Genomic DNA, 72,089 nt, shown 5'->3' on the forward strand with positions numbered 1-72,089 from the left:
GTGCGATTTTGTGAATGTGAGCTTTCAAGTTTCTCCAACACGCTATGTCACTCGATCAACTTCATTTTGTTGATTATACCACGGTTTATTTGAACAAATAGTATGTTTTTCCTTTGCCTCCATTTGGTATTCGCTGAAATTCTTATATTTTCCCCGTGCTTTTCCCATTGTCTTTTCACAGAAGGCTGCGCTTAAGGGCGATTTATATTGATTTGCATATTCAAATAGGCGTAATTCTGGGAGGATTTGGGGCGTTACAAAATGCGTGTGCACGAGCGTTAGTTTTCACGCTGATCGGGATTTATGTAGCGGAAGAACGTGGAAGTTGGAGTACGCACAGATTCCTGCATCTGGATTTTTCTGTGCGTAAGCACATTTCGGCTTTTGTGCTTACGCCATGTTATAGTGTGAGTTCTACGCACGCCATTATACATGAGGCCCCAGGTCTCCAAGTTCGATGCCTACCCGATGCCCCGGATAGATGACCTTATTGAACGCTTGGGTACGGCTCAATATCTGACTACCCTATCTTACTACAAAAGGGTACTGGCAAATTCCCTTAACGGCATCTGCCAAGGAGAAAACTGCCTTCAACACCCCTAGTGGACATTGGAAATATAAGATCCTCCCATTTGGACTGCACGGGGCCCCAGCGACTTTCAGCGTCTGGTGGATAGAGTGCTAAAGCCCCCCAGTCCTATAGTGCCGCCTACCTGGATGACGTAGTCATCTATTCCGGCACCTGGAAGGAGCATCTATTACAGGTATCCGCTGTCCTCGCGACACTAGCGAAGGCCGGCCTCCGCATAAACCTCCGTAAGTGTTTCTTTGGTTTAAAGGAGGCCAAGTATTTAGGCTACCTAGTGGGACGAGGACAGGTGAAACCACAATGTTCCAAAATAAAAGACATCCTGGAATGGCCCCGTCCGAATACCAAGAGACAGGTGCAGGCTTTCTTGGGGTTAGCAGGGTACTACCGCCGGTTCGTGCCCCGCTTCTCTGAAAGAGCAGCACCCTTGACTGATTTAACGAAAAAAGGCGCTCCCTTATACGTGGTATGGAACAACAAGGCGGAACGTGCATTCAGTGACTTAAAAAAGGTACTGACATCGGCACCAGTATTGAGAACCCCTGATTTTGCTCTTCCTTTTATTCTCCAGATTGATGCTTCGGACACAGGCCTGGGCGCCATGTAGAGCCAAAGTATCGATGGTGTCGAGCACCCCGTAATGTACCTGAGCCGGAAACTGCTGGACCGGGAGACCAGGTATGCGGCAGTGGAGAGGGAAGCCTGGGCCATTAAGTGGGTGGTGACACATTTACGGTACTACCTGTTGGGTCGCGAATTCACTCTGGTGACTGATCACGCTGCTCTTCAGTGGATGTCACTACACAAGGAGTTGAATCCCCGAGTCACCAGGTGGTTTCTGGATTTGCAGCCATACAAGTTTGCCATCACTTATCGTCGTGGCAACCTTCAGGCCAATGCCGATGCCCTCTCCCGTATTCACGACCTCTCGGTTCGGTCCGCCCGACCTGACAGGTCTGGGCTGAGAGGGGGGTCGTGTCACGCACGCGTGAGTAGGGGGCTACGGACGGACCTTAATACGATTGGGAAGACATACACCAGGAGGGAGTGGCGGGGTGCTAACCTTTCTCTCTTTGTTTCTTACAGAAGAAAAGACGCACCGCCGCCATGAGCCTACCTCCTACAGCTTCCCGCAGTACGCTACTTCCGCCCTTCCTCTGTCCACTACCCATGACGTCATCAATCCCATCTTCCACCATGGCTCCTACCCAGCATTCCTCCACTTCCAGCCCCTCCTACATAAATACTCCGCCGACGCCATCTTGGGACTATCAAACACATACTGATTGTTTTTTTCATGTACTTTGATCGTAATAATTCATATTGTGGATTATTTTTCAGTATACAGGGCCGGAAACCCCAAACCTTTATGCTTGTGTCTGATTTCTCTTTTACAATATGTATATATATATATATATATATATATATATTGTGGACAGCGTGCCCCCAAACACAGACAGACCGACACCAGGATGTCCAAAGCACTCTCCTTTATTTTTATTTTTAGCACCACAATGCCTTCTCTCACCAACTCTCTTCCTTTCTTCCTCTTTCTCTTCTTCTCTTTCTTTCTCTTTCTCTTTGACCTCCTTCCTCCTCCTCCTCACAAGCTTCGTCTCCTTCCTCCCAACTCTGGCTCATTGTCTGGAAGGAGGCGGCCCCTTTTATCACGACCCAGATGAGCCCCAGGTGCTCCCCTTGACGTCACTTTCTGGTGTGGCGGAAGTGTCAGGAAAGCCCCTGGAAGCACTCCGGGTCTTCTTGGAATTATTTCCGGCAGCACTTCCTGGTGTGGCGGGAGTGCTGCCATCCAGGATTCTCCAACTGTCCGGGCGCCCCCTGGCGGTGGCCACGTCCTCTCACGGGCATCCCAGCTCCGTCTCTGCGGCCCCCAAATAGACCCGGGTGGCTGCCCTCTCGTGGCCGAGGAGAAGTATTGTCCCCGTTGGTGACTGTCCAGGCGTCCCAGCCTGGCAGTGTCCCCGTACATCTGTGACAATATATACATACATACATAAAGTGTCATGCATATATATTTAATTATTGGCACACATTATTTGGTGTTCTGGCCAGGATGGAACAGGGACCCTTACCGGGCCAGGAGGTATATACAGTGATAGGACCAGGGGAGACAACAACTTATGAGTTTTTTTCCCCTCGACATGCATGACGGCTACATCCCTGGGTTAAGTTTCCCACATGGACACCTACAGAGCATGATGGGACCTGTAGTTCCATGAAGCAGCTCTGTTGGCTTTCGTGGGGTTTGCCGGGGTAAACTCCTGGGATTCACAATCCCTACTTTCAGGGACTTCTATTTGAACCAGAAGTGCTTCCAGTGACCCATGCTCTAGCACCGGACGTGTTGCCAGGTCCTAGATAAAATGCGAGCTAGAGTCGAAAGTGGAGGAAGGACAATGCTCACCTAGGCAGAGTGGAGGAGAAGAAGAGTGAGATAGAGAGAGAGATAGAGGGAGAAAGAGGAGGACTTTATTGTATTTAACAAGACGCCTGTACTGAAAGGTACCTGTGTTGTGTCTGGAGTTTAGGTTGCTATGACAACTAACAGGACCAGATCATCCTGTAGACAGTAGAAAGTTACTACCACATGATCCAACCTATGACATGTTTTAGGTGAGGCCAAATAAATACTTTGTGTTCTATCATATTAATATATATCTATAAGTATACATAGGAATAAAACTAAGTATTCATAGACATAGTTATATGCTATCTTATGGATCTGAATCTCTCTAACCAGAATATAAAAGAGAGTAAAACTGGAGTGCCAGACAAAATAATTATAAAGTACACAAAAATATAAGCAATTAAAGGAAAGAAGAATGAATGGATCTATAGATAATCTGATGCAGAAATGGTATCATGACAAATACAACGATTGTCTTGGGGTATTTTGTTTGGTCGTGGCAAGACCCAAACATTAAATAAATAAACACAAAAAAAGATAACTCTGCTAGATTTTTTGAAATGTGTTTGATTTATTCTTTGGTAATGTATATTCAATCAGACAGCTAAACTTAACTTGACCCTACATTGTCTTTTATCTTGTGTATGCCTGCAAGTCCAATCTTTGTGCTTCTTGTCAGCAATTAGACTGTATTATCCTCCCAACAACACTGAAAAGGAAAGTAGCTCAAATGTATATTATAAGTGAGGACCCTTGATACTGTCCTAATATAGTGCTGCAATGCTTCCAGTAATATTTACACAATAAAAAACCTCAGCAGGTTCTTAAATAAAATGTCCAAGGGACTCGGAACACAAATTACAAGATTTAGGATAACTTATTAAATTTTGCCTGGTACCCCAGACGTGTGCAATGTTTACGGCCTTATAGGGCCTTGCTCTCTACTAGGTACATTTTCATCAGTGCTGACGGGACATGAATTAATGTTTATAGCGATAGTTGAAACGACATCCTAGGGACAAATGTGCATTAAAAACAGGAGGAAACTCTCTCATCTCTAGAGGAAGTAGATCATTTAGTGATTTTAAAAATAGTCATTCTGTAAATGGGAAAAGTCTTGCTTCTACAAAAAGAAGGAGGCAAATGTTCGTTGCCTATATATTTTTCACAGCCCCCGCTGTGATATCTCCATGGAGTTACAATGGCTGGATTTTCACTTTTCAAAGGTTTGCCTTAAGTATGCCTGCTTCTTCTTGCTTTAGAAAAGAAAAAAAAATGTATATTTACATGTACAGTATAATAAACAAGGACTATAGGAAATTTGTTATTCTATATCTTATTTTTATAGATTACATTAGATTAGATCAACTTTATTAATCCCAAGGGGACATTTAGATGCATACAGCAGTATAAACATAAAAAACTAAAATACAGACTCACAGGACAAATGATATAATCAATCAATAAATACATAAATAAATGATAAATTAGAAATGTATATTTGAGCACAAATAGAAAATTACAGAATATAAGTAGTCTGTGATGTACAAAGGAAACATTGAATTGCCTGATAGCAGCAGGTAGAAAAGGTCTCCAGAGTTACTTCTCAGCACACCATGGAGAAATGATACCCATAATTACGCATTCATTTAATTTTTAAAAGCTATTTCAATTTTGTCATAGTGGAGCTTGGACTTCACTAAGATGACAAAGGTCCAGAGGTTGTTCTCAGAAGAGAGAGAGACAGAAAGCAATCAACAGTAGCACTGGGACAACTGCATGCCATTGTGATGTGTTGTAGAAGACCAAGTTCCACAAACAGCAAAGTAGGAGTGGGACAGTAACGCCCTTGTGGGAACCATACACATTTTTACAGGGCACTAGAAGGCTGTTAATTACAAGGGTGTCTAAACATCTACTGGGACATTGGAGCGATAAAAATGGCTACAGCACCTCTTGCTCAGCAAGTGGCAGAATAGGCTGTGTAGTTGTACTGTAGATCTGGGGAGCGTGTTGCTCATTTAAGGGTGAGATTAGAAAAGACTGGCAAGGAGGTTGGTTTCCTTCTGGTCAGCTACTATAGTAGGTGCTCATGTTCTCTGACTGAGAAGATTGCAACTGTGTTGTTCCTTGAAGTAAATGAGCAGCCTGCAAACACCAGCGAAATCTGAACTCTGATAGCAAGGCACTGCTTACATGAGGGTGGTTGGGACACCAGATGGTGCGTGGTAGTATTCCTGGTGCCTGGTAGTATTCCTGCTTTGTTTCCCCAAAGTGGGCCACCTCTGTTTGGAAGTGATTTTGAGGCTTGAAAAAACATGTCTCTGTGGGGTCGGTCCATAATCACCAAGACTTTTTAAAATTACTATTGAATGCCTAGCTATCCATCTCTAGACATTAAGTGACAGAGGATATCATAAAAAAGTGCTCAAACAAAGACTGTTTACGCTGACTTGGTGCTCTAAGTCTTTTTGAAAATGACCATGTTTTTAAAAAAAAGAGCAAAGTTTCAGTGGAAGGTGTCATGAAACTACCTAACATTAAGTTCTACAACTGAGTCATGAATGACCTTGAACTCTGACTTTCAGTAATCCTATGATTTACATATTGCTGAGACTGGAAGCGACGGGACTTTGTGTGAGCTGTACGTGACTGTGGTGGTCCTCCAAGTTTTTCTTTTCCTCCATTCTAAGGACACAGACAGATCAAAAGTTAGCAGTTGTGACACAAATAATTCCATTCCCATATTTGTACAGCATAAACCCATACAAAAATTCCCAGTGCCCACATATCTGACAATCTCAACCCTGAGTCACTTCCAGAGTCAATGCTCACCATAAAAGGGCTATGCCAATGAAAGACTGCAGCCTTAAGCATGCTGCACTCCTCAAACTCAACATTTTGAATACAGGGGAAGAAATGGAGGTTTGGCTTCTGGAAACAGACGTCCTGTGAAAAGAGCAAGAGGATCTCCTACTCCTCTAAACATTATATAATGTGAGCAACAACTCTTCTGGTATCTGACCAGTAACAGGTACTTCCCCTTTCCGGATCCAAAATCTTTTTCTCTTTCTTTCCCTTGACTGCCATTTTTCTCAGATTCTACGCCAGAGCTAATCACCTGCTGATTAAGGTGATTAAACAATTTCTATTCAGTCTTAGATACCAGGAATTGTATGGTCCTTCAATGACATGCTGTGCAACCCTGAACATTCCTCATAGCAATGCCATGGGAAATCAAAATGGTGTTGCAGGAATATTTTTACAACACCTAAACAACAGGGTCCCAAAAAACTAATAGTCCTAATAGGAAAAATGAAAGCTAAAAAAGTAGTGAAAATAAAAAAAAATGAAAATAAAAATAAAAAATGAAAAAACCAGATCATAACAAACCTAAGCCCCGACCTATCTGTATCAGGTGCAAGGAAGGAGGAACTAAGCCTAAATTCACACTTATAGCTACAATTTGGAGTCCCCTAACGTATGTCATTTTGGAATGCAAGAATAATACCCAGGAAAAAATCTATGCCAGCATGGGAGGAATATGCAAGACAGCTGAAAGTCACCAATTAACCTGACATGTCTTTGAGCTGTGGGGTTTAACCGGAGTACATAGAAAGTGACTGGGATGAGAACTGAACTCAGGATTTTGAGAGACAGCAGTGCCAGGCACTGTGCACACATGCCACCCTATAAAATATATTTGATGCTAATTTTCCTAATATGATATCCCATTAGTGGTTAGTTTATTATAGTTTGCACAACTCATTGTAACAAAAATGGGAATTTCCTTTCTAATACCATGTAAGCAAAGAACCTGTCTCCTTTTCTTCTTTGTATACATTTCACTTACAAGATCGAAGCACTTTGACATTTCTGGCTTTTGTACATTATCTGGACTGGTGGGAAATTAAGATAATCCCAGCTCATGGTGAAAGCTACGCAAGCAGGGCTCTGAAGGTCCTTCGATATGCAGTCCCTTTATAAAGTTATGCTATGGTGTTTAATGAACTGTGAATACAAATCAGATATCGGTCACTGCTGCAAGCCATAAGACCTCTGGGATACACTGTTTCTCACATGAAACGTGTTTGTAAACACACACACAGCACAGACTCTGCATGAGCGCGTTGAAATTTTTATGCATTCTTTACTTTGAAAGCAATGCTAAATAATTGATGATGAAAACTTTAATCTAAAAGCTGACATATAAAGAAAGCCTAGCTAACTGTACTTTATCCCATATGCAGGAGCAGAGGGAAACCTAAATAATGTTCAGCTACTGAGACCCCAAAATGTATTCTTCTTTGCCTGTGTTTAAAGTTTCAGTGAACAAAGAAATAATGCAAAAGAACACAGAATTCCAGGAACTGAATAGTAAGTGAAGATTCTAGCAGACAGCCTCTCTGGACCTGACAGCACAAAGACTTCTATCATTTTATTACATATGTATTATCAACAATTCCAAAGGATCATCTAGTGACAGAAAGATTAAATATTGTTACAAATTCTCCACAGGCCTGGACTCTAATAATCTGTGTGTGGTGCTAAACAAATGAAGACCACAACAGCAGCCTACTAAACAATCCATTACAATGATAAGTGATTGTGCGGAAAAAGGAGCAATTGAGCACAAAAGAATACAATTATTCATTGATAACAAAAGCACAGTTCAACAAGCACCATTTTTCAAAGAGTTTTAGGCAAAAATAGCATGTTCATATATTTACTGATATTCATTTCTCTTTCCCATACACACTCTTTTCTTCTTTCAGATGACAGATTCTAGCTGTGATTTCTGTTTAGATCAGTTATCCCTTATGAAAAATAATTATTTTGCTTCCATCCATTCATTTTTCTAAATCTTGCTTTCCTGGTCAGTGCTTTCAGAAGAATAAGTTCAACAGCAACAGATGAAATGCAGGGACAGAGCTTGAACTGGGTGGCAGTCAGGCCGTATCAATATCCAATGAACCTGTTGAAGTGACATGGCATCATCAGGTCATACCTCAGTAAACTCAAGGGGAAACATAAGCTTCAAACTTAAAATACCTTCAAAGGGAGTTCACATACTTTGAAAGTGTAACACTATATAGTGTAGTAAATTGCTGCTCTACAATGGTATAGATAGGGGGTTGCTCAGCCAAGCAGACCTGAATTTTGTTTACACAGGTTCGAGAATGTTATATAATGTTCTATGTGTGCTTCTTTATAATCAATGTAGATAACTGCATTAAAGATCAATACAAATCAAGGAAGAAGAAAAGGATAAATACAAAACTGCAAATGCAAAAAACAGGAAGAACATACTGTATCCTCATGTGGTCACAAAAGGATGAAAACCTGTCAACTAGAGGATTTTGAGCTCTTTGGGTAGCTGCATCTTATTAAATTTAGATTCCATGGATATTAACTGACATAAAGCCCCCAACACCATGGTAAAGATAGCAAAATAAAAGAATTCATCACCACAGTCAGTCATCAATAATTGCTCAGTGATTTGAAATCCACTTATCTTGTCCACTTGTAAATCATAGTAAATCCGATAATCACTCTTTGTGGTATTTTTCAAGTATCAAAAGGCATGAAGCATATAAATCGCATACTGTAAACTATTGCTTCTGTAAAATTGAGACAAAAAACAGCAGATGTTTTGATTCACATCAGATTTACCTGTATAAAGTAAAAGGTTGTGTAGATAGATAGTTTAAAACTGGTGAAATCGTGAACCTAAATAATAATAAACCAATCAGAAAATTGTATAAAAACTGTGAAACTGATTAAAATTACTGCAAATATTTTTGGTTTAATAAATCCTACTTTGCAAACATGCAGATAGACCTAAAAAAGTGCAACAGTGTTAGCAGAGAACAGACGTCATTACTACTTATTAGCCTCATATGAACTGATCCAGAATTGATTACTGAGTCATCTAGTAGGGTTATTATCAGTCTTTTTATGAGTGATATCAATCCCCATTCTCGTTAGCATCAAGAGCTCTGATTGCCATGATGTACACAGTTTAAAGCATTATGCATTTAATTTTACAAATAGATAACCCTTTTCTAAATATAAATAAATAATGCTTCTTTTTAAATATGATGTTAGTATTCAATGAACAGAAACCAGAAACTGGCTGGGTTTTAATGAGAGCACTCGAGGTCTTAAATTAAAATGCCAAAAACTGGACCAACAAAGCTTCAGGTCTTCTGAATTTCATGGACAGAGAATGTAAAAGTATAAAAAAGCTCCTGTTATTTCTCGTACAGAACACTGTTCCAGAATAATATATAACACCAATAATTATCCTCATGTACTCTATAGAACAGTGGCTAATGAAACAAGTGGTAATTTTAAACTGCAATGCAAAATACCTAAAGACATAAGCACTGCAGACTTATGAACTTCTTTAATGAGAAAATTTACAGTATAAGATCCCAAATCTCAGCATCACCTCACAAACGTAATACTAGATTAGTAAACTCTCTCTCACCTTGCTCACACCACTTTAGTAATTCTAATTTGGTAACAGAAAAGCAAATTATAAATTTTATCTCTAAAATGAAACCTACTGTTTGTTCATTAGACCCAGCCACAACAAAACTAATGAAAAAGCTCAATAGATATTCTGGCTGCACTTATTCCTAGCATTATGAATAGCTCATTACTAAATGGTGCAGTTCCTGATGCACTTAAAGCGTCAGTTATCAGACTGTTACTTAAAAAGCTAGAAATTCACACATACTTAATTATTAGGGACTCATTTTGTGGCCATATTGCTCAAATAGCACTAACCCATGTTGTAAACGACATTCTAATATTCTATAATTAAGGAAATTCAATAGTTATTATGTAGTTAGATTTAGTTACATTGGCCGACCAGGTGCTGTCCTTGCCTGGTTCAATTCTCATTTATGAAATCAATTTCAGTATGTTCAGAAATGTGCTGACAGTTCTCCATCATTATATTCAGAAGTTAAATATGGTGTCCCGCTGGGCTCATGACTGGTAACATTACTGTTTGTGCTTCCATAAAGCTTCATTAGAAAACATAACGTTAATTTTCACTCTTACGCAGATGACATGCAATTATAACTTACTTTTATACCAAATGATGTTCTACAACGCTGTCCTTAATTAATTGTATCATTGAGTTAAAGTGTGGATGGTCTATAATACAGAAAAACAGAAATGCTATTTATTGGTGGGGATAATGCTAACTGCACCAACATTATTACTTTTTAAATCAGTTGGAATCACCATTAGTTTTACTGAGACAGCGCACAATTCAAGTGCTCTCTTTGACACTAGCATTTCATTTAAAACACATATAACAAAACTGTTCAAAACACCTTTTTAAAAATGTTGGAAAATTAAGACGTTTTCTAAATATTCAGAATACAGAGAAATCAACTCATGTATACAGTATGTATATGTATGTGTAACTAATTTCTAGTAGGATTGAATACTACAATGAATTATTTACTGACTGTTCTAATTGTTCTGTAGGGAGCTTTTAGTTAATTCAAAATGCTGCTGCAAGAATTACTACATAAATCAGAAAATACAAAGACATATCTCCAGTTCTTAAGTCCTCACAGTTAACCTTATGGCTGATTTTAAAATACTCCTTTTAACATACCATAAAGCCTTAAAAGGCCAAGGCCCTGCTCAGTTATTTGAACTTAACATTACTTACTGTCTGACTGATTCCAAGGATAAAATAACCGTGGGAGGTCAAGCTCTTAGTAGTAGTTACAGAGCCCCGGAAGCTGTGGTACGATCTACATGCTAATATAAGACTTGCTCCTTTAGTCTCTAGATCCAGGCTGAAGACTCACTACTTAAGTCTAGCATACCCCGACTAGAACTGCTGTTAAGCTTTTAATACTGCATCTCTGTTGGTCATTTGTTCAAAAATATAAGTAATGCAATATTTTTAAACTGTAGCTAACCTTTCCCCATTCTTTTTCTCTTCTTGTAATCTTGATATGAAACTTGGTGCCACTTCTCTCCTGCCTGTGGGAAAAATCATCTGAGATAAAAAGGTATAGGAATCATAAGATGGAAAGATCAGTGCCATTTTCTTCACCTGTCATTAGGTTAGCTTTCACAATTCCAGGGGTGTACCCTCAAAGGTCTGTTCTTTTGTTCATAAAATTCCTTTTTTTCTGAAAGTTTTCTATGGTCTTAATTCATGCTGGTATTTTTTACTTTGACTTTTGTCTTGCAATTTGGCTTCATTAATGGTGCAGCTGTATTCCTGATTTTTTTACTCTTTGGATCTTGACGCCTTTTTTCTCAAAGGTAATTTTCAAATAGCTTTTGCTGGTGTTAGTGGCAGAACACTCATGGGATGAGTGTTTTGAAATGGACAGTCATCATTTTGAGATTGCAGGAACTTTATTAGAAAAAGGCTGCAAATTTCTTTTGAGACAGACTGCAATGACTTGTAAGAAGCATTCTGAACACAGAGCAATTCTGCAAATCTCTGTGAAGAGCTGTGCTGTGATTGGTACAGTTAGAGACACTGATTTAATTATGTCCATTGTTTGTTCATTTTATTTACATTGCAATCATAGATTAGAATAACTAGATATTCCATAACACATTTTAGAAGGGAGAAATTATTTTCTCAAAGGAGCTGGAAACACCAAAGGAACTTGGAAAAAAGTAGATAAAATATCCTTTTTTAACATATTTTTATGATTAAAATGTTTAGGAAGAACTCTCTATAGCTAGAGCAGCCAGCCAACTACCTATGTGTAACATCACAAAGTATAGACCCTATATTCACCTTTTGGCAAAAAGAATGGCCCATTTGAGAAATAAAAGACAACAGAGACATCAGAAGAATAAAGACTCCAGGCCATCAGTGAGTCCTCCATTCTCCTGGACATCAAAGATACCTTCCATGCATCAGCTTGAATGCTGAATATAAAAGCTTCCTAGACACACTCCTGCTCCGAAACAGATGTTACCTTTATCTTTATGGAACATATCGTTTAAGCTTTCTGACTTTAAAGCAGGGATGTATTGGGGCTTTACATCCAGAATTTTCTATTATTCACTATATTCTATCATTTATTCTTTAGTTCATTTGTTCTTATTCTGTTCTTAATAAATACTGATTTGCTTTTAATCCTCTAACCTTTGAATATCTTGAATAACTGAGGTAATAAAGTAGATGCAGAGGGTTAGCAGGCTACTGGGAGATGTCCCTAAAAGTAGGGCACTATGCTGGGAGTAATACATCATTGGTTTGTAAGTGGCATTAAACAATGTGAATCAGCTTACAAGTTTCTGATTTATTCTTGAAGATCACGGTGTGTTACCCTTTATGTCTAGCTTGTTCACATATTGAGAGTGTGTTAGCCACCATTTATCTAGGTCAGTGGTTCTCAGTCTCGACCCTTGGACTCACTCTAGCTGCAAGTTTTTGTTCCAACCAACATCTGGTGGCTCTGAGGCTAGGGATCTCTTCCAGCAATCGTTTGGTTGTTGGTTCAAATCCCATAAATGGTAGAAGTGATTCTACTTTGTTGGGCCTTTGAGGGAGGCCCTTTACCTGCAATTGCTTTGTCCAGGGTATGACATTATTGGCATCCAGCTCTGCAAGCAGGTCTTCCAGTTCACAGGGAAAACTTGGGGGTTGGTGACAGGATTGGCACTCAAGCCACCATAAAAAAATGTCACACTGTTCCAGTATGGTGCTGAGGTGTCACCTGCTGCACTCAGGTCCCAATCCAGGTGGCTTGGTGTGTGGTGGGTGCTCAACGTGCTATCAGTGTATGCTCCCAACTTTCCTCTCTCTCTCTGTCTCTTGCTGTAATGTGTATGAACTATGTCTCATTTAATATATTTAGGAAACCTATTACCTGTAGAATGCTCATTAAGTAGATACTGGCCAATCAAACATATGAGAATGATGGGTGTTTTATAGGGCCCAATATGAGTGAACATCTAGAACAGTGGTTCCCAAACTCGATCCTGGAGACCCACTGTGGCTGATCTCATTTAATTATCTGATCTTTTTTTTACTTTTCTCTTATTCTGCATTTACAAAAACACACCAGTATGATTTTTACATTTATAAAATATTTAGAAATATTTCTGTGTGGTACTATTCAGGTCATAAAATGATTTCTTCAAAATGTCACATATATTGTTTCTTTCTTTCAGGTGTGTAATAGAAACCACAGCATAGACAGAATTGTGAGCATTGCAACAGGTACACATGTCATAAATGTAGAAAAGAAGGTCCTTGTGTGTGTGTGAACTGTTAACATTTGAATTTGATGATTGCATATAGCACTGAACTGACCTCATAAAAGGTCATAAAATGAATAATTCCAAATATCATATATACCTATGTCTCTGTTTTTTTTTTTTGACATCATACACCATAAGGTGCATACTAATTCTGTGTGAGCAGGAACACTCAATAAAACTGAATTAAAAAAAAAAAGTGACGGTGAGATACGAAGAAGGCAGATTCACCAGCGTTTGTGTGTCAGCTTTTATCCCTCCAGATCAGAGAATGTCCAGTTCCATTGCCTTAAAACACCAATCACATCTACAGTTATTCCCAGTTTCAAATAAAAACTAACAGCGTCAGATCCCTAGGGCTGTAGTATGTATCATGAGCGTGACTGAGAGAATAAAAGTGAAAAAAGAAAAAGGTGACTTCTACAAGTACAGTACTATAAGTGTACGTGGTCTGTTACAGACGCAAACCAAATGTATGTGTGTACTGTATAGTATTAACAATAAGAGCATCTCACTACTGAAAACAGTAAATATAGGAGACAGCCAGGCTCGAACTGGTTACTCTTGATTATAAGTTAGCAAATCTTACCACTACGCCACAGAAGCTGTTGTATCGTCCTTGAACCTTTTGTGAAAGTGTTTATTTGATCTTTGGACTTAACACTTCACACACTCTATAGTTTATGCCTACATTTTGTAACATTTATTACTAAAATATGAAAAAGTTTCTGTTTTAATAATGTGTTTACACAGATTACTGTAGAAATGGAACACACATGAAATGCATGTGTTCCAAATAAAAATCTATTATTTCCACTCTAAAACTCCAGCACTTCACTCCCAGATAATCAAACAAGGCATGAGCTGGGAGAACTTAGTGAACATTCTGCGACGGTGGGGGGATGGAATAGCAGGCTGCTTGCTTGTCTTAATCGGCACATTTACAGGACAAAAGACGCTGACGGAGAGGTGCGAACAGATTTAAGCTGGGCCGGATTTACGAGTTTTCTCATAGGCACTGGTAATTGTAGTGTTAAAAAAAAAAACTATATATTCCCCATATAACTTCTTATTACATTTAAAAAATTATTACCAAACATAGTTTGTAATTTCTACATTGACTCCAAAACACAGAAACTGGGAACTAATGACTCACTTAATTAGGCTAAGAGTACAATGAAAAACAGAAGTTGGTTGGAACAAAAACTTGCAGCCACAGGGGGTCCCCAGGATCGAGCTTGGGAACCACTGATCTAGAGGGACAAAAATGGGTCTGTGCTGACTATGCTCTAATAGTTCCATTTCTGTCTCCAGGCCAATAGATGTTCCAGCTTCCATTGAGTAACGTCACTTTTACTCCTTCCAGAATGTTCTCCTTCTGATCTCTACCCTATAAAACTCCAATAGGAGAAAGGTGGTCATTAGTTGAATGGTGGAGCTTAAGAAGTGGCACTTGGAGCGATTTTTCACCTGAGGATGATAATTCCTTTAATTATTATTATTATTATTATTATTATTATTATTATTATTATTATTATTATTTATTTATTTAAATGTTCTTTCTTCCATTACTTTTCATTTTCTTTCTCGCAATCTTTTAAATGTGGTTTCCCAACAGAGATTCCAGCTCTTCTTACGCTTATAAAACAAAACTGGTGAGATTTTAAAATGGGCAAAGAAATATTGTCTGAAAACAAAAGTTAAAAAAATACATACATACACTCACCTAAAGTATTATTAGGAACACCATACTAATACGATGTTTCACCCCCTTTCGCCTTCAGAACTGCCTTAATTTTACGTGGCATTGATTCAACAAGGTGCTGAAAGCATTCTTTAGAAATGTTGGCCCATATTGATAGGATAGCATCTTGCAGTTGATGGAGATTTGTGGGATGCACATCCAGGGCATGAAGCTCCCGTTCCACCACATCCCAAAGATGCTCTATTGGGTTGAGATCTGGTGACTGTGGGGGCCATTTTAGTACAGTGAACTCATTGTCATGTTCAAGAAACCAATTTGAAATGATTCGAGCTTTGTGACATGGTGCATTATCCTGCTGGAAGTAGCCATCAGAGGATGGGTACATGGTGGTCATGAAGGGATGAACATGGTCAGAAACAATTCTCAGGTAGCCCGTGGCATTTAAACGATGCCCAATTGGCACTAAGGGGCCTAAAGTGTGCCAAGAAAACATCCCCCACACCATTACACCACCACCACCAGTCTGCACAGTGGTAACAAGACATGATGGATCCATGTTCTCATTCTGTTTACGCCAAATTCTGACTCTACCATTTGAATGTCTCAACAGAAATCGAGACTCATCAGACCAGGCAACATTTTTCCAGTCTTCAACTGTCCAATTTTGGTGAGCTTGTGCAAATTGTAGCCTCTTTTTCCTATTTGTAGTGGAGATGAGTGGTACCCGGTGGGGTCTTCTGCTGTTGTAGCCCATCCGCCTCAAGGTTGTGCGTGTGTGGCTTCACAAATGCTTTGCTGCATACCTTGATTGTAATGAGTGGTTATTTCAGTCAAAGTTGCTCTTCTATCAGCTTGAATCAGTCGGCCCATTCTCCTCTGACCTCTAGCATCAACAAGGCATTTTCGCCCACAGGACTTCCGCATACTGGATGTTATTCCCTTTTCACACCATTCTTTGTAAACCCTAGAAATGGTTGTGCGTGAAAATCCCAGTAACTGAGCAGATTGTGAAATAGTCAGACCGGCCCGTCTGGCACCAACAACCATGCCACGCTCAAAATTGCTTAAATCACCTTTCTTTCCCATTCTGACATTCAGTTTGGAGTTCAGGAGATTGTCTTGACCAGGACCACACCCCTAAATGCATTGAAGCAACTGCCATGTGATTGGTTGATTAGATAATTGCATTAATGAGAAATTGAATAGGTGTTCCTAATAATCCTTTAGGTGAGTGTATATTGTATATAGACAGATATTGAGTGATTATAGGATCTTCAAGTAGTTCAAGTAGCTTTGGAATTGTGAATCATTTTTATACTGTAAGCATTTGGACAGAGTAGAATAACCTCAGTAAACACGGAGGCTCTCTGACCCCTCTCTTAAATCTATCACTGCCTGAAAAGAGGTGTATCAGTACTAGGAAACTGCTGTATACACCACTGATTTTCGGAAGTATCTACAAGTACCACTGAGCGTATACATCAAATTCCACCAACCTAGGATACTTCCGGATTGATACCAGTTCTGTATCTTGCTGAGGGATTCTTCCATGGTACAGCCATGTGTTGCCATGGCAAATAATCCACTCAAGGCCCTTGCAAGGAGACATTCACACCTCAAGAACCATTTGCATTTTACACCTCTGCACAACTCTGCTGTTCTACATTGGTCTTTTATCTCAACATTAATTGGTTGATTTAAAAAAAAAACACTTCCATTGGTCACACTTTTTATTTAGCCCAACCCAAGCCTCATAGCTTAGTGACTTGATTGGTTATTGGGCAGGTATGTAGACGGACTATATACACTCCCCACCCCCACCCCCCACTGTACTATACATCCCCCGCACCGTTTAAAAAATGAGAATAAAATTGATTCAGAACTGTTTTTATTAAAATAAAACCAAACACTAATAAATATACAACGTAAGAATAAGAAAAAACTGAAAATATGGAGAAAAAAATGTGCAAATATGTATGAAGGTACAAGTAAATTAAAAGCAATGACACAATAAAGGGGACATGAACATAATTATAACAATTCCCCTTTATATACAAATATTAAGTGTATAAATTACCCTTTATACACTCAGGGTCTGCATCTGCAAAAGTCGTCTTCAATTCCTCCAGCAGATATGTCATTACTTCCTGGTTATGAGGTGAACTTATTCTGTGTGGAAAGAGAGTAGTGTCATTAATTACATTTAAAATGATTACATAAAAACCCCATACATAGCATATAAAAAAAAAACTGCTTACCCAGTTTGGGGATCATATTTATGCGGGCTGTTTTCTGAATTATGGAGGCGCCTTACAGCTACCTGTAACATTGAATTAAAAACGCCTTAGTAGATACATGCATACATGCATAGGAAACAAAGAATTTTCAAACAACATTGTATAATTCGGACGTGACAAACTATTAAATAAGCTAGGTGCAAGGAACAAAAGTAGATGTGTAGCCAAGCACTAACTTAGGCTAACTTGGCGAGGTATAATTTTCTACTATATTGTCGGCTAACATAAAGCTCAACTTACCGCAATGCCCACGTTATGCACCCTCTTGACTCTTTTAAGCGCATGGCTTGACTTCCTGCGGTCTTTGCTTGCCGAACTTGCGCTCAAGCGCATCAAGACGCTGGATAGTCTCTTTGGGAAGAGCAGTATGTGCAGCCTGCTGCTAATCCCCCCACCCGGCTATGATAACAAAGACAACACCTCTACTTAATAGTTGTTAACATATGAAAGGCTCTTACACCTCACAGCCATCACACCTCATTGCTAGCTGTGAGGATTCCTTGAAACTTCCATCGATTCCTGTATACATCCACATACGTAAGGTATCTAGTTGTTTCACAAAATTTCCTTTTGCATGCTACCTTTCCAAGCACTCTACCTCATACATCTGGCAAACGTAGGGTTTAGTGGAGATTTCCCATACCATATTTGTCCGGATACAGCTCTTTTCATGCAGTGTATGACAACATTGCAGAAGCAATGAGTGGGTAACGGACAGTTCTGGAAAACACGGACAAAGAAACAGAGTAGTTTTTGGGTTAAAATCAAATTGTGTTGTTCGTTTAAGTATATAAATGGTATGTATTGTAAAGGAGGTTATTTCTCTGTGTATATTTGTTAAGAACTGTTAAAAAAAAACCTAACTGTCCACATGGTTTATATCCTATGATATACAGTACCTGATGTCAATAAAGATATGTGGGCCATGAGATGAAAGAGCAAAAAATCATTGTAAGAATACACACAGGGATCAAACCAAATGTCAAAAAGTTATCCAAAAACATAACCTAATACACCATTAAAATTAGAGTCAAAAAATCAAATATGTTTTAAATATCTGGAGTATTTCACTGGTTGCACCTCAAAAAAGGTTTTCACATAAATGCAAAATCTTGGACACTCAATCCAGCATTCAGACATCTTATCACTGTCACAAAGGTGACAGCTTGTGACATGACTGCTGGGTGTAACGCGTTACCAACAAGAGCACATTGCTTACAACAGTGTGACTGCAGAAACATATGAAAGGTGTTACTGGTGATAAGGAAAAAGGTTCACAAGTACAAAGAGGCACAGAAGAGGTACACCATTAATTTTTAAGAAACCAATAACAGGAGTGCAACTAAAACCCAATGAATCAGTGGAGCAAGATAAGGAGCAATCTTGGAGAATGTTTGCAATTGTTCTAGAACAATGCTGCATAGGACAGACAGTAACACCATCATCTGATACTATCGTCATTACTTTAGCTCCACTGCTTGAAGAAGAATTGGACCAGGGAATAACAGCAGCATTGGCCGCAAAACAGAAATCAGCCTTGAGTGTCACAATGGCTGATTTAAATACACACACAGGCATGCACACAAGCACACGCACACACACACAGACCAACTTAGAACTGCCAACTAACATAATTTAAACATCTTTGGGATGCAGGAGGAAAACTGGAGCATGGAAAGAAAACATTCACACACAGGGAGAATTTGAAATGTCCAGAAAAGCATGCGTTTGTGAAGGAACAGCGCTGCCCACTCTATGATGAACTCCACAAGAGAACTTATACTGTTGATGATGGCACCTGTCTAGACATTTACTCCTAGAGATAACTCTTTTAAAAACATCTTGTTTACTAGTGTAACAGTAGTTAGTTTCATGCCACTCCCTGGATAATTTACCTTATAACTGCTCGCTAATAATCTAGTAATGCACTATACCACTGCGGTCGCAGGTTGCCTGATATTGGGTTGCACAGATTCCTGACGCAGAATTGTGTGCAATAGGAAAGGGCTGTGTACGTTTAGTGAAGTGTCTCATGATGGGTCACTGTGGGCAGTTTAAGCAATCAACATTGCTCTACTCTGACTGTTCTGGGTCTCAAAGACATTATGAAGGGAAGGATTGAGTGGCGAGAAAGAAAACGTTTAAGAAACACTGCACTATACTCTAATGCAGACATTACACTTATTATGGATTGCCTAATTCAATGTGTGGACGAGTAGCTTTAATTAAGATTCCCTTCTTAGTAGTAGTATCCATTCATGTTTTCTATTCTTCTTACCCTACGTACACTATACTTACACTAAGGTATTGTGGTAGCTGAAACATTAAGAAACTTTCAGCTTTGGAAATAATGAGAGTGATGAAAATGGGTAAAATTTGATGCTCACTTGTGTGGATGATTTGTCTCCTGGGCTGATCTTTATAGTGAACTACATGGCCTTTAAACTAAATTTCTCTGGGGCTTAACATCACAAATTTAATTGCTATAGAGTGCAGATAAATCATCTTATGGCAGGGAGACTAGATGGCTCTATGAAAATCTGATTCTTCATTTTAGGATGAATTTCCTTAGTTGGTAACAGGTAAATTAGATGCAATATTGAATTTCAAAACAAGCTGGAAACCCTGCTGTCTTGGAACTGCCATGATAATATTTTTGTTATTAATGTTTGATTGTAATAGTTTAACTAACCCTGTTGGCTTTGTGTTTGTTATTTGTAGCACTTGTTATTTAAGAAACTATGTCTGTAATAGTGTGTAAAATCAAATGTTTCTGATCATGGTGCCCACCTTCTCTTTGAGGGCTTTTTCAGAGAATGCCAATAAAGATATTTACTGCAATATGATATATATATATATATATATATATATATATATATATATATATATATATATATATAGTGATAGATGGCCAGGAACCCTGCCCCGCTGGGACACCTGGAGAAAGGACAGACCTGGACAGTTCTTAAACCCTGGAGGACAACGCTTCCGGTACACCAGGAAGGAAGTGCTAATGGACCAGGGAAGGTGTATGCTCAGAGTGCTTCCGGGTGCAAGGGCAGCACTTCCGCCACACTGAGGAGTGCTGCCAGAAGGTCGTCATCATGCACCTGGAGCACAATCCAGGGCAAGATAAAAGGGGCCGCCTCACTCCAATCGAGGAGCGGAGTTGGGTGGAAGAGGATGGAGCTTGAGAGGAGTGGAGGCGGCTGAAAGACCAAGGACTGCGCAAAACCTGTAAATAGTTTGGAAATAGTGTGAAATAAACGTTTGTGTTTTGGACATTGTGGTGTCGTGTCTGTCTGTGGCGAGGCTATCTATAGCTTTACTATAAATATATATATTGTGAAAAAAGACAAGAAGCACGTAAAGGATTTGGGGTTGTGAGCCCCGTATACTGTAACAAAAAGGTCTTTCTTTTCTCCAGACAAAATAGCATGAACAAAATTACAAGACAAAAATGGAGGGTTGGAGGGACACTTTAAAGGGATGGACTGGAAATCAGGTGTGATGGTTGCTGGGAAGGCGTGGTGGTGTATGGGAGATTGACATCATCATAGGGGGACCAGAGGGAAGAAGGGAACCCGGAAGTGCCTTTTTGTTTATACTCCGGGCTGGTTTATGGCGGCGTCACTTTGTCCTTTCTACGAAACAAGAGAGAGAGGTTAGTACGCTGCCTTCGTCCTCTGGCCAGCTGTTCTGCTGTGCGCGTCGGGTCCTTCAACTGCTCCTGATGCGCTCGTACGTGACATGAACCCCCCTCAGCCCAGACCCATTGGGTCGAGCGGACTGAACCGAGAGGTCGTGGACCCGAGAGAGGGCATCAGCATTGGTCTGCAGGCCACCCCAGCGATAAGTGACCGTAAACTTGTAGTGTTGCAAGTCCAAAAACCACCTTGTGACCTGAGAATTCGACTCCCGATGCAGAGCCATCCACTGGAGAGTGGCATGGTCCGTTACCAAGGTGAACTCACGACCCAGGAGGTAGTACTGCAGATATGTTACCGCCCACTTGATGGCCAAGGCCTCCCACTCGACCGCTGCATATTTGGTTTCCCGGTCCAGCAGTTTCCGGCTCAGGTACATGACGGTGTGTTCGGCACCATCGATACTCTGGCTCAACGGCGCCAAGGCCTGTGTCCGAAGCATCGGTCTGGAGGAGAAAGGGATGAGAAAAGTCAGGCGTTCTCAAAACAGGTGCCGAGCTAAGGGCCGTTTTTAAGTCACTGAATGCTCCTTTCGCTTCGCTATTCCACACCCCATGAAAAGGGGCCCGCTTCTTTGTCAAGGGCGCTGCCCTCTCGGAAAAATGAGGCACAAACTGGCGCTAATACCCCGCTAATCCCAGGAAGGCCTGCACCTACTTCTTGACCACCGAACGGGGCCATTCCAGGATGTCTTTCACTTTAGTACACTGTGGCTTCACCAGGCCTCCCCCTACCAGGTAACCCGAGTACTTGGCCACGCTCAATCCAAAATAACACTTCCGGGGATTGATGCAGGGGCTGGCTTTCGCTAGCGTCAGGAGGACGGCGTAAACCTGCAATACATGCTCCTCCCAGGTGCTGGAAAAAATTACCATGTCATCCAGGTAGGCAGCAAAATAGGACTGGTAACACTCTGTCTACCAGACGCTGGAAGGTCGCTGGCGCCCCGTGCAATCCAAATGTGAGAACCTTGTATTGCCAGTGTTCACTAGGGGTGCTGAAAGCTGAAAGTTTCTGCTGTTGTTACGGGCCTGCGCTGCTTGAGCCCTAGACACATGTTCCTTTAGGAGGGGCCTAATTTTCTCTAGCCTATCGCATAACTGCACGATATGTTCTAGGATAGTAGTGGAGGGAAGTGCCTCTCCTTCCCAGCCCTCTTTTAATACATCCAAAATACCCCAAGGTTGCCGTCCGTATAGAAGCTCAAAAGGGGAAAACCCGGTGGAAGCTTGAGGCACCTCCCGATAAGCGAAAAGCACCAAGGGTAAAAGATGGTCCCAGTTCCGACCGTCCACGCTGACTACCTTGCGGAGCAGCTGTTTCAGGGTCTGATTGAAATGCTCCACCAACCCATCAGTCTGTGGGTGGTAAACAGACGTGCTGAGATGCTTAATGCGGAGCAACTTGGCAACCTCCCTGAAGTCCATTGGCTCTTGATTCAGGGGACAGGAGCTGACGATGTGCCCCACCTCACCACACTTGAAGCAGCGTGGCGCGGAGGGGGCTCTGTCGCTTGGTTTAGCCGGAGCCTCCGGACCACGGCAGGTGGCTTCTGGCATGGCCACTCGTCCCTGTCGGAGCCTGCGAGCTGGCTTCTCCGCCTCCCCGAGTTGGTTTACCGCCAGCTGGCGCTCGAGTACCTCCAGAGGCCGTCCATATTTTTGAATGGATGTCTCCGGACCTGCTGGGTGAGATAATCCGGTACGGCATAAATAAACGCCTTGCATACGACCAGCTCGACTACCTGTCGAGCCTGGTTGACGTCTGGCCGAAGCCAGCGCCCGATCTTTCCCCAGAACTTGAAGGCCTGTGCCCGAGACGGGCCATTGGGGCCAAATTGCCAATGTCGCCACTTCTTCGCCTGCTGGTGGGAGGTTACGCCGTAGCGCTTGTAGATCTCTGCCTTCAGGAGTGTGTACTGGGCGGCTTCCTCCTCAGGGAGGTCGTGATAGGCCCGCTGCGCCAGGCCCTTCAGGTACGGAGCCAAAATAGTGGCCCACTCCACACGCGGCCACTGATTCCGCGTGGCCATTCTCTCGAAGATTGCGAGGTACGACTCAATGTCGTCTGCCTCGGACAGTGGAAGAATAGGAGGAGGCGGCAGCCGCATGGGCTCCGGCTTTACCAGTTCTGCTGCGGCAAGTCGTCTCCTCACATCAGCAAGCTACGCCTTGTGGTGGCGTGTTCCACCTTGAGTGCTTGTACCTCGGAGGCCAAGGTGTTCAGCACCGTGTTGAGGTCCTGTCCTTCTGTCATCTTGTTCGGGTTTGTCCTTATCCAAACGACTATGCCACTGTGAGTAAAAGACAAGAAGCACATAAAGGGTTTGGGGTTATGAGCCTCATATACTGTAACAAAAAGGTCTTTCTTTTCTCCAGACAAAATAGCATGAGAGAAATTACAAGACAAAAATGGAGGGTTGGAGGGACACTTTAAAGGGATGGACCGGAAATCAGGCGTGATGGTTGCTGGGAAGGCATGGTGGTGTATGGGAGAATGACGTCATCATAGGGGAACAAGAGGGAAGAAGGGAACCCGGAAGTGCCGTTCTGTTTATACTCCGGGCTGGTTTATGGCGGCGTTGCTTCGTCCTTCCTATGAAACAAGAGAGAGAGAGGTTAGTACGCTGCCTTCGTCCCCTGGCCGGCTGTTCCGTGGCGCGCGTTGGGTCGTTCAACTGCTCCCGATGTGCTCATGCATGACAATATATATATATATATATACATAACACAATATAGTGTATATATTTATATTTACTACAATTTGATTACTATAACCTAACCTTTCTTATCCTGTTTATTCCATCAAAGAATCATAATGGATCAAAACCTATTATGATATCATCTGTCCTTAGTCGTAGTGGTGGGCTCTGTGTGCATGAGAACTTTCAGCCATTGAATGATTATTCAGAAGTACAATTCATATAATGTAGCAATGAGGAATAAGAAACACAGGTGTTTTGGAACTTGGAAACAGAGAGGAATGTCTGTCTACTGTTTTGTATTTTATGTGTCAGGCAGAATACCAAATTTATATGCCCAGCAATTTTCAGTCTTGTAAATTGGCATTGTCCAACATTGAGATATGCAACCATATTTGGCAGGTCTGACATACCCTTAAACTAGAAGTCGTATGAAATTAATGATTATTTACTTCTATTCTGTGGAATGAAAGAGGAAGACGGTAGGTAAATATTTTTGTTTGCCAGATGAAAACTTTTGCCTGGTAACTGACTAAAACCAATCTTAAAAAAGCCACCCTATTATTTGGTTAAGCAATCCTAATGTTTCATTATTGTAGCAAATTTTAGTAAAACATCTAGTATTTATCCTGAGTATCCAAGTGTTCTGCTAAACAGTAAAATTTCCTTCTGCAAAGGTAAAGAGCTGAATGACATGACTTTGAGCTGATGTGTCATTTTTATTTGTATTGTTTACAGGGGCAGATGCTAATATAATTAAAATAAAACCTTCCATGCCTGAGAGGAGGTGGAGGAGAACTGAATAAAATTCTCCAATTTCCACTTTCATTGTTAAAGTATCTCCACAAAAAGCAGTGTAATGGAACTAATATAGAAGAAAGGAAAATATGAGCATTGGTTTGCTAGCTGAAGGTAGCTTGGACACAATCACGGGCAGAACATTATTATCAAATACAGGCAAACACAAGCTGTTTGTGTGAAAATAGACTTATTTCTGCAGGTGTAACATGAAAACGAAAGTTGACATACATTGAACAAAATTAATATACTGGCATTACTAAACTTTCAGCTAATATACCAAGGTGTTGATCTTGTAATCTATCACATTTCCAGCAATATAAACATTAACTGTGTGAATTTAACAATCATTATTGTCTAGATCATTTACCTGTTTACTTAATTTTCAAAGCCCATCTTTGCCACTACATAGTTAAGCAAAGCCAAACTTTTTCCAAAAAACATCAGGCAGAAGATAAAAATAAATTCTTGATGGGGATTGAGTCCATCACAAGGGACATTATTTATTGGACATAATATATCTGAAAATAGAGGAATGCAGAGATGCAATGCTGAGGCTTTAATAAATTGACTGTGATGCCCCGGCCCCACAGCCACAGGTATTTTCCCTTATCAGGGGCATTTATATTCATAACCAAGAATAGACCAAGGTGAGTGAGCAAAATGACACTATAGAATGAGAAGAATGTCAGTCTTTATTTTAAAATGGGCAATCAACATGTACATATTGTGCAAACAATGCAATAAATATATAAGTCAATAATTAAATGAATAATCCTAAGTTGAAAATCGTGCCTCAAAACCAATACATGTCTCTGGAATGTTAAATAAGAAAAAAGGCAAAGAGGTAAAACCCTTTTACCTCGTAATTTCTTCCTTTGCTCTTGCAGTCCTTGTCAGGTCATTGGCAGTCTGAGATGGCAGAGCATGCCACATCCCTGGCCCACTACACAGCCCTAAACCACTGTCATTTTCTGTAGCTCACATGGCGCCTTCATCTTCTTTGGATGTAGCTGCGTCTTACCTCTCACACAGCACAGCCTGCCGAATCCCTGGTGCATCACACAGACATGAACCGCTGATGACTAGATCCTAAAGCTTCTTGTCCCTCCACGGATGCGAACGTGTCTTGCTTCTCCCTCCATCTTGACATTCCATGGTCTCTTGTACTATGCTGCCTGCTCCATCACCAGATGGGATCGCATTCATAAAACCGGAACCTCTAAGCAGCCCTTGGTCTTGCTCTCTCTTAGGCTGTCAGTTCGACTGATGATGCCCTTTCTCATCCTCTACACCAATGTCTCTCTGTCTACTGATCGCTATGCTCCACACAAAAACAACTCCTCTTTCTGCACTAACCCTGATTACAGTGTCACCTCATGATGACTAACAATTAAACCAGGGCACTCACTCATGTGTACACCTAGTACCAGCATGAGTAAAAACGGATTGCACTAAAATCAATTAAAAGCAAAAATAAATTAAATATTTATTACATTGACTGTCCAACAATTACCACACAGACTGTAAAGAAGGATATAGTACATTAAACACTAGAGCAGAAAGAAGGGCTGGCCAGCATTTATTAATTATGAGTATGAGATATCTATCATAAAGCCACAAATAAATGTATTGAAGCATTTATATTTGATTATTTGTGTTTATATTTTAAAACTTTAATTCTTCTGCTCAATCTTCACATGACCATTAGAGATGGATCAGGCCAGTCTAAAGCTCGTTATTAACATAAAATTTACATCTTTTGAATATTATAATAAACTAGAACAGTGACATTTTTGGCAGAAAAATTCTGGTGTAGCCGTACTAGAATTTTCCTTTGTGTGTGCAGATTTCTCTAACATTAAAATTAATCTAACTAACTAATAGCATCTATCTCTCTTTTACTAATGAGCAGCGAAACATGCAAGTTCACACAATGTTTGCGCCACAAGAAAACTGATCAAACAACAGGGCCCTGGTGCCTCACCTGTCTTGACTGGCATCACATTAATTGTGATACCATTTGATATTGTCATTTGACACAATACGGCCACATAGATTTAAATGTTAGGGAAACTGAGAGCCTTGTCACCACCTGCTGACCAGAAAAATATATTGGCTATGGACAGTCTAAACTAAAACAGTGACAAGTTTAGAACTGAATGGCTTATTAGAATGTAAAAAGCACCTACGGTACTACGATAGCCAGTTCTGTCTGTATGTCCTCACGAAACAACTCATTTTTGAATGGACTGATCTTGTTGGAATTTGGCACACATATTCTTTGAGGAAATGTGTCAAGATGGTTCACTTTTTATTGAGATATCTTAAAGTGTGCTATTCAAAGTTTTGAAAATTCAAAATCTCTCACTGAAAAGCAGAGGCATATTATGCAAACTTCTCTAACTTTAAAAAGAGAAACATTACATGTGACTTAAACTATTAGCTTACTGTGTCAAATGTACCTTGAGAGAGGGTACTACTTTTGTACAATTTACAGTACACCCCCAAAATTCATGGGGGTTATGTTCCTAGAGCACCCGCGAATTGTGAAAAACTGCACATTTTGGATGTGGTTTAAAAAATGTCTATTTTCATAGTTTAAACCCTAAACATGTCCCCCACAACACTTTAATTTCATTTTAAACTCAGCTTAATACATTACCTAAAAAAAAGAATGTAAAGGTAAACCCGTATACTATACAGTACTGTACTACTATGTCTCCCTCAGTGATAAAACGTAAAATTCAGATGTTACCGATATATGTACCGCTATATACAAGCAAGTTTTCTTTGGTATGCACTGTCATTTTCTTTGTTATAAGTAGGGTAAATAAGTAATAATTTCATTGAATTTAATAAAAATACAGTAAAATGTACGGGTACTCACCAATAATGAATAATATTGATGATGATGATGAATTAGCTGTGCGGTATGATACAGAGGATTCACAGCTCCTCAAATGGCGCCTCTTCTTCAGGCGCTACAAGAGGAGTTGTATCTTTGGACGGGTCTTATTCTGGTGAGGTTTCCTACTTGCTTTTCTTCATAGGTTTTTGGAACATTGTGATGGGATGTTGATATCGTTGTTTCTTCATGGTGGCGAGGGGCATTTTATATGTCTGGATGGCAGCATCAATGCCATTATTAACTTTGAGAGCCTGAACCATATAGGGATCCCATGCTTTAATCATCCCTTGCAACTCTTTTTTATGTAGCGTACAATGCTTTTGTTGATGCCATAATGGCTCACTACTATGGCATAACTTTTTTGTTCCTGGAGCAAATTCAGTAGTTCAGCCTTCTCCTGGAGTATCTTAAACCTCTTCTGGAACTTAGGCTCATTGCCAGAAGCCTTTGAAGGTGCAGGGTGTTTTGGGGATTTAAGAAAAACAAAATGCAAAAAATGAGAACATTCAGCCGGAGATGCGTCACGGGGCAGCAGTCAATCAGAAGCAAGGAGAAATGAATAATGCCCTCAGATTGGCTACTTTCACCATCCCAAGCTACATTTTTCTCTACGGTTGCTTCCTGCCCTATCTACAGTACAGTACTGCCACGAAAAAAGCCATAAAAAATTGAGGAGGATATTTGCAGTTTCTGCTAACAAGTTACATAGGTTCTAAGGAAAAATCTGCGAACAACCGAGACCACAAACTCTGAACCGCAACTTTGCAGAAGTCTACTGTACTCTTTTACTAGTCTGACAGCCACTCAGATCCCCAGTACGAGAGAACTCTGGGGGAGGCGCACACAAGATGCTCGTACATCAGCTTCCGTCTTCTTCTGCTTGAGATAAGTTAATTGTAAACCATAAAAAAGTCTCATGCCTGGAAATGAATGGAAGAGGAACATAATTATGTAAGTAATACATGCATACACAGACAGGGCATACAGACACCTGAGGGTGTCCATCCACCTAAATTGGAATGACAATTTGTATTTCCCTTTGAAGTGCAAGTGTGACAACCTTACAGAGTTCTTCCCTTGCTCCATATCCCTTCCCTTCTTTGGCATGTGTTTCCCATTTCAGCTTAGCCCCTAGCACATGTACCTACAGTACATTTAGTAATTGCAATCTTACTTGAAATTTGAAAAATCACAAACAATATAGACATTGCTGAGGAAAACATTTGTAAGGATGGGCTTCTAAAGGGATCTGTGTTAAATTTATTATGAAGCGAAAGAGAAAGGATTGAAGCAGGCTCAGTTAAAAGTAGGACTGGGCTGTTGTGCTGAATTTAAAAGGTATTGTTCATTACTTTAGAAAACTTTTTAAAGAAATTCTAGTGTCCTTCCAGACTGTGTTCATAAAAAGAATAAAAGTCAAGACAGTATACAGCAACAGCGCTTTCATATTCCAGGTATAAAGCCATACATTCAGCAATAGCATTTGCCAATACACTGTACTGTATTGCAGATATGAAATCTAAAAATTCAAGGCTACAAAACCAAAGCTTTTTTAAACAAAAAAAAAAACTCTGACTATGGATGAAAACATAGTGTCTAAAACATTGATGCAGAAAGGTGTGCTGGCCATGCATTTTTAAAGATGAGATGGAGATACATATTACAAAGTCCAGAATACTATACTTGATTGTACAGATTTCCTTTAATATAGTAAATATTTTGCCTCACCTTCCAAATGATGTCTTGATCTTTTATAACTAACGCATATAACTTGAATAGCACACAAATCTATGTTAATTCAACTTAGGCACAATATAAAATAATGTGTAGACATGGAAACACAAGGCTGAGGAACACATGCTTCACAATATAGTTAGTGTTCTCGCTTCTGTGCTGTATGTTGAAGAGTGCAATTATTCCTTTTCCTTGCTCTGTCTTTTTAAAGATGTTTTGAGTCTTAGGTTTCCTCCCGTAGGAGTTAGTCTTTTAGTAGGCTGACAAAAGGATTGAAAGCATAGGATGATTGCAAACTGGTTATTAATGCTGGAACAGAATTGCTACAAATGAGCATTTAAAGTCTTCACTGAGTAATATGATAGCTTCTCGGTTATATGGGAGGTAAAAAATGAGAAGCATCAAAGCAACTTTCTTTTTTTTCTGACCACAGTTTGGTAATTGCAATGTAACACTGTCTGCCTCTTTGAGTTGTCAGCAGGAGCGGCAGTCAGCTCAGATTTCCCCTTCATTTCTTCATATCGTTCCCTACTGCTCTATAAAGCAGGCATTAACTGGGTAGAAATGATAGTTGGCTTCCCTCCATGTGAACATGACAACCCACCAACAGCTTTTACTTCACATGTATGCATGAGAGGAATTCACCAAAGTACAGATCACTACTGTTTTACTAATCTGTATTATTTATTTGGTTTGGGATAATAGAACATACGTAGGTGTCATTCCAACATGGAATTCATTTAGTAAGCGCTCGAAACAGAGCCAAATGATATTATTAATTTAACATAACATCCTCAAATGCCCAACCCCTGACATAACCTCACAGACATAAGTCCAGTTTAAATAAAACTGGTTTATTATACAACCCTCTTCCACAAAGGTTCTAATAAAGTATTAAATACAATTCTCTTTTTTTCTCCTCCTCTACACCTCCCAGGCAAACTTTGTCCACTTCCACCCAACTCTGATTCACTTGGATGAGGTTGAGCATCTTCCTTCATCAAGGACCCGGGAGTAGTTCTAGTGCTAGGGCATAGCCCGATGAAAGTACTTCCGGGTCACACAGAAGTCTCACAAAGCAAGGATGAGGAATCCCTGTAGCACCCCTCACGGAACCCAAACAGGCTTTACTAAGAAACTGCAATATCCAGTGTGCCTTGAAGGTATCCACAGAGGTGACATCGCCCAAGGATGTTATCTCCCATTGTATTATGGGAGCCCATAGTCCTACCAGGTTGTCTCCTCTGTCCTTCCATTATGTTGTTTTTTAGGCTAGGTATTATCCCAGAGTTCAACCCTGCTGGGACACCACCAGTTTCCCCACTCTGGCATTGGCAACCTTGCCCTATTTCTTGTGATAGCATAGGGTTCGCATCCTGTCCACTTAAGGAATCATACTCCATCATGGTCAGCTTGCCCACCCATGTGTGTCATTCATCATAGTACTTAATCCAATTTAAAAATACAGAGAGCTACAATCAAGCCCAGCACCACCAAAAATGGGAACCAAATCTGAATGCAGAGCCATGCCATCACTGGCTAGATTCACATCCACCTTTATGACAATATAATGTTAGAAATGATCCTAACATGCATTTTGGGATATAAGAAAATCCCAGATATAGAGAGAACACGTAAGAACATTTTTCATGCAGTCAAGGTTACTTACAAAAACTTCTAATGATGGAAGCTTCTAAGAGAACAAGCATAATCCTTCTTGTCAATGTAGATGTACTGTTTTAATTCTAAGTACATAGTGAATGAATTATAAGGATGAGAGTTTCATGGATCATAAAATAAAGTATGGCTTATCACTAAAAAATACCATTCCTCTACAACCTAAAGCAACTACACTGCATATAATATAACTATAACAAAAAAATGTTCATTATTTAAAAAATAAGGTTAATTTTATTAGCATCTGAGATGTGTCCTATACTCAAGAAGACAAACAAAATTATTTCACTTCCTTTATGAGCTAACAATGATGAAGTGCAGTAAATAGTCTGGTTTAATATTCTTGCAAAAAATAGACCTATACACATGCATGTTTCAAATAAAACACAAATCTTATTCTGCATGAAGTGAGACAAATCAAGAGTTTAAAAAGTCTAAGAAAGTGGCTTATACATTTCAGTTCAATAAATCATTGTGAATGGGAAACTTCAGGAATGACTCACACTGCATCCTGACATCATTGAACAGTGTGAGACCTGCAATCAACTCCACTTAGATTGACATTCTTTAGTTCTTAGAGTTATATGATCCAACCTTTTTTCTGAATTTATGACCCTCGGTATAGCATTTCAGAATTAGGTCTACTGTAAGGTAGTAAAGTAATCATTTAAATATAATGACAGTAAAAGACTCACGCATCCTTCTAAACTCATTTTCTATTGCAGAATTATTGTGAACCACTGTCTATCCTGATAGGAATCATGGATGGGATACCACGGTGTACATTCATTCACTCATATTCATTCATGCTAAGCAATTTGCAATCCCCAGGTAAAACAGCATGTATGCCTTAGAGATGTGTGAGAAAATATATGTGAGCATAAGGTAAATATGCATAATCCACAAAATGAAATCCAGTTATCTTAAAATATCTGGCAGAAGCATTGACTGTTGGGCTACTGTGCTATTCATGCAAGATTGAACTCATTATTATTATAAAATGTAATAATTTATTCTTCTGTCAAAATCTGACCGTTTTTATAGTGTCTCAATTTCCCTTTCTGTAAAAATAAGAAGATATTAAAGAAGGCTGAACAACCTTCACAATGCTACCAAATTCTCCAAAGTGCTTATTCCTCAAGGAATTCTGTATCATTGTGCAATGCACAATGTGTGCAGGCTCAACATTCCTCATGTAATATGATGATGAGTTATAAAATATACTTAAAAACCTTTTTTGATGTATTTTAAATTACATTCTCATTCAACTTTGACCACATATTTAAACTCCATTATATTCAATCAACTGAGCTTTGCTATATAGGTTGCTTAGAGTATGTTTTTACTGTAGAATTACATTTCCAAGTGTAGTCTTCTCAACTGAAGGAATGTCATAAAGAGGCTTTGAGGGTTTTGAACCTGTTGTTTAATGTAAACAAGAAAAATAAATATTTTTTCATTGTTCATTATTATTTCTGTTAGCCTCCCATTCTGTTAAGTTCTGCTAGACTTGAACGGGCTGAAAATATGCTGTTTTGTCATGTCATTTGTAGGTGAGGTCTGGTCTGGGCTGGGACTGAAGATATTTGAAGGTGGTGCCAGAAGTTGTCATGCCAGTTTAACATCTACTAGAAAAGAGTGTGTTTTATGAAGGGCTAAATGCAGAGGAAACATCAGGAGTGAATGGAGTGGAGGTGTCATATGTTTCCATAAATTGCTTCAGGGCATCCAAGCACATATATGGTGAGAATTTTCTGATACTCTAATAAAAAAGTTTAAGTTTCTCTTTAAATGTTTAGTGATGGTTCACTGGAGTAACAACTCCAGGGCCTGCTAAAATGAGCTTTAATTTGCTGTTCTTGAGTCCACCTCTAACTGTACAAGTGATAGCAGGGCAAGTCCAACAGTCACTTTGTGAAGAGTTATAAAGCCATACAACTTGGCCAGAGCTTAAGTGCATCTGGTGTCAAGAAGCCTGTAGTGAGCTAGAGCTCAACTGTCAGAACAGAGAGAAGCCTGTGTGTTAATGGAAGCACGGAGGGTGGGATGTGGAACAAACCACCCCACTGATTTGATGTGTTAGCCAATAATTTGGATTTGATACCTGGATGGTGCTCGTACCAACTCCAAATTATTGGCTCATTGGTAAGGGCCCTACGAAATTAAGGAACGGAAAGGACTCGTTGATTATTTAGTTAAACAACTTAATCGTCGACCGAGTGAGAGGTTATATCATATTAACTTGCTGAAACCATGGAAGGACAGAGAGGCAGCGCTTCCCTCTGGTCAGCCCCGCTCCCTTTTTGTAGAATACCAACCCCTTAATTTCGGTCCTAATTTGTCATGGAGTCAACGATAAGAGTTAGAGAATACTATCTTGTCCATTCTGGAAGAGGTAAGCGAGCAACCAGGTCGTACTATGCTGATTGAGCATGACATAGTCACTGACCCGGGTGTGATTGTCTGACAACACCCCTATAGGCTTTCTGAAGCAAAGAAAGCTGAAGTCGAGCTGGAAATAAGGCGAATGCTAGAAATAGGCATTATTGAAGAAAGCTATAGCCCATGGTCTAGTCCAATCATCTTAGTTCCTAAACCTGATGGTTCGTGGAGGTTCTGTAATGACTTCCGACAACTCAATCAGGTTTCAAAATTTGATGCGTATCCCATGCCTCGTGTGGATGATCTCCTAGAGAAGTTGGGAAATGCTCAGTTTCTAACTACACTTGATATGACGAAAGGGTATTGGCAAATTCCCTTAAAGGACTCCACTAAAGAAAAAAACGCCTTTAGTACTCCTAGTAGACACTGGCAATACAAGGTTCTCCCATTTGGTTTGCACAGGGCACCAGTGACCTTTCAACGTCTGGTGGATACACTGTTACAGCCCCACAATTCCTATAGTGCCACCTACTTGGATAACATTGCTATCTATTCGGGCACCTGGGAGGAACTTGTAATGCATGTGTTGGCCAACCTGACTACTCTAGCTCAAGCAGGACTCTGGATCAATCCAAAGAAATGTTTGTTTGGACTGAACGAAGCCAAATATTTAGGCTATCTAGTAGGTGGTGGTACGGTTCAACCACAGTGCTCCAAAATCAATGCCATTATCAAATGGCCCCGTCCAATTACTTAGAGGCAGGTTCAAGCTTTCTTGGGTTTGGTTTGTTACTACCGTCATTTTGTTCCTCGTTTTTCCGAGAGGGCTACGCCTCTTACTAATTTAACAAAGGAAAGGGCTCCTCTTAAAGTGGTATGGGACGACAATACTGAACCCACATTTTGTGACTTGAGGTTGGCTCTAACGTCAGCACCTGCATTGAGATCTCCTAACTTTTCTTATTCTTTTGTTCTCCAGACCGATACATCGGACACTGGATTGGGTGCCGTGCTGAGCCAATGCATCGATGGTGCTGAACACCCCGTATTATACCTAAGCCAGAAACTGTTGGACAGGGAGACGAGATATGCAGCGGTGGAAAGAGAGGCTTTGGCGATCAAGTGGGCTGTGACCCAACTTCGGTACTACTTGTTGGGCTGTGAGTTTACTCTGGTTACGAACCATACCACTTTACAGTGGATAGCGCAGAATCGTGTGTCGAATCCACGGGTCACCAGGTGGTTTCTGGAACTGCAATTTTACAGGTTCCAGGTCACTTATCGTCGGGGTTCTCTTCAAGTCAACGCTGATGCTCTCTCTCAAACCTTCGACCTCCCGGTGCAGGCCGCCCGGCCCGATGGGTCTGGGCTGAGGGGGAGGCCATGTCACACATGTGCGCTTAGCCAACAAACCCAGAGGTGAGCAATTTATCAACATATAGGGGTTTTTTTATGGTACTGATGCCTCTCTTTCTGATATTTTAAAAACAAAGAAGACCAATAATCCAAACTTTCCTACAATAACCCACATCCCAGAAAATGGCTCATCCACTTCCTCATTCCTCATGACGTAACTTCCGGCCTCCAATGATGATGTCACTTCCGGTCCACCCACAATTACATCATTTCCTCTGTAATCATGTCTGGCAGCCATTTTCTTGTATCTCATCATCAAACATTGTCTACTGTATGATTTATTTCAACAAATTGACTAAGTTTGCTGCAAGCAATATACGGGGCAATTCCCCTAAACTTTATGAGCATTTTTGTGTATGTTATTTCGTCACAATATATAAAAATGAAACATTTCAGAAAAAAGTCATGAGCTTTAGTTTATTAGTGCTCTTGTACTAAAATTTGAATGGAATAAAAGGAAGAGAGAAAGAAATAACTCATTACAGAAATGGAAAGAGAAGAATCATAAACAGAGGTAGAAAGAGAGCAAGAAGAGGCTGGGGTAGAAAACATTGTGCCTGGAGAAACATGAGACAAGAAAACTGACTTGCATATTCTGCAAATACAAGGACTGGAAGAAACTCTGCCAGAAGGCATAGTGTGGAGTTGTATTTTCTTTGTCTTTTGTTGTTGGAGACTATTTTCAGTTTATGTAAGCAAAGGGGCATTGCTAAATGGATTTTGCTGCACTGTACACAAGTAGAGTCTCAGGCTTGCAACAATAGGATAAAAGCTGCTTTTGTTATAAAGTGAGCCCACCTGGAAAAGGAAAAATAAACACACTTGAGTTTGTGTCTGACTATATATTTGCAGGAGGTCCTTTGAAATTTTTGTATTATTGTTCGAGTTGAAGTTTAAATATACTTTTGACATTGTGCTCTGTTTGAGTAATTTCTAGATTTAATTTAATGTACTGTAGAATGTTTTTCCTTGGGACTATGCATTAGTTAACAGTACTGCAGCATAATTTCAGATAGTACATTAATATTTTGAGAGAAACCAGGAAGCCCCTTTTGAAACAAGTCTTTGAAGTACAGTACATAATTGTGGATGCTAGTGAGTGTGAAAAATCGAAAGATGAATGAAACAAGATTTGGAGTTCCAAGAGATACACAGTTTAGCATCTGAATGGAATTTAAAGCAATTAAAAAAAAAAGTTGAAATATTTTTCACTGATGACGTGGCTTGGCTCATGTAGCCTGAGAAATGAATGCCAACTTCCTGGTGGAGGCTGTTTAAGTACTGGAAGAAATGGAAGGGGTGGAGCTAATGATGTCAGGTCAGGAAATGCTGTTTGTTGTCTTCAAGAATGTACTTCCCGACTTTAAAGTAAACAGAAAGTGGAAATTGGGTTAGTGGTAGTGTCACATCAACAACATTCCCGTTATTATTAGATGACCCAACATCCATGAGACATCTGACACTGGCATGTATGACATGAGATACACATTACATTTAGAAATCAAGGGTACTGACATTTTAGACATACTATTTTTCTGAACCATTTTTCACACTCAACACATTATCTAATGCTGATTTTTTGTCAAGTTTTTGATTAATTGTCTGGAACCTGTTATACCACCTTTCTTTACACATCGACTGTAATGCCAAATATTTTACATTATAGTTCTAGCCATACCTACTATGAATAGTGTCCTTCTGACTACGTCTTCTACTTCTATCTTATGGTCACAAAAATTGATTTTACTTACCTGCTACATTTAAAAAGACTTCAGGTGTACAGTTTTTGGCTTGTCATCGACTCTGTAGTTTTTGTTCTGGTGCCTTTTGTTAACTTTTTCAGTTACTCAGTTTTACAGCCCTGGCTATGTTCTTTGTCTGCACTCTTTTTCTGTTTCTCTTGTTTTGATTCGGAGAACTCCAGAGACCAGGGTAGGAATCCCAGTCAGATCATTGTAAAAGTGCTGGGTCTGCATGGTCACTCCATACCCATTTTGCTTTTCTTTAAGTATTTGGTTGTCCCTTCACATCCCAAAGACATGCACATTTGCTTAATAAGGACCTCTATAGGAAAGGGTGGGTCTGTGTGTTTTTGTGCCTTGTTGTGGACTGATGTCCTATCCAGCACAGGCACCAGCACCCAACAAGTATGTAATGGAATACACAAATTTAAAGACTAAACAGAGAAATATATTTTACCTTTGCACATGTCTGTCTATACTTATATGTTATTGAGTACACCATGTGCATGCTTAGTTTTACTAAATGGCTGCTAGCTTCTTCTGTTTTGAGTAGGACGTGTCACCTTTTGCCTGATGGTTTTCATGATACAATTTTATCAGGCTGCTATTCTTATTTGTTAATTATCTCTGTTGAGAATAGTGTTCACAATTTTGAAAAAAATAAATACATTTCTATAAAATTGGCAGTGAGTATCAGGTTTTTTAAAACCTATATCATGTTCAGCTAGTCAGATGTTTTCCAGGATTACATTAATAATATGGAAGTTAATGTGATTTTGTTTTGCTAGATCAATGATGCAGAATTTAGTAGACTTCAATAATACAGTATATTTTTTTGTATTTTTGGGGTGTACAATTTATGTGTTTGCCACAAAATTGTCCCAGGAGTAAATACTGCTTACATATAATTTAATGTAATGTACAAAATTACATACCTCCTAGAGTTCCCTCCAGGCATTTGTCTGCAAGATACAAGGGGAGAGAGAAAAAAGAGAGAAAAGACCTCACATAAGACTTAATTAGCATTCAAGTGCTGTTTCATTCAGTTAGTGGAGGAATTATTAATAAATACTGACAGAGATACGATCTCCAGGGGTGAGGAATTACATCCTGAAAGGTCATTCCTTCTCCCTCTAGAGTTGAGTTCCAAATTCAAATGGCTGATTGGGGGTGGAGAGATGGGGTAGTAGTAACATGATGTACTGTACACTGTGCTGAATTTGCATGTCAGTGAATCAATCAATCAATTTTTTATTTTATACAGAAGCTTAAACAGTGAGCAAAATCACAAAGCACTTAACAACCCAAGAAGTGTCTACTGCAGGGGTTTTAGTCAAAGCTGAATTTTAATCCATCCCACCTCCACAAATCAAAAAAAAATCCTAGCTCTTTTAAAAAATCTTTATGAAATAAAGAGCGAATACACAGTAGTTAAGCATTTTCCTTTACTAAGAGAACCTGACTAGAAACACTTTGATGGTTAACGAACATACTTGCTGAGGGCAGGCAGTTGAGTAGAAGAGCTGTGCCTGATACCTCACTTCAGCTATTCTTACATATGCTGCAATTTCATCCATAACAAAGGCAAGCTGCTTCATGCAGAGTGTTTAATTTTCCCACTTGCCAAGTCACTCTACCATCCATTACAAAGTAAGTGGTTCTTCCTGGACAAGCCTGTAGTCTATTTAAAAAATTATGCTGATTTTACAAATCTCTTCTCATGTCATGCAGTGACACTTAGTTACTGCTACACAGCTGCACAAAAGATTTGCAAAGGCATCAAGAAATATCAGACTTTTAACTGTCTACATTTACTTCTACACTCAATGAGTTATAAGTGTAATATGAAATGTCTTTTCATATAAAGTACCAGCCGAGTTGTGATAATTGTGTTAACTAAGCCTGAAGTACATGGGGGCCATTAATTGATTAGGTGGCCAGCACTATCAGTAGGCTCACAGCAGCAGATAACAAGGTGCCATTATCAAAAATGGCCACCACCTGTGTGGCTTTGGCACACTTTGGTCATGTCCATCTTGAGGAACTTTGATGACATCCTACTGTCACACATGTGCAATTAGGAGGAAGCTGACTGGATCAAGTGGAGGTAATTATCCGCCAGGCCAGGGGGTGGTGGGAGCGCAAAACCTTATTCTGTTATCTCTACAGGCCAAATACGGGGAAACCTGCCTGATTTAACAACAACGTCACACCCGGTTCCTGCACCAAGAAAGACATCACTTCCAGTTCTGGCACCAAGAAAGACGTCATTTCCGGTTCCGGCCTCAGATGACATCACTTCCTCACTATCTTCTTCATCACCAGATCAGTTCAGTCTGGAACTCAAAGCATGCACATTCAGTGCTAAATTCAAACACTTTTTGCAGCCAGGGACAATATACGGGTGGCTGCCCCAGACCTTTCCAGTGTGTTGAGACTCATTCTTTTACACTATTTACAGAAGACATGAATGCTAGGTTAACCGATGTGTGTGTTTAATTTGGTCCAAAGTGTTTGCTTGAGTGTACTCTGAGATGCACTGGCACCCCATGATACTGTTGATGAAGGTATTCATCCAATGTGTATAGAACTAGGCTGGTTCAAAAAATGAATGAGTTGGGGGTAGATGAAAAGGAAATTTATTAGATTATTATAATTTTCGAAAACTATTCCTATCTGCTTTATGTATCGCCAAAACCTTTGCTATCAGCTTTTGGCAGAAGGGGTGCTTCTGCTTTTATAATATTTTTTCCCATTTAAAAAGATTTTTTTTTTGCATTTACAGAAAGTCCAATTGCATGATGCAGTTTCAGATGCAGATGAAATTAATTCAAGAATCTATCGTAGTGAAATTGCTTTTCATTTTTTAAGAACATAATTTAAATAAACAAAAGATTTTTATTACATCTATAAAATTTGAGAGAGACATATTGCCCTGCTTATTAACACCCTAGCAAGTTATAATTAATATGTTGGCATGATGACAATATTTCTTTTTAGACACTGGGTTTGTTGGGAGTACAGTTATGGGTCTTGCACTTCTTTATTGGCTTTCACTTTATTTTTACCCTTTTACACTCTGTTTACCTGCTCTTTTTGTTCTATATTTCTGTGGGATCAAATAAACTTCCCCTTTAGAAATCAATAAATGAGTGTCTGTCTCTTTATCTATCTGACAATTAGAGACAAGTCTAAAAATAAAAAAAAACCTGAAAGTTATTGTGATTTCTGGCTTTTTCTTAGCTTCCTTACTCCAACATGATGGACACACTGACAATGCAAAAGCAATGTATGACACCCCAGGGCTGCATTCTGTAACCAAAATTCCAGCTCAATAGTTGCAGGGCACTACAGCAATCCATATTATTAAAACATTAGAGCAATCTAGACGCGATCAGGCCATTCTGCCCAAGAAAGCTCACCAGTCCTATCAATTTAATTGTTCTAAAAGAAGGTCATTGCATCAAGCAGCATCACCAAATTAACATCAAGTGTAGTTTTGAAATTCATTAAAGTCTTATTTTGTACCACACTACTTGGTAGTTTATTCCAGGTGTCTATGATTCTCTGTGTAAAGAAAAACTTCCTAACGTTTGTGTGAAATTTACCCGTAACAGGTTTCCAACTGTGTTCCCGTGTTCTTGCTGAACTCATTTTAAAATAACAACCTCCATCAATTGTACTAATTCCCTTCATAATTTTAACTGCTTTAATCATGTCTCCTCTTAATCTTTTTTTGCTTAATTTGAACAGGCTCAGCTCTTTTAATCTTTCCTCATAACTCATCCCCTGCAGTCCTGGAATCAGCCTCTGACTGTTTATGGATTTCTCACATGAGGAATAGCAGAGATACAAACCACAATAGAAGCAGGTGTGTTGAAGCAAAATATAAGGTATTATTTAAAAAAGTAATGCTGTACTCTTTACTAGCTATGTTACCAATCAAAGGCATGTAATAGAATACATTTCAAAATATTTGATATTTCACAGTTGTTGCCTTATATGAGTAACTTTCCTCAGTATCCTTGTGTGTCTCAACGTGTCTTTCCCTGTGCTTCCTGTCTCAGCTGTGTTCCTGTAAAGCCTGCTTCTCAGATTCTGTCATTCCTGTCCTGTTTTTGACTACTACCAATGCTTTGTAAATCATTTTTATTATTGTGAACACTTACTATGTTCGGTTGCATCTTATTGGTATTTAGCGACCTAACATTGCTTGGCATGTTATTTATTATGTTGTTGTTGAAATGCTCCATTTTACTTCCATATTTGTAAATCTCTCTATTATAAAAAAAAATCTTAGGAGGGAGACGAGGGAGACAAGATGTGATCTTCTCAGAAGACACTTTGACGTCACGCAAGACAAGGCAGTGATACAAAAGGACAGCTGCTGTACAGGCTTTTAAATGATCGATACGCAGTGCGACAAGCAGAATGCGTATCTAGCCAGCAGATGCAAGTGCATCTCCTTAGCATGCGTTCAGCCCCTCCCACTTCACAATGTGAGTGGCAAAGATGCAAAGTGGCAAAAGGACAGCTGCTGTACAAGCTTTTAAATGATCGATGTGCAGCGCAACAAGCAGAACACGCAGCTCGCCAGCAGCAGCAGCAAGACAGCAGCTGATCCGACCGTATCTTCTTAGCATGCATTCAGCCCTCCCCCTTCATAATGCAAGCAGCATTATATGTCCCGCAAGAAAGAGATTTAACCATGCCTGGGGCCAGAAATAAAGGACAAAGAGTAGATGACAAAGAAGAATGTCATAAAGAATTCAAAAATGCTGGCGCGGTACACATTCACAGCAGGATAGAGTTAATGGAAGTACGAAAATTCAAAAGTCTTAAAAAAAGGATAGGAAAGATCACATTAGCTCAAACAAACAGAAATTATTACCTAGTGAAATAATGGAACAGCGAAAAGAGATTTAATATAAAGTATTGTTTGGATTTAAATTTTAAGTTGGATACTTGTAGATTGTCTAATTTGTGTTGCCAGTGAAAATTAAAAGATTCCAAAAATGTTGTTGTGGTATGAAATCCCGTGAGACGGAGACTTTTAACATGAGATTCTTTCAGGTCACACCCTACTTACAACTATTTTCAAACAAGACCATGGTCATCTAACCTCAAGTAGGTGAATGCTTTTGTCAGCTCTTATAAATTTTACTAGCAGAATACCCGCGCTTCACAGCGGTGAAGTAGTGTGTAAAAGAAGTTATGAAAAAGAAAAGGAAAAATTTAAAAAATAACGTAACATGATTGTTAATGTAATTGTTTTGTTCATTGATATGATTGTTGTTGTCATATCTATATATATATCTATATACAGTATCTATATATATATATATATATATATATATATATATATATATATATATATATATATATATATACATATATATATATATACAGTGGAACCTCGGTTTTGCGAGCATAATTAGTTCGAAGCGTGCTGCAATCCAAAACACTCGTATATCAAAGCGAATTTCCCCATAAGAAATAATGGAAATTCAGATGATTCGTTCCACAACCCAAAACTATTCATATAAAAAGGATTAATACAAAATATAAAGTAAAATACATAATACAAATTAACCTGCAATTTACCTTTAAAAGAATCATGGCTGGTGTGAGTTTCTAAACTCATGTGGAATTCCACCCAACGGGACGACACACTGAAGAGTGTCCCAAAGCAATCGCAGTCTCCCAGCGCTGTAGCAGTTAAGCCATATAAGCGCATCAAAAAGATCAAGGAACATTATAAAGATCCCGCTGCAATAAATAACAGCGCTGTTGCTGTTTCAAACTGAATAAACTGGTGTTTATTCAGCTGGTATTAAAGTACTGAGACTCAGCTTCGTGTTTTGGGGAGCAAGATGAGGACTCGCACTTCACAGCACACACACACAGTCACAATGCTGTAGTAAACAGAGAGAGGCGCTGGGCGAGCAAGATAAGAAGAGAGAGAGAGCGCTGTAAATAGAGAGAAGCTGGGCGAGCAAGAATAGAGAGAGAGAGAAAAAGATGCACTGGGCGAGCGAGCGAGATAAGGGAGAGAGAAAAAGACGCGATGAGCGAGCGAGCAAGATAAGGAGAGAGAGAAAAAAGCGCACTGGGCGGCGGCGAGATAAGGAGAGAGAGAAAAAGACGCGATGAGTGAGCGAGCGAGCGAGATAAGGAGAGAGAGAGAGAACCACCATCAGCTCAGTTGTGATCACATGACGCTCAGCAGACAAAGTGTATCCATACTACTCGTATTGCAAGACATCGCTTGTTTATCAAGTCAAAATTTATTAAAAATTTTTGCTCGTCTTGCAAAACACTCATAAACCAAGTTACTCGTAAACCGAGGTTCCACTGTATATATATATATATATATATAGCAAAATACCCACGCTTGGCAGCGGAGAAGTAAAAAGAAAAGGAAACATTTTAATAATAACATAACATGATTGACAACGTAATTGTTTTGTCATTGTCATGAGTGTTGCTGGCATATATATATATACATATACATATACATACATGTGTACATATATACACACACACATATATTATGGGGTGCGAAACAGGCAAATACATTGATTTTCTGAATATATAAAGTCGGCGTCAGAATATATAAAGTTAAAACATTAAAATATAAAGTCATTCCCGAATATATAAAGTCAAAAGTTGAATACTGTATATAAAGTCACTGTCGGAATATATAAAGTCAAAACTTGAATACATAAAGTCAGTGTCGGTATATATAAAGTCATTCCTGATTATATAAAGTCAACATCGGAGTATATAAACTCATTCTTGAATATATAAAGACGTATTATCACGACTAAATGAACCTGGTACAGAGATTCGCTTGATTCACGGGAATGTGAATATAGCTGAGGAGGAGGGTGTGAGCTGGAGGGCTGATCGTACCCCAAGAAGATACAGACGCCCCTGGGCAAACCACAACCCCTGAAACACAGACTACCCTCACATTGCTCTTTACTCTCTCACTTGCGCTATAACGCGTAATGCAAACCTCGCACGATACTCCGCTAACTTAAAAGCCTTGTGCAGCGCCTGTCAGTTGAAAATTGATTGTTTGCTTGCTTTTATCTCTCTCTCTCTGCTCCTAGCGGAACTGTCATCTCTGACTTGTCATGGAGCACGTTTAAGCTCATGTGTTTGCAGTGTTTCAATAAAAATCCTTCATGTTTCTACGACCTCCTGTGTCTCTGTGCAAATCTGTGACCCAAGCGTGACAATATATTCCGACGCTGACTTTATATATTCAAGATTTGACTTTATATATTCCAGCGCTGACTTTATATATTCCGACGCTAACTTTATATATTTAAGTTTTGACTTTATATATTCCAGTGCTTACATTATATATTCCGAAATATTCCAACGCCGTCTTTATATACTCAGGTTTTGGGAAGCGCTGATCAATGTAATCGGTGTACCAGGAAATCATGCATGACAGAAGTTCCTCTTTGCTTGTAATTGAAACTGTGATTAAATGCATTATTTTTTAATGCGTTATGGAGCACATGCATCAAAGCTTCTCAGCTGTGCGATTGTCAATGTAACCTTTTGTAAGTAGTACCTGGAGAATTCAGTGTGGAGAAACTCTAGAGACGGTGTGTGTATTAACTTGTGGATTTTTCTGTGAGTATTTGGTAGCAGCATCACAAAGTCACTTCTGTAAGACTGCGTTGGCTGCGGAGCTCAGCTCAGAGCGAAATTAGGTGAATGGGAGGGGAGATGATGACGTGACTTCCCCACCCGCCTTAACTGTCAATCCCCCACAAGCACAGTCTCTCGGAATTTGCATAAATACAGCCGTTCACGTGCAATTTTAACTTAGTTACAAAGTGATCAGAACTCTCGTTTATATCCTGCGTCCTCTCATTAATCTTGTATCCCGCATTACCCATGGGCATGTCAAACGCCAGTAGCAGCGTGTCTATGAACTTCATTTAAACTTCAGGTTTACACCGTGCTTTGTTTCCGAAGTAGCATATGAATATGGGTATATGTCACTCGCTCACTTCTTATTGTTTCGCTGCCTTCTCAATTATACAGTATAATGCATCTTTTCTTCAGCGCGTTTTGGAGCTCTTCCTGGTTTTCTACGTAGTGCGTTGACAGTCAGTTCACGTGATTACGTGGGAGGAGTGATGATGTCACACAAAACTCTGTCCCCCACGGCTTTCGAGCTCAACTCCATTACAGCATATGCAGAAAAATAGCTTCCAGTTATGACCATTACGCGTAGAATTTCGAAATGAAATCTACCCAACTTTTGTAAGTAAGCTGTAAGGAATGAGCCTGCCAAATTTCAGCATTCTACCTACACGGGAAGTTGGAGAATTAGTGATGAGTCAGTCAGTCAGTCAGTGAGTGAGTGAGTGAGGGCTTTGCCTTTTATTAGTATAAATCAGGACAATAATTTTATACATTCTAGATGTCACGTCAACAACAAAGTGAAGAAGAAAGAGCATGGACAAACATTTGAGAAAGTTTATTAGTGAGAAAGAAACAATAGACACTCATAGGCAGATACATGTGCCATTGTCACAATATAAGTCCAAACACGGAATCAAATTTCAATGCGATCTTAAAGTTAATGACAAATATTGTTATTACAAAAGTTTTAAACTAAAAGTGAAAATAATGCATATGTAATAATTTCCATGAAAATAATAATCTCTTTAAATTGTATATCTGGTAAACCAAACCCAGGGGTGGGCGAGCGAAGCGAGCAGGGGGCAGAGCCCCCTAGTAATAAACAAAATAGTCACACACTCCTATCATATTGCGTCACCATCCCTTCCACTGAGCCACCAAGTTATGTCTGACCAATCAGCTTATTTAATTCAGGGTGCCTTCACCAGCAGCATTAGGTGAAATATAGGGCATTAACCACTACAGGATACCAATTTCCTTATCCATAATTAAGGAAGAAAAAAGTTACAAGGCCAGTTTCAAGATCATTGTGTTCTGTCTTGCTCATTTGATCAGCCATTAGCTATCTGATGCAAAAAATCACATCCAGTAGTTTACTAAAAGAGGAAAAGTTGACATCTGTACTTGTCTGGGTAGCTTCTCTATAAAGCTCCTAAATGTATTTTAATAAGGCTAATCATAACACTGTAAGTAAGGTGGCTATTGAGTTAAGATTAGGACAAAAAAAGCAAAGATTCCAGAAGCAATAGAGCACCGAGACACACCAGTGATTAGGAAAAGTCACTCTGACTGAACCCATCTGGCAGTCTAGTTTCTCCCTGGACACTCTTGAAGGTATTATGCTGCAGGCTAGTGCTCATGATGTTGGTGGAAACTCTGTTTACCCATTAGGGACTGAGAAATAAGAGTGTGCATTTGGCTGAAGGTGCCTTCACTCTCTTCTTCACCGCACTCCAACATATGGGCAGAATAGAATTTAAAATGATATTCATTATATTAGTCTTTGAATGGCTAGCACTGCAGTCTTTCCAGGAGTATGTACAATAACATATGCAGTCTCAAGCTAGGGTTTCCTGTGAGCACCTGACTGCAGGCCAAGGAATAAATGAAAATGTTATTGCAGGAAGCAAATAGTTTTAATAAGTATATAACATTAAAATATTGTTAAATCTTGCTGCCCACTGAAAGTTAGAAAGACTTCTACAAAACATTTGAACCACCACTGCTCAGAAAAGACGAATGAAGGCAGTGCTATACTTATAACATGTATGCTGTTCCTTATTTTGCTGATAAACACAAATCCTCCTTAAGCCAGTCACTTAGTTTATCAAGCATTATTATTTAAAGGGGTTGACCAAAGTAGTAGCATTACAGCAATTCTCAGACCCAAGTGTGATCCTTGGCTATGGAACCCTTCCTGGTCCTATTAGCACCATGGGCTCCAGTTTACTTCCACATTCCAAAGACTCATAACTCGAAATCTGCCCCTATATGTGGGTGTTCACATATGATAGCTCCTGTCTAATCCTTGATTTTGCAGGAACAGGCTTCAGTATTTTCAACTCTCTAACAAAGAAATGCATACAGAAGGTTCTGGTAGGACATTAGATATCTTCAGTCTGGGTCACTTGCAGGCAGAGAGTATGAGTCTTTTGCAAAGGACTGCAGTACCTTTACTGTGTTCCTTCTTTTCACTTGCTTCTCAGTGTCTTCTAGGGTAATCCTTTTCACAGGATGTTATGATGTTATTCCAGGTGAAGCAATTTACGTTAATGGATGAAGTGATGAATGTCATCCTGAATTTTCAAGACAAACAAAGTCATTTAACTTTGAAAATCCGAGTGGCTTTACAGGGATTTTTTTTGGTTAAAAACAAGAGCTCTAATGGGTACAGCATGGTGTACTGAGCATACAACACAGGCACAGAAGTTAGATAGGACAACTGGGAGCTGTAATAAATAAAGCAGTGAAAGGGTAACTATAGAAAAGAGAAATAAAAGCAGGTAATAATGGTGGTGAATATGATAGATCATATTATCAAAAGACTAATTTTCCTTAAAACATTTTTTTCTATCATTTCTTTAGCTCTATACTGCATTTACAGACTAATAAATAAGCTCAAATGACATCCTATTTTCTAAGTTACTTATGCTTTTGGAGTGAAACATTTCTTGACTGGTATTATGGACTACATATCCACCGACAATTTAAAGTCCATTCCAGGTTAAATACTGAAAAATAAGTATAATTACCAGATGCATTTTGTCATTCGAAACAGTTTCTTGTTATTTACAAGTGCTGGGTGATGGTGCTTGCTGTGAATTAAAGCAGCCTGCTCCTCATCTGACCTCAGGTAACCTGCTCATCCCTTTCTATCTTTGGGACTATTGCTTGCTGTGCCCTTATTTCAAGACATCCTCTCTGTCAGACTGTATCAGCGGTCACATCAAGTATGGCTTAAGCAAGATGAGGTCACTTGTTCTTATCATTTGATTTTTTTTCCAGTCTTACAGCTCCATCTTGTGGAGGGAAATTTGCTATACATTTAAGAAGCTGCCGATTTAACAAGGAGAAGGCTGTCAAGCTTGGAATGTGTTAAATGTCAATAATTTATTAGTTCGCCACCCCTGCAAATAATACAGGACATTCTCTTCCCATTTACAACAAATTCTCTTCAATTTCAGTAATGGGTTGCAATAATGATTTCAAAGCGAAAACGTAACAGGCTACAAAGTCGACATAAATGAGATTCACTTAATTTCTTCTTAACAGTGGCAAAAGACAAAAAATAAAATAAATAAACAAGAAAAAAACATTTTTTTTTTAATATCGAAGACAAATGCTTAGCAAGGCTGTAGAATTGATTAGACCTTGTATTCAGCTGAACAGCACAGAAATAGATATATGGAAGCCTTTGTTGCATCTTATGAATATTGTCTGTGATAATTACCTTATCATTCTTTAGTGGGAAAATTGATTTTGGAACTGAGGGCTCTGTGATTTCTGTAAATACATCCACATTTCTTTGATTAAATTAAAGCATATCTACTCATGCCCATCTGGATTTTTGCACATCCATTACATTTCTGTATAAAAGAAATAGAAAAAGCACTTAATAAGATAAAAACTGTTCCTTCAAGGCTTTAAATGTTGGGCCAGTTGTGTTATTTAACCTAACTTTAAGTGGAAAACTATTAGCAGATTATCAAGTGAATATTTGCTAAATATATTTACTGCTTCAGCTGTCATGGTTTGACTTATATTTTAACGATGCCAAATAACGTTTTCACCCAAAAAGGATGAGGAGAGTGTTGTGTGGTGGGGATGGGCGAAGGGAGGTTGAAACAATAAAGCTTTCTTTCAGTAAATCTGATAGAATTAACTGCACTGCTTCAGAGATTTGTTTTTCAGAATTTCCTTTAAATACTATAACATTTTAGGAAACAAAAGACTGGATAAAAAAGTATATGCAGTGCTTCTGTTGTGCCATATTCACAACTGCCTCTTAAATACAGTTTGAACACAGGCATGCCTAAAGGTTTCACATGCTAAATACACTGCTGGGTTAGTTCTGTAAAGAAAAGAAAAAAAAAAAAATATATATATATATATATATGCAAAACAAGTACTGTTACATGATATCTCGAAATACCCAAGACAAATTTCTGTACGCTTAGTAGCCTTTTGACAGCAGCCTGAGAAACACTAAAAGAGAACAAAAAGAATGGCTGACAGGCAAGTGATAATCACAGCACAACTCTGTGCAGCTCAAAGCACCCATAGTGTATCATTAGCACCTCTGCAATGCCCTGGTTTCCTCCTGTAGGTCAAAGGGAATGAGGAACATTAGGATAAACTATCAGCACATAGCCTTGACTAAATCTCTTGCCTCTCTTGCCTGCAGGTTTTCCAAAGTAATGTCCTTGTATTTTGTGTCTCTGGTGCTGCATTTCAAAAAATCATAAAAGCTAGCTAATCCATCAGGAAACATAGACTGAAATACAAAAAGCCCAGTTAGAACTTTAATGACTAATTACATGCTGCTATAGTGCAGTTTTTCTTTCTTTTTAATTGTAAAGGTAGCAAGATCAACAAGCAAAACAAAGATATGGCAGTTTCTTACTGGTACATTTTATAGAGCTCTATGGTGGCACAGATTTCAGCAGGTTTTTCTGGGTTTGAATCTTGTTTGTCATTTTCCCAAACTGTGTTCTGTACCTACCTTCCCACATCCATTGGCAAATGTGAATTGGGCACGTGGGTGCAAGCATGTGTGCATGAGTATGGCCTACAATACATGTGTGAAATGCTGGTTGGTTAGACATGCAAATAAGAATTTTATTATGTACTCTGTACCAGGGATAATAAGATTGGTCATGAAATCATTTACAAAAGTTATGTCAGTTTAACCAATGTATTGATTAAATACGAAATGTGTAATATATATCCATATATTCACCCTTAGTTCCACTATTTATTGACAGAGTTATAGACCATAGATGACAAATATGGATATAATAGGGATAACAATTTGCAAGGTATAAGGTGGTATAACTACACATGAGTGAGGGTTATATCAGGTGAAATGATTTGTGTTTCTTGATAAATAAAATGATTAAATGCATTTTAATTCATTCTTATTTATTATGGCAACGGAGAGTGGTGATGATTTGTTGTTAGTCATTGCTACTAAAATGTAAGTAATACAATATTTATAAACTGTTACTAACCCTCGCCTATGCTGTTTCTCTTCTTGATATCCTCATGTAGCACTTGGCGCTACTGCTGTACTGCCAGGTTGCTTGCTTGCCTATGGAAAAGTCATCTCTGGTAAAGGAGCACTGGAATCAGTGGGTAGAAGGGTCCTTTCATCAGATTAGCCTCAGATGTAGAATGACCAGTAGAGGCGGCTGTTGGCCGAGGTCTCCAGGACTCTGACTGTGTCTGGCTTGTCTCACTCCTTTTGTACAATCTGGCTATGGTTCTGCAATTAGCTGATATTATTGTTTTTATATTTGTTTATAATATTGATATTAATTTGTTTCTACTTTGTTTTGATGTATTTGAACAAATCTGTATCCTCATTTGTGATATTTCTATATTGAGCAATTGGTATAATCTTTTCTTGCAACTTGTCTTGAGAGTTGTCAAGGCCCCTTAAGCCTGCACTCGTTGAGGAGTGCTGTGCAACAAAAAACCTCATTTGTACCATTGTGTTTCTGAGGTTGCCATCTAGTTCTGTGGAGAAGATTACTTGTGTTCTGTATTGTGCGTTGTGTTTACCCCAGTTTTTAACACCCAGTACATGCCCAGCCTACCTGGAAGGGGGTGGAAGTTCTCTCTCTCTGAATTGTCTTTCCCAAGATTTCTTCCATTTTTTCCCATCAAGTTTTTTTTTTATTGTCTTCTTAGGGAGTCAAGACTGGGGAGAGTTTAAAAAAGGCATTCCTTGCGTGATTTTGGGCTATACAAAAACCAAAATGTTGTTGTTATTTGCATTGTTAACTGGACAGGCAATTAATATTTTCACTGTACTTGGTACATATGACAATTTTTCTTCTCCTCCTCCTCCTCCTCTTCGTACTTCTACTTAAACTAACTTGCCACACTGTGGTCTAAACCTAACTCAAATTCTCTAATAGTAGGTCAACAGTACAATGCTTGATGAATTTTGCTTCACAATGATGGTAAGGATAGGATTAAAAAGAAATCATTATACAGTCTACATAAATACAGATTGATAGATTAGAATGAGAGTAACGATTGGAAGAATTAACCCTTACTAGGATGCTAGCTCCCGAAAGTGCACAGTCACACATAAACTTGCAGGAATGGATCGATTTAGTATAAATAATAAACCTAAAATAATTTCTCTAGACATTCGGAGGAATGCCATGTAAAAATGAAGAGTTACAGTCATCACACAGGAGAAATCCCAACTTAGAAATTAATCAGGTATCCAGCACTAGGTCGTGGCAGCAGTAAATGTTACACTGCTGTAGAATTGATCACTGTATAGGAAATTGGTTGCAGCATAAAACTAATATCAAGTTCTCCACAGAGGTCAAGATCTTTTAATAAAATACTTTGAACTCATGCCTTTGAAAACAGGCTCTGTATGGTGAATAAAAACACAAAGCTAAAAATATAATCTCATAAATCAGGTGCACAATTTATAAAAAATGTAAAACAAACTTGTCTTAAATAAAAATGCATAAACTAACATGACAGTCATTCCAAAAATCATTAATTTAATCTGTTTTTCACTGAAAAACTTTATTTTTAATATTATATAATGATACATAATCTTATGTAGGTTCTGCAAGAAGACAAAGAAGACAGTAACATTATTCTTTGGGGAATAAGGTGGATGAATGGTTGGGAAAGCACTGTTATAATATAATTACTTTTTTCTCACAAAATGCTTTGTAATGCTCTGCAGTAACGATGAAGCTCAATCGAGAACAAGAAGCAAAGGATTGCCCAAAAAAGTAAGGATATTAAATGAAAACAAAGTCTCAATACATTAATTCAGAAACAAAGTCAAATACAGAGCATGAAGGTCAAAATTCAAAAAATATACCAAGGCACAAGCACAGAAAAAGCACAATTAACTCACCAAATCCAGAGTGCGTTCACAATGAACCACTAGGAACTGTGGGAGATCCTCCAAATTTATAGGGTGGAAGGCAGTACCTGGCAGTGATTTGCAAGTGATCCCATTTCTCGAGGGACCATCCACAAAATACATGGAACATAACAAAAGCAGTTTATATACAGAGACAAAACCAAAAATAAAGAATGATACAAATAAAGAACACAAGTCAAAGAATCAAAAATAAACAAAATAGACATAAAACATGAATCTGAATCTTAGCCAGGAGATGACATATTAGAATTAGAAGCCTTTATTGTAATTATGCCATGTATAACAAAATTTTAGTGTAACTACACTCTCACATGCAATGAGAAACAATCAATTATTTACACAATAACTATAAAAGTACTACATATAAAACTGATAAAAAATATATAAAAAATACTAATTAATAAATAACAATGCAGTGTTGCTAAACAATAATTGTGGTATTGTTAGACAAGAAATATTATTGATAATGCAAGTATTGCAAAATGAATTACCAATGATATGAATATTACACAGAGAATACTACTAATGTAAAATATTGCACATAGAACAAATAGAGCTAATATTGCACCAGACTATAATTATTACACAGAAAATTATTGCAGATCCAGAGAAAATGTCAGTGGGATTGTTGAGAGGGTAAAAAGTGTTAGGGACAGACAGAGAGACACAGAAAGATGTCCCGTGCATGTTGAGATTTAGTGTTGTTATGGCTCTGGGAAAGAAGCTGTCCCTTAATCTGTTCATCCTTAATTTGAATGACCTGTAGCACCTACCAGAGGACAACAGGCCAAACAGGTAAAATCAAGGATGTGAGGGGTCCTTCAAAATGTTTTTTGCCCTGCCAAGGCAGTGGGACATATACAAGTCTTGAAGGGAGTGCACAGAGCAGCGACAATCTTCTGAGCTGCATTGATGTCATGCTGAAGTCCCCTCCTGTCTGCTGCAGTGCAGCTTCTGTACCACACTGTGATACAGTATGTCATCACACACTCCATGGAGGAGCAGTAAAATTTCACCAGCAGCTTTTGACCCAGATTATTTTTCCTAAGCGGTCTCAGGAAGTGAAGTCGCTGCTGTGCCTTTTTTGCTCCGCGCTTCATGCTCACACCAATGCATAAGCCCTAGGCAATGCCAGTGAATACAAAAATTCAAGCTACTATCTGCGCACAGCTGTTAATGAAGCCAAGAAGAAATACAGACTTAAACTGGAAAGTCACTACACTACAGCTGATGCTCGAAGTATGTGGCAGGGATTGTGAATATCACAGGCTGCAGACACAGAAGAGGACCACTGACAGCCATTTTTCACTGGATGAGTTGAACAAATTTTATGCCTGCTTCAAAGCCCACAACAATGAGTCGATGGGCTGGGGGCTAGTGAGGGCTCACTGCACTCGTTCAATGGAGGTGCACTTAAAGTTTATGCTTCAACACTTGCTGATGTTCTGATTGACATATTTAACCCGTCCTTTATGCAAACCATAATCCCGACCTGCTACAAAACATCTACTGTTATTCTACTGCCAAAAAAGGGAAAAAACAAATGTCAGATTGACAACAGGCCCATTGCATTGACTCCCATAGTGATGAAATGGTCTGATTGATTCATTATGAGACACGCTCAGACATTCATAACTGACACAATGGACCCCCTAGAGCTTGCATATAGACCAAACAAGTCGACAGAGGACTTAGTTAGCACAACATTGCATACAGTTCTTATACACCTGGAGAACAATGTCTGCCTTGCCTGATTGCAGTTTATTGATTATACAGTAGCTCGGCTTTTAATTCTGCGATACCAGCAAAGCTCACCAACATGCTTGCCGCTCTAGGTGTGCCACCTAATCTTTGCAACTGGGTACTGGACTTTTTAACAGGTAGACCCCAGTCAGTTAGGGCTGGGGAACAACATTTCCAAAATACTAACCATAAAGACAGGAACCACACAATGATGTGTTTTGAATCCCATGCTGTACACACACTTTGCTCATGACTGTGTTGTTTCCCAGAATAACACCTGCATTATTAAATCTGCAGACAATACCACCATCATTGGACTGATTTTTTGGGGTGATGAATCAGAGTACAGGAGGCTGGTGGTTGGCTTTGTGAAGTGGGGTCAAGACAGTAATCTCTCTTAACACCAGCAAAATGAAGACAATGATTATTGACACACGGAAGAAAAGAGGACAGCGTCCACCACTGCACATTGGAGAGACTGATGTGGAGAGGGTGGCAACTTTTATATTTCTTGGCATTAACATTTCTGAGGATCTCACTTGGACCTACAACATCACAGACCTGGGGCCTCATGTATGAACGGTGCGTACGCACAGAAATGGTGCGTAAGAACTTTTCCACGATCAAAAATGTGATGTATAAAACCTACACTTGCCGTAAAGCCACGCACTTTTCCATGGTACCTCATACCCTGTCATACGCAAATTCTCCGCTCGGTTTTGCAGACTGGCGGCACCCAGCGTCAAAGCAGTGCTACTGTTCCTGTGTGGTTACTCTTTATTTCTTAGATCCACATTCTTGCCGAGGTTTTATAAATACACTGAAACTAACAGCATATTGTTTATTAGTGTAATGCATCTGATTGTAATTAACTTGTAACAATATAATGGTCCAGGGAATACCCATAGTATTTTAGTACACCTTTTTCTTCTTCTTTCAGCTGCTCCCGTTAGGAGTTGCCACAGCGAATAATTTTTTTCCATGTTACTCTCACCGCACTACTCAGAGTATTTATATCACTGCATCTGAGTAGGGAATCACAGCAGCAGCTGATCGGAAAGAGAATTATCGGTATACAGCATCAAGCATATGCTGCCTCAGACACAGCAAAATGTTTCAAAGCCTTTCCTGTACAGACCTCACGTTTCAGAAACAGTTTCATCCCAAGAACTGTAAATGCACTCAATCAATTGCTCCTTGTAGAACTGTTTGTACTTATAAGTACAATTACCTGACTGTAAACTTGCACTACAGTTATAATATTGCACAACCTGTGCCACTTTATAAAGTGCGTATGTACCTATGATGACGATATCATTTTTAAGATGAAATGCAGCAAAATATATTGATTATATTATATAGATAAAACTTTAACTTCATTTAACGAATCTGTATTATTAATAATTAAACATGTGAGGAAACGGTTCCGCAGCGCTAGCTAGTTCACAGATTGATCCTACTTTGTGCTGTATTCTTACTGGGTCTGACGCGACACTGGAAGGATAGATGGATAGAATAATTAAACATGTACTACAAAGATATTTCAATGTTCCTTAAAAGTTTTCAAGAATCGTCGTTGTAAGCTTACAGATGGCATAATGTCTGTTGCAGAGCTGATTGTGTGGCGATTGGGTATTTGAAGAAAGAAAAGTAAGCACAGGAATTGGAGGTTAGTACGGTTGAAAGAGACAGTACTGCTACAATAATTTCATCAAATGTCGTGCACAATCACGCACCATGTTCCCCTGTTTAATAACATGCTTTAACTTCTATATCATGAAAAAGAAATCACGTATACATCTCAGTATTTTCATTATTCAGAGAGCTGTAATATCACGAATGTATTGGATTCTGTGTCCTGTCAGAGAAAGAGAAAGCAGAAGCATGTAGTGATTCACACATATAGAGCACAAGATCAAATACAAAACAAAGCATTTAACGTGCTACTTTAATTATGATGTGATTTGAGAAACTGGTTAAATAAACGATTTTAGGATGAAGTTTATGATGTTCTACTTTAATGACAAAATAAACTATGTAATTAAAGTGGAAATTTCGAGATTGAAGTTAACATTTTGTGCTTTTTTCCTACTGTGTGTCTTTTTTTTCTCTGTACCCTAATAAGCTTTCATATGAAACTCAGACGGTGGGCTACGACTCGCCTTTTCACGGCGACTTTGATATGTAATAACTTCTTTTTTATTTTGGGCACTGTGCGAATTTGTGAACTTAAGCTTTCGAGTTTCTCCAACATGCTATGTCAGTCAATCGGCTTCCTTTTGTTGTTTATACCACTGTTAAAATCAACAAATAGTAAGTTTTTCTTTTCCTCCACTTGGTATTTGCTGAAATTCTTATATTTTCTCTTGTGCTTTTCCCATTGTCTTTTCACAGAACACTGAGCTTAAGGGCTATTTATATTGATTTGCATATTCAAAGAGGCATAACTCTGGGAGGAATTGGGGCAGGACAGAAGGCGCGTACACGTGTGTTAGTTTTCACGCTGACCAGGATTTACGGAGCGGAAGCACATGAAAGTTGGAGTACGCACAGATTCCTGCATCTGGATTTTTCTGTGCGTAAGCACATTTCGACTTTTGTGCTTATGTCATGTTATAGTGCGAATTCTACGCACAGCGTTATATATGAGGCCCCTGGTGGGGAAAGCATGGCAGCGTTTGTATTTTCTGAGAAGGCTAAGGAAGTTTGGCATGCCAAGCATTATCCTCATCTACAGATGCACAATTGAGAGTATCTACATCTACTCCATCACAGTCTGCATGGGACCACAAACCTCTACTGCAGATGGTAAAATCGGCAGAAAATATTATTAGATCAGCACTCACTACACTAGAGGACTTCTATAATACCAGAGTTCTCAGGAGGGCCCATAATATTATTAAGAACACAACCCACCCACAACAGCTCATACAGCTGGCATTAGGGAGATGCTACAAGAACTACAGAAATACAGTTTTCTCCCTTATGCAATCAGGCTTGTAAATAAAATTCATCCACTCTCCTCCCCTCAGCACTGCAGACTTGCTCATTTCTGGAGGATGGGAGGCCTTCTTGAGGCCATATACCTGCAGAACACCCACTGAATCATTTATTTATATGCATGTACCCTCTTATTTCTGTTTGTTATTTTGCATTTTTGCACCTGAGGTGTTTTTGCTTATTTTTGTGTATTCTTGTCTGTTGTTGTGTATTCTTGTTATTGCTATGGGACTCGCAGAAGAAGATTTTCATTGTACTGGGTGCTTATGACAATAAGGTTGAAGCTGAAGTTAATGACCACTTTGGTGTTTGCAGCCTAAGACAGGTCAGCAGAGATGAAGGTACTCAAGAATTTGAAGGCTGGGACCCTCTCCACACAATCACCATTGATGTAGAGGGGTGCCAGGTCTACTCTGTTTTGGCCTGAAGTCAAAGATGATTTCCTTTGTTTTCATGGTGTTCAGTGTCAGGTTATGTTGTATCATTCCAAGCTGATATTTTCAGGATCTACTCTCTCCAGGCTATCTTGTTCCCCGCTGAGATGTGTCCAACCACAATATTGTCATCAGCAAATTTGATGATGGTGTTATTAGGGTTGGCTGGACTGCAGTGATAAGTTTAGAGGGCAAACAACAGTGGACGCAGCACACAGACTTGAGGAGAACCACTGCTGAGATAGCGAGTTGATCAAAATTGGGTGCCAAGTTTCATTGTCTGAGGGCAATTGATAAGAAGTCCTCTATTCATGAGTTAGACAGTTTACTGACTAGAATTCCTGGTATAATTGTATTAAGAGCTGAGCTATAATCAATAAAAAGCATCCTCACATAACTCCCTCAGTGCTCCAAGTGGGTCAGTACAGCGTGGAGAGCTATAGCTATGGTATTCTAATTGGACTGCTTTACCCTGTAAGCAAACTGGTGTGTGTCAAAAGTGGGAGGGAGACAGGCACTTGAATTACTTCTTAATGAGAGAAGTGCTATCAGGTGATTGTCATTGAGTCTGTTAGTTGCTTATTACAGTACTTGGGTACATGAATGATGGTTGATGACAGAGTGGGATAAAGGCTTGACTCAGGAAGCATTTGAAGATGCTGGTTAAAATGTGAGAGAGCTTGTCAGCACACACTTTTAGCACCTTCCCAGGTATCCTGTCAGGACCAGCAGCCTTCATCGCATTCACTGATCAGAGCACTCACCTCACTTGATGCTCCTGTAAAGTCTGAAGGGATTGAGAGAATGAGGCTGGGAGTTGGTGTACTGTCTCACAACGTACAAAGAATCAGTTCAGCTCCCCTGCCAGCAAGGCCACGGAGTCAGCAGATGTTGTATTACATCCCCTGTAGTTTGTGATGTCTTGTATTCCCAGCCACACACATTGAGGGACTTTTTCTTAGAGGTGGGCTTCTATCCTCCTCTTATAGATCACCTTAGCTTCTTTAATTTCTTCAGTTTAGCTCTAGCAAATGTATATTTTTGCAATGGTCATTCAGTAGATCTCCATAATTACTTTCGATACCTTCAGTCTTGTGGCTTTCTACAAACTCATTTTATTGCAAAGCTTAAATTACAGTGAGTTTCAAAGTACAGTGTATAATGGAGCAGAAAAATATAGGATGTGGTTTGCAAAATGTGTATTATTTTACCACATGATGTCAGCTCTGCAAAACACACTTTTGTTAAAGTAGACAATGCAAATACCTTTAGTTTAGTGCAATTTAAAGCCCTTTTCAGTTGCATAAATGTTTTTAGCAGAAGATGACATGTTCATAAAACTAAATATATTCAAGCATTCTTGAAGATCTTTCACTACCTCTAGCACTAATAGAGTACTGCTACAAAGTAGTGTTGGATGCTTTTCATTTAATCTTAAATTCTAATTTGCTTGAACTAATATAACTACCAGAGGTCATCTTAGAGGTCAAAGGAGCTGTACATGCAAATAAGTAAATGAAGCAATTTCAGTTAAAGTATGTGGTTGTGTGGCCACTCACACAAATCTTGTATCTTTACATTCTGCAATATAGGGTATCATTTGGTCCAAAGCCAAAGTTAAGCTTTTAATACTAACAAAAAGAAATTACTTTAACATAGATGTTGTACTGGACACATGAGGTGATTATGAATGACTAGTAACAACAAATTCAAAAAAATGTAATAAAATCATCAAAGAGGTGCAGGAAAAATGAACTGCGTATGAAATAGGAGGTCCTATGAGAAATGGACACCGTGTCCAGGGTTGTTTCCTTCTATGAGCCAAGTGCAACCAAGATTAAGCCTATTGAACCACCAGTTGGATTAAGCAGATTAATTAGGTTAGATAAGATCATTTTTATTAATCCCAAAGGGAAATTTAAATTCATATGAAAGTAGATGCATAAAAAATAAAGACACAGACTCACAGGACAAATAATACAATTAATAGATAAATACATATATAAACTGTGAAGAAATTGAAAAATCAATTTAAAGAGTATAAGTGGTAGTAGGGTGTTGTACTATGTTATCGATAATGCAATGAGAAGTCAGGAAAAATGACATCTTTTATTGGCTAACTGAACCTGAACAGATTACAATATGTAAGCTTTCAAGGCAGCTAAAGGCCCCTTTTTCAGGGAAGATGTACGTATAAGCATTTAGTTTGGGATGTCAGGAGGATAGACTAAATTGCCTGAAGGCAGAAAAGATCACCCAAGGCGTTTCTTTACATAACATGGAGGAATGAGCTGGTGGTTGAAAGTGCTCCAAGAGGGCACCTCCCAGTGGAGATTTTTCATGATGGCATCCAATTTTGTCCCCATCATCTTTTGCATAACACCTTCCGGTGCGTCCAGTGTTAGCCCTGTGATAAAGCAGGCTTTCTTGATGTTTTTTTTTTCAGGCATTGTGATTCAGAATTTGATAGCAATTTGTTCCTGACATTAATCTATGACTGCAACATCTTAATTGATTCATGTAAAATTTGTTTGTTTGCATTCTACTGCATATACTATATTAGATTATGTTGCTATTTGAGGATGAATGCTGATTATATAAATAATAATTTTAAAAATTTTATTTAAACACAAAAATTGATAAACAGCATAGTAAACAACTTAACTTAGACTAACAATGCCACTTGAGCGAGGTAGATATTATAATTGCCTTTGTCAGTGAGCACACATTATGCTGTTTTTGTGTTTTTCATCAATGTACTTTGTATTATTCAAGATAACAAAGAAGCTGACTACTGTACATTATGATCTCATGAGGACATAGTCACATGAAGAGTGACTGCGTAGTCAGGGGATTTTCTAGGTTTGGTAAGCTTGTTAGCTCTTCTGATCATGTTGGAATATCAATTCGACATTCTTTATCTTAATAGATTTTGTTAATTTTGCTTATGCTGCTGCATGTTAATTATTTTGCATTTTGGGCACCTGTTGCTCCCTTTACTTTTTAAATTTCCATGTGTTTTTATCATTCTGTCTTTTTTGTCTTTAGCTCTGTGGTGTTTGCTTTCTTTACAAGCTGGTTGAACTAGGCAGGTGCCTACGCTGTTGGTGCAGACACAGTGGTGAAGCATTTTCTTTCAAGCTTTATGTATTATAGCTTCCTGTTAGACCTTCTGGCACCATGTGTGGTTTCCTTTCCTTTAGTCTCAATGTTTCTACTATAATTCAAATGACTCAGTAGCTTGCTTTTATGCCACCAGAAAATGTAGTTTTAGCTTTGCAGGTCAAAACAAGAGGGAGAAAACATGTAGAGTAAGTGCATTTTAACTTACTGTAAGTACAATGTTTTTGTCTCCAGCCTCTACCTAATTTTTCTGTCTTTAGTTAGGCAATAAAGACTTCAAACTCCATAATAAATTCAAGGAGACAGCAGGTTCCAAAAGTACTAAATTGCAAATTAATTAGACAATTGTCTCACTAAGTATGCTCATTATTATTCCCTACTGAAATTCACATAAGCACAAGTACTTCTTTCAGTTTGGCATTTCAACTCTTTGTCTATTTTGTTTCAGGCTGATCCACTCTGTTCATAAAGTATCCTTGTTAAATAGAATCCTGAAATAACATTAAATTCTGTAACTTCCCCAAACCCACTTAATCCATTTTAGGGTACACAGAGTTGAGCCCATCATGGCAGCACTGAGTGCCAACCAAGAAACAGCCCTGGATGGAGCACCTGCCCATTGCAACAATACTGTAAATGTAATCATGCAGCACTTAACAGGGATGTATGCTTCACAAAGTTATATAGACATACACCATACGTGATTTACGCATGGATATGGCTTACATTTTAAAAACACATAACACTTAGGCATTTTAGGTAGTACTCAAAAGGACATATTTCTTAATGATGAACAATTTGATGACAAGGACTAGTGCATACGCACAAAAATGTTGTGTGCGCCTGTTTCCACACTCACATTGCAATGTATAAGAACTAAACTTAGTGCAAAGCCACACACATTTTCACACTAGCTCAGTACCTGGCGTATGCAAATTCTCAGCTCAGTTTTGCCAACTGGTGGCACCCAGCATCAAAGAAGTGCTTTTGTTCCAGTGTGGGTTCCCTTTCTTTTTTAGATCCATGTCCCTGACGTGGCTTCATCAAATACACTGAAATTAATTGCATATTGTTTATTAGTTTAAGTCATATGATTGTAATTAACCTGTAACAATATAATGGTCTATGGAATGGCCAAACTTTTCCAAATACCATAGCTGCTTTAGCGTTGTTACTCTCACTGCACCTTCTTCTTCTTCTTCTTCTTCTTTCAGTTGCTCCCGTTAGGGGTTGCCACAGCGGATCATCTTTTTCCCATATTACTGTCACTGCACAACTCAAAGTATTTATCCTACTGTATCTGAGTGTGGAATCACAGCACTACAGATGCTGGCTGATCAGAAACAGAATTATCAGTATACAGCATCTAGCACATACTTGCCTCAGCCATGCTGTCTATTTGAACTGTTCCCATATGGCAAATGCTTCAGAGCCTTCCTGTATGGACCTCACGGTTCAGAAACAGTTTCATCCCAAGAACTATAAACACAGTCAATCAGTCCATCAAGTGCTCCTTGTAGAACTGTTCGTACTTATAAGTACAATTACCTCACTGTACACTTGCAATACAATTATTGCACAACCTAAGCCACTTTAGCACATATTTACATATGACAATATCATTTTAAGATAAAATGCAGCAAAATATGTTTATTACATTATACAGATAAAATGTTAACATCTTTTAAATAATTGCTAATAATAATAAATGTATATGTAATAATATATTGTTAATAATTAAACATGTTAGGACACAGTGTAGCAGCACTAGCAAAGAGCTGGTGCCCCATTCAGGGATTATTCCTGCCTCACGCTGTATTCTTGCTGGGGCTGGCGCAACACTGGAAGGATAGATGGATAGAATAATTAAACATGTACTACGAAGATATTTCAATGGTCCTTAAAAGTTTTGAAGAATCTGCATTCTAAGCTTACAGATGGCTTAACATCTATTACAGGTCTGATTGTGTGGCGATTGGGTACTTGGAGAATGAAAAGGAAGGACAGGAATTGGGGGTTAGTACGTTTGAAAGAGACAGTACTGCTGCAATAAATTATATCTCTAGACAGGACGCCAGCTCGTCACTATCACTGCGCCACCGTGTTTCCATGTTTAATAATATGCTTTAACTCCTATCATCATGAAAATGATATCAAATATACATCTCAGTATTTAAATTGTTCAGAGAGCTCTAATATCATGAATATAATGGATTCTATGTCCTGTCAGAGGAAGAGAAAGCCCGTTTAAAAAGCACGTAGTGATTCACACACATAGAAGAAGATATACAAAACAAAGCAGGTAATGTGCTACTTTAGTTACGATGGGATTTGAAAACCTAGTAAATTAAATGATTTTAAGATGAAGTTTATGATGTTCTACTTTAATGACAAAATAAACTACGTGATTAAAGTGGAAATTTTGAGATTAAAGTGGAAATTTCAAGCTTTTTTCCCACTGTGTCTATTTTTTTTTCTTTTTTCTGTACCCTAATAAGCTTTCATATGACACTCAGATGGTGGGCTACGACTCGACTTTTCACGGCGACAACTTCTTTTTTATTTCAGGCACTGTATGACTTTGTGAACTTGAACTTTTGAGTTTCTCCGACACTCTATGTCACTTGGTCAACTTCCTTTTGTTGTTTATATCACAGTTTAAACCAACAAATAGTACGTTTTTCCTTGCTTCCACTTGGTATACGCTGAAATTTTTCTGTTTTCTCCCATGCTTTTGTCATTGTCTTTTCACAGAACACTGAGCTGAAGGGCTGTTTATATTGATTTGCATATTCAAAGAGGCGTAATACTAGGAAGAGTTGGAAAGTGGCGGCAGGTGCGTACACATGCGTTACTTTTCAAGCTGACCGGGATTTATGTAGTGGAAGAACGTGGAAGTTGGCGTATGCATAGAATCATGCATCTGGATTTTTTTGTGCGTAAGCACATTTCTGCTTTTGTCCGTATGCCATGTTTTAATGTGTATTCTACACACGGCGTTATGCATGAGGCCCCAGGAGATGAAGAGACTAAGGACAAGCCAACAGGACAGTTGTTAAACATGTCCAAGTCAAAACCAACTCATAAATGTAGCCAGCAAACAAAAACAAAATTCTAAGCCAAAAATAGAACTGAAAGAGGTTCTAATCATCTCAAAGATGTCCATTCCCTAATTATAATAATCAGCAATTTTTTCAAGCTGTTTCATTTTTATCCAAAAGCACAGATACACAGTAATACGCGTCACCATCTTAAATATGATGATCATCATACATGTCACACACAACAAGACACTGAGTCACATGCCTGGCAACCAGCACATTGCTAAAAACAACATGGCCTTGAGGAAAATGATTATAAATAATAATAATAAAGACTAAATCAATAGTGTTATAAAATACAAAAACCCTAAAATAACATTGGGAAACCTCCATATCATAACACTAACATACCATGCAGCTAACTGGTTTCCTGTCTAGCACATAGATAGCATCTTACTGTTTTCTTGCTAGAATTCATTGATTCGCTCACTGTTAGTGGAAACTTCTCTGAACAAAGTACTGATATGCAGGGAGCAGGGAAGAACTCAGTAACTGAAACAGAGCTCTCCCAAGTAAGTTTCTTTTCTGGTGGACCAAAGATTTTCATTCTGATGTGCTGTGTTCCTTTGCCTTGACAGATGCTTATTTCAAGAACATAGACCACCATTTAAATTAATTTTAATTAGTTAAAAATTATAAATCAAATTAACAAAAAAATCAATGGTAATCATTCAAGAAAGATAAAAAAAAATAAACTGAGATGCAATTATAAGTATAAATATATTAACCCTAGTAAAAATTGTTGACTATAAAAATTCTAAACCAAAAAGTCTCAAAAGAGACACAGTACAAAGGCTAATTTGAAAATAAAGCAGGAAAAAAGAACACAGTGGGTAGAGCTAACTAATGTCACGGCAATTTGCTAGTGGAGAGAAGTTGTCTTATATGGGACTCTCAGGTAATAACAGCATTAATGACAGCAGCAGTTGAGAGTTCTGAACTAATTTGAGGCCAAGAAAAAAACAGAACATAACTTAAGTAACAGGAAAATTAAAATGATGATGATTGGAGAGCATGGAAAAATGGGAAATACGGAGAAAAGTGTAATTACAAATGAGAGACTGCAACAATCTAACAATCTAAAATAAAATAACCAACTTTTCAGGAAGCAATGGCATCTGACCCCTAACCCCATACAAATATGTGACATTCAATCTCATCCATCAATTTTTCAAACCCACATATTCCATTATACTGTTATGACCTGATTATTTTTGAGAAATGCCCATCTATATATGAATCTGTAGTCTACTGATTTAGATGACTCCTCTACTCTCCAACCTGCTCACTTCTGATCCCTGCCACCTCCTTTCCTTTCCATTCAGCTCTGGCATGCACATAATACACACAGGTTCAACTCTTTTACCTGAATCTGGTTGCATTGCTTGCTCTCCAAGACACCACCTTATCACAGAGAAAACCCACATGTAAAATGGAAGTACAGCAAGAAAGAGAGAGATAGAGGGACCCCCTAACCTTCCCCCTCCCTTCCCTTCCCTTCCCTAACCACCCTCCCTTGCCTGTCACTGTGCAATATGATACACTCCTTTTGGCATTTCTGAAGTCACAAACCTGCTTGTCCAGTTTGGCGCAGGTAAAATAAGTTTCCCTTCTGCTCTTCTGATTCTGAGTCAGAGGCCTCGGGTCTGTGGCTGAATCTTTTCATGTAAGAACGTGGAATAAAGCAGTGCAAGACCTGCAGCAATTCCTCACTTGAGACAGCTTGCTTATCTGTAAAAGAGGAGATCGGTGTAAATGTAAACCTTTATTTTTTCATTTGGAGCATTGTGGTAATTCATGCATTTCACTAGCGATGATGTGAATTATGTGAAAATAAATCTGATTGGAGTAGGGCACAAGAATTTGTCTCAATGATATTATCATTACAGTGAGTAATGACTTAGTTATGTGCAATTGCTTTGGTGATAATGTTTTTAAACATGTAAATATATAGTTCTTCCAAAGCTTTTGACAAGTTATTTCTATAAATGAACAATTCAATCAAGTGACGATAAGCAGAGCACAATAATCTGTGTCATTCTTATTTTGGCTAAAATGAGCCTTCTGTCTGTAACATTCAATTGCTTGGGATGCAATATCATTTTAATTCTCGGTAGCTTGGATTGCATCTCTAGGTGCAAAGCAATGATTTTATACCTTACAAAACCGTATTATGTCAATAACTGAATATTGAAACATTCAGATATATAACATTAGATTAAATTCATGTATAAAAAATTAAACAACTGCAATAGAATTACATTTATATGTTTGAAAAACATACATATATTGTATTACAGTGTATTACGTCTCATGTAATGTAACCTGAATTTAAAAATAGGAGTAATTGCTTTGTGGTTTTCTGGTCATTGAACACTTCTGCTTTTGATTTATGTAATCACATTTGATTGTTGATGTCGTTTTATTCTATTTATATCACACCACAGGACCAATTTCAAACTTTTAAAGGTACTTTCTTTGTTTATCATTATAAGGTCCAACCTTTAATTTATTTTCAAAACACATATTTGTAACACAGCATCTGCTAACAGTGTTGACAGTGCAAATAAAAACATTACAAAAATGTCATACTCATAGTATTTATTATCTCCACATAGGAGCTACTTACCAGCTTAAAGAGTTATGGACTGAGGTACTATAATTAGTTAATATTCGTGTTAGATACATACAAACATGGTGTTTCAAGCCAGCTGCAATTTCTCTCTCCTGCTGTGAAGAAGAAAGGTTATTCATTAGGTTCTTTGGAATTAGGACAAACAGTAAAAATGGCCACTTTTACTTTTTGTTTGGAGAAAACTTTTCAAACAAACTAAAGTGCCATTCAACACTGAAATTAAAATTAGGTTTGTAAACAATCTGTGAAGAAAACCCAGGGTGTGACAGCTTTTTTGACCAAAAATATTATTCAGGATTCTAGTCTAAGCTTGGGATTGTTACCTGGCATATGTTTAATTTTCTTTTTATATTAGTTCTGTTAATTTTGAAATATTATTTTTTATGTATTAGTTGGATCTATGTATTTTGTATATGTGCTTAAAGGATACATTCCTTATTTTCTTTGGGTAGAACCTCAGGAGCTGGGGCCTCCATTGTGCCACTGCTAAAGGGTGTTCTAATCAGTTGGCTTTATATCTTTTTTACAGCTTGCTCTGCATCAATCAATTCAGTCTGTACAATTTGGGTTTTGGGACCTGAGAATTATTAATTTGATGTTAGTTTTTGCCTTTGAAGTAAGTTTATCAAATTGAATGTTTTTTAACCACAAAGCTTTGTTTATTTTCTGTGAAAGCTGGTATTTTGTGATCTCATTGTTAGGATGTGGGGCCTGGTGGCCAGGGGTATGGTCACAAGTGTCATGTCATTGGCTGAATTTTGGGTTCCCTTCTCTGGTTCCTTTTCTGGGTCCCTTTCTTTTGGCAAGATTCATTTGATTCATGATTATGACCTAGACTTGATTTTTAGACTAGCATGCATCCCCTAGTCCTTTTCAAATTTCCCTACTGCCTCTCAGAAGTCAGTGTTAAGGCACTGCCTGAGCCTATATATCTCAGGCTGAGGATTGAGTCCCTCAGGGGTTCATTATCATTGGTGTGCATTGCTTTGAATTTTTTGGCTTTTGTGATTTTCTTGCATCTGTTTTTGGATTTAGTATTTGGACTTGTGTGCCCTTTTTAGGCAAATCATTTCTGCCCTTATTTTAATTTTCAATTTTTGTTTTTTTTATTTTTGTGAAAAACCAGTATTCATTCATAGAGATCCTTTGTTAGTCTTGTACTTAAAGCCAGAGGTTTTTAGGTTTCCTCTCCTTTGAAAGGGCATCTTTGTAGATTTGGGGTATTCAAAGTGCAGTGGTGTCTCATTCATTTCAGGAGGCAGTTTGATCTCTGAATTGTTTGAAGTCCTAATCAATTTTCCCCATTAGAAATAACGGAAAGTGAATTAATTTGTTCCCAGACCCTAAACTATACCCATTTTCAGAAAGTTAAACAGTAAATACACCTAATTTAAGGTAGAAATAACACAATTAAAAGTCATAAATAATAAACTAAGACATGAAAACAATAAATAAAATATACAGATACTGCATAAGAAAATGAAAATTGCATTTACTATATCTTAGTGGGGAGTGGTGATGTCCCAGCTTGGCTGATGGGAAGAAACAGAAAGGGTACTTGCCATATCACTATACTTTGCATGTAAATTCCTTTTCCTCCTCAATCGTCAAAACTACAACCTTCCTCTTAGGCTTTGTTGCTTCCACACTTTTCTTGGATGCCACGGGTAATAGATCGGGTTTATATATATATATATATATATATATATATATATATATATATATTTATATTTATATTTATATATATACTAGCCATGTGCGCCCAACTACGTTGAGCGTGTTAAGGTTGTCTGTGAAGGGCTCCCTGTTTAAGCGGCTGCCAGTCGTTAACTGGGCCCTTCGCACAGTATTATGATTTTTTATAAGGGAAACAATATTAGAAAAGAAAACCCTTGAATATTGATTCGATAGAAAAAGGTCTACTCAGAATCACTGTCCGAATCGTAATTATGTGGTGGTGTTGGAGCATTTCTGTTTCTGTCCGTTCACAGACCGTCTCGTTTTCATGACGCTATCGTTTCCTTTCACGATCTCTTCTTAACCTTTCTCCAATCTCGCAGGTTGCTTTGTGGCAATCCAAAGAGTAAGGCAATATACACGGAGCAATGTTTATAAAAGGGGGACACATGGGTATCCAGGTTCTTTAAAGCATAAATAGGAATCACTTCACTGACATGTGAGCAAGCCACGGTACAACTGTGAGACGCGCAGAACTCGCCGGCTACAACGTAACAATAATAATTTCCGGAATGTGCTGTTACGTTGTCATTCATTTTACCCACTGTCTTTCTTTCATTCATATGTTACGTAGGTACGTACCTTTTAACTTCGGCAATCTCATTCTCTAACCAGGGCTCAGGAGCTAACCAGCATAACACTGTCCACCACCCCTTTCGTTATTCCGGCACATTGTTGACATCCGTGAGTAACAACAATGTACTAAACTGGAAGGTGGTCTACGCATGCGTGGAATTTGCAGACAAACAAAGATCAATATCTAAATGAAGATCTCTTTAGTTAATTTAAAGTACAACAATTTGTTTATTTGAATGTCTGTGTTTTGAGGTGTGACTGGCGTACTACAATCTTCAGTAGTATAAGCCTGGAGGAGATTCTTTAATGCAGTGCCTATGTTTTAGCTGTCTCTCTACTGCCATCTAGTGCTTCTTCTTCCAATTCATTTGTGGACAAACAAAGATCAAGATCCAAATGAAGATTATATATAGAGATTGTTTTTTTTTGATACTTTATTAATTTTATTGCAATCCATACAGAGCAATCAAGTTTTTACAAAAAGAAAAATTAAGTTAAAAGCAGATTAATCCCCACCCCTGAGAGAGAGAGCAAGCCAAACGGCGTGAAATTTAAGGCTGGTAAACATACCTACAGTAAATTAATAAATTCTCTGTGCTTTATGAGCTTATTTTAGAATACTACTGATTAGATCCTGCCATGTTTTGAAAAAAGTCTGTACGGATCCTGTAACAGAGTATTTGATTTTTTCCAATTTCAAATAGTATAACACATCAGTTTCCCACTGACTTAAAAGAGGAGAGTTTGGGTTCTTCCAGTTTATCAAAATAAGTCTGCGTGCCAAAAGTGTAGTGAATGCAATCACAATTTGTTTGTCTTTCTCCACTTTAAACCCATCTGGAAGAATCCCAAACACAGCTGTTAATGGGTTAGGAGGGATTGTGAGTCCAAGGCTGTCTGAAAGGTAATTAAAAATTTTTGTCCAGAATAATGTTAATTTGGTGCAGGCCCAGAACATATGACCCAGTGAGGCTGGGGCTTGGTTGCAGCGTTCGCAGGTTGGGTCATGCCCTGGAAACATTTTATACATAGAGATATTTATATATATATAGTGGAACTTGACCCGGACACAGACAGGCAGACACGTTCAAATCACCCCACACACGTTTATTCATCAGCGCCATATTTACAAAAGTGCAGCAATCCCCAAAAGTCTCCCAAAGTCCTGGCCAACACCACACAATGCCTTTCTCTTCAGGCTGCCTCCTTCTCTCCTCCAGAGCACTGTCCTACTCCACTCCCGACTCTTGCCCTTATCTGTAGGGAGGCAGCCCCTCTTATAAGCACCCGGATGTGCTCCAGGTGTGTTCCAGCAACCTCCCACTGACAAGCCCCAGTGTGGCGGAAGTGCCAGCTGTATCCCCGAAAGCACTCCGGGTGTCCCTGCTTTTCTTCCCCCAGCACTTCCTGGTGTGGTGGAAGTGCTGAGGTCCAGGGCTCTCCAGGCACCGGGGCGCTCCCTGGCGGTGACCACGGGCTCCTACAGGGTTGAGCTTCAAAGCTCTGTACCCGTGTTCCCCATAGCAACCAGGGTGGCTGCCCCCATGTGGTCTGAGGTGGGTATACGCCCTGTTCCGGTCCTTCAAGGCGTCCCGGCCGGGTCATCGCCTCAGGCATCCGCCACAATATATATATACTATATATCTATACTAATAAAAGGCAAAGCCCTCACTCACTCACTCACTCACTCACTAATTCTCCAACTTCCCGTGTAGGTAGAAGGCTGAAATTTGGCAGGCTCATTCCTTACAGCTTACTTACAAAAGTTGGGCAGGTTTCATTTCGAAATTCTACGCGTCATAACTGGAATCTATTTTTCGTCCATATACTGTAATGGACGTTAGCCCGATGGCCATGGGGGCGGAGCCACATTGGACATCATCATGCCTCCCACGTAATCACGTGAACTGACTGTGACTGCAGTACATAGAAAAGAAGGAAGAGCCCCCAAAGAGCGCTGAAGAAAAACACAGAATAATTTATTCGCGAGATACAAGTTTAATGAGAAGACACTAGGTATTAATGAGACTTTGGATCACTTTGTAACGGAGTTAAAATTGCTGTAGCGAGAAACTTTTAAGTGCCAGTTCTTAGCTAACATTAAATAATGCCATGGACATCGTAAGATCGCACAAGATAGCACAGGCACAACTCAGAAGCTTCGATGCATGTACTCCGAGCTGCTCATGTGAACTGACTATGAATGCAGTACGCAGAGAAAGCAAGACCTCTAAAGAGCGCGGGGAGTTTTGCTCACGTCAGCGTGTCTGCAAAAAGTGGCGTTTCCAGCACTGCAAAAATACTACAAAAGTCGGGCAGCCGGCACGCACGCGCGCGCGTGCGTAGCTGTGCTGGCCTTTGAGACGCTGACTGCGCTTCTGCCTTAAGTGAAAGTAAACACTTTAAATTTTTTTCCCCCTTCCCATGAGCTACAGCCCAGACAACTGTAAACACGGGATCCCATTTCTAGACCGCGGCAAACTAATATTAAGGCGCTTTGCACTTTCTTTACACGTATACGATTATGAGGTCGTCAGGTCGGATTATGAAGACACGCACAGGAGTGGAGGACCGACAGTGCCATCCCGGACAGTTAATGGCAGGGCCGGCTCTTCAGTCTACGAGACCCACCGTGACGCTCATATCGTCAGCGAAGAACTCTCTACACTATATTAAAGAAAAAGGCAACTTTCCTTTCTTTACACCTTTTTTCCTTTTATCCCAAACCAAAGCATTTCTCTCTTAACACTGCAGAGGACACAAAACTAATTTTCTTTAATTGCTGGTAATGCCGGTAAGGCACATTACCAGAGGCAGAAATTTGGACGTTCACATAGAAAATGTAATTTCTATACCACAGCCGTCGTGTAGCGCCTTTCAAAAGGGATCTACTACCGAGAGATCATCCATATACATTTTAGCTGCTGTTAGTACTACTTACCTGTTGTGCTACACCGTCTTTAAAATGTAGTTTACCCGAAACCACTCCAGTAGTGCTCAATGTAGCTTTACTTCTTAAAACGTTAATGTTTTACTGTTTAATAACTTATAGACTACATTTTATTATTTATTTTATTATTATAGGCTACACAATCTTGGGGAAGACTGCTGACTTGACAGTTGTCCAAAAGACGACCATTGACACCTTGCACAAGGAGGGCAAGACACAAAAGGTCATTGCTAAAGAATCTGGCTGTTCACAGAGCTCTGCGTCCAAGCACATTAATAGAGAGGCGAAGGGAAGGACAAGATGTGGTAGAAACAAGTGTACAAGCAATAGGGATAACCGCACCCTGGAGAGGATTGTGAAACAAAACCCATTCAAAACTGTGGGGGAGATTCACAAAGAGAAGACTGCAGATGGAGTCAGTGCTTTAAGAACCACCACACACAGACGTATGCAAGACACGGGCTTCAGCTGTCGCATTCCTTGTGTCAAGCCACTCTTGAACAAGAGACAGCATCAGAAGCGTCTCGCCTGGGATAAAGACAAAACTGCTGCTGAGTGGTCCAAAGTTATGTTCTCTGATGAAAGTTAATTTAGCGTTTCCTTTGAAAATCAAGGTCACTTAGTCTGGAGGAAGAGAGGAGAGGAATAGAATCCACGTTGCTTGAGGTCCAGTGTTACGTTTCCACAGTCAGTGATGGTTTGGGGTGCCATGTCATCTGCTGGTGTTGGTCCATTGTGTATTCTGAGGTCCAAGGTCAACGCAGCCGTCTACCAGGAAGTTTTAGAGCACTTCATGCTTCCTGCGGCTGACGAACTTTATGGAGATGCAGATTTCATTTTCCAACAGGACCTGGCACCTGCACAAAGTGCCAAAGCTACCAGTACCTGGTTTAAGGACCATGGTATCCCTGTTCTTGATTGGCCAGCAAACTCGCCTGACCTTAACCCCATAGAAAATCTATGGGGTATTGTAAAGAGGAAGATGCAATACACCAGACCCAACAATTCAGATAAGCTGAAGGCCACTATCAGAGCAACATGGGCTCTCATAACACCTGAGCAGTGCCACAGACTGATCGACTCCATGCCACGCCGCATTGCTGCAGTAATCCAGGCCAAAGGAGCCCCAACTAAATATTGAGTGCTGTACATGCTCATACTTTTCATGTTCATACCTTTCAGTTAGCCAACATTTCTAAAAATCCTTTTTTTGCATTGGTCTTAATTGATATTCTAATTTTCTGAGATACTGAGTTTGGGACTTTCATTAGTTGTCAGTTATAATCATCAAAATTAAAAGAAATAAACATTTGAAATACATCAGTCTGTGT

This window comes from Polypterus senegalus, chromosome 10 (genome assembly GCF_016835505.1).
Source record: "Polypterus senegalus isolate Bchr_013 chromosome 10, ASM1683550v1, whole genome shotgun sequence".
Classification (NCBI taxonomy): domain Eukaryota; kingdom Metazoa; phylum Chordata; class Cladistia; order Polypteriformes; family Polypteridae; genus Polypterus; species Polypterus senegalus.